Source organism: Porites lutea, chromosome 3 (genome assembly GCF_958299795.1).
Source record: "Porites lutea chromosome 3, jaPorLute2.1, whole genome shotgun sequence".
NCBI lineage: Eukaryota > Metazoa > Cnidaria > Anthozoa > Scleractinia > Poritidae > Porites > Porites lutea.
In genome coordinates this window covers 7,781,134-7,852,951 of record NC_133203.1, presented here as the reverse complement: position 1 = coordinate 7,852,951, position 71,818 = coordinate 7,781,134, and the positions used below count along the sequence as shown (strand labels likewise).

General features: G+C 38.3%; 5 protein-coding genes, 1 long non-coding RNA gene and 2 other non-coding genes across 9 annotated transcripts in view; 4 read left to right on the top strand and 4 right to left on the bottom strand.

The window, feature by feature from the left end:
- Positions 1-4,525, top strand: part of LOC140929328 (uncharacterized) — a 14,130-nt gene extending 9,605 nt beyond the window's left edge. The window contains exons 2-3 of the mRNA XM_073379129.1: positions 344-658; positions 3,601-4,525. Of these exons, the coding sequence (XP_073235230.1) occupies positions 370-658; positions 3,601-4,094 (783 nt within the window). The 5' untranslated portion in view covers positions 344-369 and the 3' untranslated portion in view covers positions 4,095-4,525. The remainder of the gene's footprint in view (positions 1-343; positions 659-3,600) is intronic.
- Positions 4,526-15,591: 11,066 nt separating this feature from the next.
- LOC140929327 (uncharacterized) lies at positions 15,592-21,322 on the top strand. The gene is made up of 3 exons (XR_012164714.1): positions 15,592-15,696; positions 18,042-18,193; positions 20,988-21,322. It is a non-coding gene; the product is annotated as an uncharacterized lncRNA (long non-coding RNA).
- Positions 21,323-26,428: 5,106 nt separating this feature from the next.
- On the bottom strand, positions 26,429-28,770 carry LOC140931517 (homeobox protein Hox-A5a-like; the record flags this gene model as incomplete). Its single annotated transcript, XM_073381326.1, has 2 exons — positions 26,429-27,609; positions 28,410-28,770. Coding segments are annotated over 2 exons (702 nt in total), but the record flags the coding sequence as incomplete, so codon positions are not given.
- A 6,393-nt stretch (positions 28,771-35,163) lies between these two features.
- Trnae-uuc (transfer RNA glutamic acid (anticodon UUC)) lies at positions 35,164-35,235 on the bottom strand. Its single transcript has one exon. It is a non-coding gene; the product is annotated as a tRNA-Glu (tRNA).
- Positions 35,236-35,786: 551 nt separating this feature from the next.
- Positions 35,787-35,858, bottom strand: Trnae-uuc (transfer RNA glutamic acid (anticodon UUC)). The gene has a single exon. It is a non-coding gene; the product is annotated as a tRNA-Glu (tRNA).
- A 9,437-nt stretch (positions 35,859-45,295) lies between these two features.
- Positions 45,296-46,941, bottom strand: LOC140929326 (uncharacterized). The gene is made up of 2 exons (XM_073379128.1): positions 46,533-46,941; positions 45,296-46,181 (listed from the first exon to the last, which is right to left on the bottom strand). Exons 1-2 carry the CDS (start codon positions 46,891-46,893, stop codon positions 45,904-45,906), a joined length of 639 nt encoding a protein of 212 aa, XP_073235229.1. The 5' UTR covers positions 46,894-46,941; the 3' UTR covers positions 45,296-45,903.
- Positions 46,942-54,381: 7,440 nt separating this feature from the next.
- On the top strand, positions 54,382-55,654 carry LOC140929325 (uncharacterized). The gene has a single exon (XM_073379127.1). The coding sequence runs from the start codon at positions 54,675-54,677 to the stop codon at positions 55,368-55,370; it is 696 nt and encodes a 231-aa protein (XP_073235228.1). The 5' UTR covers positions 54,382-54,674; the 3' UTR covers positions 55,371-55,654.
- A 771-nt stretch (positions 55,655-56,425) lies between these two features.
- LOC140930360 (uncharacterized) lies at positions 56,426-71,349 on the top strand. Of its 2 annotated transcripts, none has more exons than XM_073380042.1 (2): positions 56,426-56,790; positions 69,619-71,349. In XM_073380042.1, the coding sequence occupies exons 1-2, from the start codon at positions 56,496-56,498 to the stop codon at positions 70,071-70,073; spliced, it is 750 nt and encodes a 249-aa protein (XP_073236143.1). In that variant the 5' UTR covers positions 56,426-56,495; the 3' UTR covers positions 70,074-71,349. The 2 variants fall into 2 exon arrangements, with proteins under 2 accessions (XP_073236143.1, XP_073236144.1); XM_073380043.1 differs by lacking the exon at positions 56,426-56,790 and adding an exon at positions 67,306-67,657.
- Positions 71,350-71,818: the final 469 nt, after the last annotated feature.

The following is a 71,818-nucleotide window of genomic DNA, read 5'->3' as shown; positions in this document are numbered from 1 at the left end:
TCCCTTCAGTGCCACATTAACATGCTAATTTTCCATCGCTGAGAAAACTGTTTGTAAAATGACTTCCGAGCAGTTTAAGGGGGCCGCGTGTTAGAGATTGGCTAGTGAAGGGCATTAGGGCTTTGTTTATTCTTAAACTCCTTCAGGATTGCGCGCAGAAACGAGAGGCGTAGAAATCTAATATAAAGAAAGACTCATTTCCTTTCCATAGGGGTTATTCAGTCGGTCAATTAATTATTTTAATCCGGTCATTGATAATCTCCATTAAAACAATTTAAGGCAAAATCACGTGATCAGATGTGGGCACTTCTTAAGTAGCACCACCTTCTGATTTGCTTTTCAGTTAGTTGAGCCACACACGGAGTCGACATGCAGACGACCAAGTCTTCAACCTTCTCAGTAGAATCGCTTATATCCAAGGAGAGCTTCGAGCAAAGAGTGGACGCTCACAGCTGCATAGCGCTGCCGAGATGCTCGCTAGGACCCGAAAGGACACGAACCTCGCCCAGTTTTACAAACTCCATAACCATTCCTCGGCCTCTGGCGCTGGAAGGCGTTTCTGCGGGCCACACGAGCGCATTTTCACAAACTTCTCAATCTCCTCTTTCCAGTGGAAGAACATTTGCAATCTCGTCGCGTGCTTCAGAGCATCATCAAGGTATTTTACTAATTTTCAATGTCAAGCCATATGTAAATTCGTATTGATTCCTAGTCTTTTACAGATTGAGCGAAAAAATAAGCCTAAAAAAACTAACTTTTCTAAATATTCAATCACAGCCCTTAACATTTTGAACCTTGCTGTTGTCTTCCTCTCAGAATTTTGAACAACTTTTTAATTTTTTCCACGGAAAATTAGTTGTTAACTGGATTACACTACGTAATTTTCTTGTTTGCTTGCGCAACCTCCCAAACTAACTTAAGACAACTTCGATTCCGAAACAATTTAAATGTGGCGGGCCTCTAAATATTCTTCTAGAAAAATAAAGACATCTTTGTCTACAGATGTGGGAAGCCGCATGTTTTTAAACACAGGTCATACAGGAACTCGTAAAAGAGCCTTCCTGCCGTAACCCACCGCTTTCTGAATTGAAAGAAAAATATATCAGAGGAAAGGAAGTGTTTAGGAAATATTGTACAAATATTTCGTCTTGAAAAATCGTGATTCTTTCAAAGGGAACTAAATAAGACAGCATTAGATAAGGAATCTGCATCCAACGTAACAACTTTTTTATGCTATTTTCTTGCTCGCATTAAATGACTTCGCCCTGAGTGATTAAAAAGAATACCAAGGCCATCTATGTAAAATCTTGTCGGTATTTCAGTAAGTTTCTGATAAAGCGCGGGAAGCAAAATTCATGCATGAGAACTACAGCTATATCGAGTAGTTCCACTTTTGCGGTTGTCAATTATTTTTGATTTTGGTTTAAGAGTCTACAGTTACGCAGAATCAATAGTGAGATCTACGTTCTTCTTTGATAATAAATTATCATTAATACTTCAGGGTTTTATAGACGAAACACTAAATTACATCTTGTCCCTCCTTAAGTAACAACTTTTTAAAATTTAGAATAGAAATTTCTAATTTTGGAAAAGAAACAGTAAAACAAAAAGGAGAAGCATTTAGAAACTCCCCCAGTTAGAACTTTCCTTTAGTAAGAGTAAAGCGATATTTTCATATGTAAGATAGTGAATAGGAAAAGCGTTAAATTTCCTATTTTTCTCGGCAATGAAAGAGTACTGAATTTTAGATATTAGTATTAACTGAGAGGAAATTATTTGCAGCTTGATGAAAGGCGGTCAAACCGGGAGTCGAGAGCTTTTACTACACTCTTTTCTTTTTATAAGAATGTTGTTTTTTCCGGCCCAGGTTGAATATTCTTATTTTTCTGCCGATTTTAAGGTTGAAAATATTCTTGTATTATTCTTAAATTGTAGCCTCTTAACTGACTCTTCCGTTTTAGAACGAACGAAGTTTAATAATAAATTATAGTAAATTTATAATTTATAACAAATTGCAGTTAATGGCAATCTGACACGTTGTTTTTCTTTTTGGTGGCTAGTTCTGCCGTCAAGAGAAAGGAATAATTTCTCGGTTAAGTTACAAACATATAACTGTATTGTATTAACAGATTTTCAAAACACAAAATTATATCCTTTTCAGCCTTGGGTTTATTCTTATCATATTCTTACGATTTTGCAAATTTCAGCCACGATATTCTTCTAAAATATATTCTTATAGGAAAAAAAAAGAGTGTATGCACCTACCAAACTGCCTTTGAACCAAATCACCGAATAACCAACCGAGGTCTTGCTCACTAATTTCACAGTAGAGCTCCTAATACGGGAAGTAAGCTCAACTTATTGCATTAGAGTTTATAGACTATGGTTCGAAAAGCGGAAGTTAATTGTAAGTGTAAATCTATTAACAAGGAACTTGACAGTGTAAATCAGCTATGGGTGCGGTTCGGTTTACCCTAAATCAATCAACCTACATTTTGACTTTAAGTCTACTCTAGGTTAGACTTGAGCCTTTTTTCCTATGATACACATGTATCGAGGTAACTTTTTTGGTAATGTTTCGAATCTTTTCTGAAGACACGGTTTAGATTGTGCTTCAGTAGAATACAAATTCACATGAATATAAATTTACAATAAAAATGTCTCGTATTAAATAATAACTAACTTCAAAGTCAAAAAAGCTTTGCTGACGTTTGCAGTCTGTACACTTTTGCGCTCCTTGAATGCAAAACTTAGCATCAAGTCACAATGATCTCATTTTGTACTTTATCTTAACTGTACACTGCACAAATTTGTTCTGATTTTACAAAGTAAACTTTAGGTATAAAGCTAACCAATCAGTGTTTTCCCACTGAGGCATTTTCCTTATTTTCTTTCATTCTAGTTTTTTCAACTGTTGGGTTGAAAGTAATCGTTTGAGAGATCAAATTTCTTAATAAACATTGGTATAAATGTCAGGTTAACATAGTTGAAGGATGAAATTAACAATTTGAACAGGCTTCAGTATCCTTTTGAGTTATAGAGTTAGGAGCGTATGACATATAGAGTCCATTAAACTTCATTCACAGTAGTTTGTCAAAAGTTTTAGCACCGAAATTCTTAAGAGAGGCTTTCTAAAACATTTGTAGAGTGGACTTCTCTATCTGATGATATACTACAAAAGAGAAGACAAGTGATGACGTCACAAAAACTAAATTTGTGAAATTATGGGATAGGTTGGCATATCCAGAAGGAGAGCAAAAGGCCTCTGCTAACAGGGAACCAAAAATCAGCCTGTTGGTGCATATTGGATATAAGCATAAGTAAAGTTATGCTCTGATGACTCCATATAAATCCTTCAAAATAGGCCGGCTGGATCGATCGTAAACGTTTCGATCCAAGCCAATTTCAGAATTAGGATTTGCATGGAGTCCTCAGAAAATAAAGGTACTTACATCTCCCAATTTGCACATAAGGCTGATTTATGGCAAAAGGACGTTTTTCATCTTGTTTTCTGAATATGCCATCCAATCCCATAATTGTCACATTTCTCTTCTTTATTGTAATCGATTTAACCTTTACTTTTTCTCCCTATCTCTTAAGATTCTCACCGCAATGATGACTCAACAAGAACTCGCCGATACAGAACAGCATTCACAAGAGAGCAATTGAGCAGACTAGAGAAAGAATTTCTCAGAGAAAACTATGTCTCACGTACGCGCAGAAGTGAGCTGGCGTCAACCCTGAACTTGTCAGAAACAACCATCAAAATATGGTTCCAAAACAGACGTATGAAGTCAAAGAGACGGCGTATGGCCCTAGGGCTGAAGCCTGTTCAAGCTTTTTGCCCCACTAGGCATTTGCCTTCTGAAGGGCACCTCAATTCGGGCCATCTTTATAATGGCCTTCATTATGTACCCTGGTCGCCATATTCACCTGTCAGTGGTCCTTTGTGGTCTCATGGAGTTCACTTTGTGCACTGTGATCCGCATTATCACCCCTTTTCTGTGCCACCATCTGGGAATAATGTGACGTCCAGCTACAGAACGCCAAGCACACAGGGAAACTGCTCTCATAGCTGGAAAGGCAGTGATTAGGCTGCCCTTAATACTTTTTCAGAACGATAATAAGACCCTTTTCCGTTTTCTTTTTTGACTTTTGATAAAGAGCCGTAAGCCATTATCCATCGACACTCCTGGAAAGAGGGCCTTAACATAGGGAAACTTACCAAGTTTAACCCTTTAAGCCCTAAGAGTGCTCAGCATCAAATTTCTCCTTGTAATATCAATGCTTTGTAAAACAGAGTGGTCATGAGAATTATGGACATGATCACACAAGATGTATTTCCTTATATTTTATCAACTTCTCCCTACTACTTCTATAGGAAATGAATGGGGGCAACAAATGAGAATTCAAATTTTGATCTTAGGGTTTAAAGGGTTAAAGGTGATACGTCCAAAGAGAGCGAAGATATTGCTCCACTCAAAGTCGAGAAATTTTACAGGTGTTTGTATGGTGGGAGGCACGAACTTGCCCCCCCCCCCCCACCCCTCTTTACAACTGTAAAATACCACGACCTTGCGGAGCTACAACAGAGCACTTTCCTAATTGGCAACTTTACTGATTATAACGCCTTCTTTCCAGTGGTGTTGACTGATTTTTCGCTAACTGGTCGCAGGCAAAAGTCGAAATAAACTGTGAAAGGATCTACCAATGTTGAAACAAGAGCATTCTTTACAATCTTTGTTTGCAAAGAGACGCACAAAGATCCCATTTCAAAGAAAATACTACAGGATAATATTATTTACCCAAATATACTTTTTGAGTTACCAAGGTCTATGCCTATTTTCTCTTTTTCTGAACTGTAAGTAAAGAAAAAATTAATACACACATTACTTTTACTTAGAGGCAACATTGTTTTTACACTTCAGATGTGAGAAAACAAATGCGTTAATGAACTTCATATAACCATGACAATTACTGATCATTATCAATATTACATTAATCTTACTAATAAATAACAATTATTCATCGAAGTGGAGAAGGCTAGTGGTGGTTATTTACTGAGGCTCGGAGGAACTGCAGGAGAATCAGTGAATAGTGCAGGATATTCGCTGATTGAGTAGCCAATCAGAGCGCGCGAAAAACACTATCCACTGTTTTAGTATATACTAAATGTAAAAAACAATCTACTGTGTATAGCTTGTTATCTAATTGAAAACATAACGTTGCATTATTTTCCTGATGCATGTTACTGTATCATATTGAAATGAATTAACTTAAAGTAAAAGTTATTCTTTCTTTGATAGAAATCAAGCAAACGAGTTTTCGTTATTCGTAACTCTTCCGTTAGGCGACAGGTGGCCTCTCAGTAAGGGAAATTTACTCTAATACAGCATTTTAAGAAACGAAACAAGTTATTGTTGCAGTTATATACCTGTTGTGTGTCTTATAGTATTGAACCTTATATAAATCGTTTTCTACTTTTCGTCTGAAGCTTCGATGACTGAACACAGCTGTATAGGTCTATCTTTTGGTAGGTACTTCATACATGATTCGTATAGTGTACCGAGATATAGATTCTTATGGTCTACAGCGTCTTATAATGTATCGTTTCCTACGCGCTCATTTTTAATTTCTTGATGATGCTAACAAAAGGTAGCCTCTTTCTTCTTTCCATCATTCGGCGCGCGCATTCTTTCTCCTCTTCCCAGGCTACGCCAATTGCAGCCAAAGAAATGGTCTCGTCAGCCGTCAAATGATCTAAAATTTGACAGTCAACCGTCAAAAAAGGTTATTTTTACCGTCAACCGTCAAAAAGTTTCAAGGCATTTCAATCTTGCTTGTTTTAGTATTTCAGCTGATCGTGCGCCACCTAAAAAATGGCGTATGATATTATCTTATCGTCATGGACTTATCGTCAAGCTCCAAACTGCAAAACCAGTTCCCATGTTCTCAAAAACACTCCTTCTAGACATTACAAGACCTTAGAACTTGCTTATATCTGAAATTATTTTGAAATTTTATGAGTGAAAGGCTAAGACAACCTCCAAAACACAACAGTTGAAATAAATTTATACAGAAGTTAATATCTGTAAAACTCTTGGACTAAATTTCCACTTAATAACCGTCAACCGTCAAAAGCTCTAAAATTTAACCATCACTGACCGTCAAAATCGGAGAAAATTATCCGTCAACCGTCGAAGCTACCACCCCATTGAGACCCTCCTAAGAGACCTCTACTAAGGAAAGGGTTTCGTATTCTTCTAAAAACTTCTAAAATGGAATATTCTTACAAGGATTAAAATAAAAGACATATGAACAGTTTTTATCATTTTTCTACAATGACTGTATCATATCGCGTTCAAAGCTGCATGTTCTCTTTGTTTGAAACAAAACTGAATTTATTTAAACCCGAACAGGACCGAAAATCACACGCATCAAGACCTGATAGATTTAGTGCAGAAAACAGGATAGGTGACTTATATCAATCGAGAAAACAAAAAAAAAAAATCTGACACACATGGGAAAATTAGATAAATGTGATGCTCTCATTGATCCAGTAAGTGAGTGATAGACTGTTTTTAAGTTGAAAAACTGAAAAACTAGGAAAACACATTCAGTTCGTTACAGTGTTAGCTGCAAATTAAATTTGCCACTGGCAAGACACCTTATTAATACCGGTTAAATTGAGAGAAAAGATTCAGAGTGTAAATAAATATCTTTCTGGGATCATGGCACAATTAAGGTTCTTGTAGCTATACACCGTCTGAAAGCATCTAAGCGATGCATATTATCTGTATAAGAACAGCTATAAAAAATCGCAAATGATGGACCTATATAATATACTGAGCCTGATAAGTAGCTGGTTTTAAATTCTTTTGTCCATGCCAGTTTTCTTTGAAGCTTACATTGAGAAAACGTTAGATTTGCGACAGTTGCCACGATGGTAATTCTTGATATCTATTTTAGTCTTAGACAAGGTATGTGGCACGAAAGATGTTCAAACACAGGAGCAGAGCACACCCCATTCGAGCCCTCCTCATTAGAGCCAGATACAGAGCAATTCTACAACATTCGAATACTTAATAGCTGTCACAAAAAAGTATCATCGACTGAGTTTACAAAGTACATTGGCCACTATAGAGAATAAGCTACCATTTACCCTTGACAAAAAGCTGGCGCTGACCTATGTCACTTTATTTGAGCACTTTTATTTTTACTGCATCATTGATAAAACCAATTTTCTCACTGTGTTTCATTTCGCCGCCAACGCACAGGCACAGCTTCTTTAGAAATTAACCCCCTTAATTAATAAGTATACCAGATAACCAACGTTCTACAAAAGCAATTCACCATTGTATCTAGAATATTAACTTTGAGTCTTGTGATAAGAATACTGGATTTAAGAACAAACATAAGAATATATTAATGTAGACTACTGATAATACGTTCTGTGGCATGCGGTTATGTTGTGCAAGGTGGTTTTTACTTTTGAGTCTGTGGATGAAATTGTAAAGTATTACAATTCAAATGAAAGCTACTGAGCAGTACTTTCATGCGGTGCTGTTTATTACGCTGTACAAGGTGGTTCTAACTTTTGATTCTGTGAATAAAGTTCTTTAAGGGGTGTGACCATTCAAATGACAAAGCTGCTGAGCAGTATTTTCCTGTGGTTCTGTTTATTATGTTCTACAAGGTTGTCCTAGCTTTTGAGTCTGTGGATGAAATCCTAAACTATGACCATTCAAATGAAAGATACTGGGCCTTTCCTGTGGTACTGTTTATGACACTCTTCAAGGTTGTTCTAGCTTTTGAGTCTGTGAACGAAATCCTTACGTGTGACCATTCAAATGAAAGCTACTGAGCAGTACTTTCCTGTGGTACTGTTTATTATGCTCCAAAAGCCGAGGTGGTTTTAACATTTGAGTGTAAGGATACAAAAACTCAAATGTTAGTTTTTAACAAGAAGGGTTATTGAATCTCGATTCCCTTCAGTACTGTATTGTATCCTAGTGTTTCATATATTATTCCCTCACAACGTGGCCAGTAGTTTTGGTGTTTGCATCCTGGATGATTTTTCAACCATCGCATATACATTTTTCCCTTAATGTCATGTAAGGGAATTATAGTTCCACCTTTTAGAAAGCCTGCACGAATTATGAGGTAATTTGAAATAGCAGAAAGTTCCCTCAAAAGACTTCAACTGAAATAACCTAAGATACAACGAACTGCTGAAAAAGTTCAAGGTAATAATGAATGATGTGACCAAACCTTTTGTAGCGCAAAATTTATAAAACTAACACTCGAACCAGGAAGAATTAAACCTTACATCTCCTAATTAAATGCATCAAAGAAACCGAAGCAATTTTTTAGAAAATGAAAAATAAATAAGTGCTTTAAATAAATAACTCAAAAACGCCCGGAAGAATTAGGCGGGTCAAGGTGTTCATATTAATCTGACTTCATTTTTTCCACTTTAAGTTTTAACTTCAGAAAAAAATTATACGTATTTCACCGAAGACAAGAATTGATACGACAAACTTAGTGGTGAGTTGGGAAATAGACAGATATTTCCTCATATTTTTACACCTATGTATGGCCGGATACGGGCTTTGATTCACAAAAAAAAACAAAGGACGGCACCATCGAGAATGGGCAGACCAGTTTTAAAGGAAGTAAAAATTAAATAACCGAGATGATCACATTCATTTCAAGAACTGACAGGTAGGACAAATTAAACCTACTAAGAATCAAAGTTTTCGTGTCTCCTGACGCGATAATTTATTGTTATTATCTTCTTTATAATTTTTATTTAGCCGAAATAACTAATACAGTCAACTGTAGCCATAGTCTCTGCATGCCTTGTGGGCGGTTTGGGGTTTAAAAAACTTTACGCGACGTTGGGCTCGCCAGAGCGGCTCTTCCTGGAGTTTATTCTCGAAACAGTCGCTTCTTTATTCACAAGTTGTAGAATCCTGCATTTACAGAATTTTTTGATTAACGAGAGAAGAGCTCATAAGTTTCAGAAAAATCCCTATGCCAAAATAAAAATTAATATTTTCATTAAATCAAAGAGAGGCATCTTTGGAACATCGTTTTATCATCCATTAGGAAGATCACCCTTCTAGTACTACGGCTTAAAGACAATTAAACGAAATAAATTTTTATAATTAACCTTAAATCACTTACCTTTAAAGGTGTTTTTTTTCCATTTCAACGCATTACACATGCGCAATAAAGGTAAAAATGGATAATGATGTCCAAAGAGCGACTTAAAGTCGTTAACTAAAAGAAAAACGCCTCTGCAATATCTCATTACCGGGTATATATGATCGTTAAAGGATCTTTAAAAACAACAATTACACGCCTGCTTCATCCGGAAACTTAGGGGGTAAATTGTCTTAGTTTTACCACCCTTTTTCTTTAGAATCGCCCGATATAAATGTTGGATTTTTGCTTTTTCTGTTGACCAAATAGAGTATGCTCGTTGCCTTTTTAATTTTGTTAAGGTTTAGTACTAAAGAAAAGTGGAAATTTAATGAAAAAAATCAAGTTTCAATTGTAATAAAGAAAAAAGAAATAAATTACTTTAAAAGCAGGCAAATGGTTATAATTGCAAGAAATGCGAATAATATATTAACAAATAATCTATGATTGATTTGACCGAAAATAAACGTCTGGTCTCTCATGCTCCAACGGCTATGTTGTAATTACAGCTCTACAAATTTTCCTTATTTGCGATGATATAACTTAAATGTTAGTGAAATGAAACTATAAAATTTTGGAGACAATTGACTGACTTAGTATTTTCTTATTCTTATTCAGTTTTCCGTATTCCCGTGGCTCTATTTCTGTTTCTTTTTCTTTTATTTTACATTTCATTCTCGTTTCCACAGAAGCTGCCAAAGGAAACAATCTATAAAGGACACAATTTACTGTTTTTTAATTTATACGGCACAAGTAAAGCTTAGGCATATAGTTTGTAAATAAAGCGTTTTTACTAACGTAACCAGCATCTCTGCAAATTTATTGGAACAAAAGAAAACGTTGACATAGGAAGAGAATTCAACTCCCACGGGACTGGTTTAAGAACGACACCAATATGGCCGCCGTGACGTCAAATAAAAACACTCTATGGAGACAAAACATATAAAGCGGGTCTTTTTTTACGACCTTTTTTGGATCCTACCTGCTATTTGAAATTATTTCTTAGATTGTCTCGGAAGCCAACTTTAAGTCAGGTCTACTGATTGTAACGATTCAACACTTATGAAAGCGCGAGATCAGGACTTGCTTCTAGAACTATGTACTGCGGTATAGCAGCCGTGCGGTATAGATATTAGCTTTGTTTTCATTTTGCCAACGAAATGAGCTGCAGCCGAGAGACATTCACCAACATCATTGAGCTATTATAAGCAAAACAAGACAATTTATAAGCACTGCAGTTAATATCTACAACCTCGGAAAAAATTCTTGAGACAGTTCCGATTTCGTCGTGCGATATAGTACAATGTGATCAAACTAGAACAAAGTCGGCCCCTCCCCACCCCCCCCCCCCCCCCCGCCCATTTAATGTCGTTGGAAGAGGGGAGATGTCGGTGGAGGACGGCATTTATTTAGTGATAGTTTTATTTCGTAAGGGTGAAAGGAAAAAAGAATTTTTTTGACCGAATTTTTAGTTAGAAATATTATAATTGCATTTAAAAAGGTTCTCCCCAATCAAAAGTGTGGCATGATACGTGGGACGTACGTCACAAATAGTTAAATAGCCATGGCCCCTCACGGTTCAAACCTCAAACTCCCGGCTTTCTTTCGGGGAAATTCAGTACTTAAAACAAAGCAGAAAAACCTGATCTTTATAGCATAGCTAGGGACCAGGCACCTAACCGCTTAACGCTCGTGTTACGTTTTGAAAAGGGGTTGGAAAGGATTAGCCCAGGGGTCTAGGCCCGGGGGGGAACTTAACAAACGCTTATACGGGGAAGCTCCGCCCCAAGGTCCAACACCTTACTCTTTAGTATGACATTTTTCACTAAAAAGGTACCCCTTTCGTATACCTTCTGTTGAAAAATGGCACCCCTTTCACATACCTTGTTTAGAACTTTGCATCCCTTTTAACTGCGCGCTGTAAATGCACTGTTTTTTAAATAGGAATCAATCACAAAAATAGAACGTTTTCTCGACTTTAAAAAGCCATAAAATTTATTTGTTAGTCCTGTGGGCCTATTTAAAGACCCAAATGACCGATTTCCCAACCCTTTTATATACTTCAACTAGTGAAACCCCTACTCTTTCATATACCTGAAGCCTGAAAAAGATACCCCTTTCGGGTGGAGCCTCCCTGTATAGGCCATCATAGGGAGTATCCCCCGGGGTCTAGGTTGCCGTTAAGGTTGGCTTTTCGAGGAAGGGGGAGGTGGGGACGGAGGGGTGGAGATGAAGCGAATCCTGTGTTCTGATTGGCTACCCGTGCGCGGGTGAACAAGCTTGTTCGGTCAAGATAACTTCGGGGTAATTGGCAGTCTTGACACGCATATCTTTTGCCTTTTCTGTGTAAATTTTGTTTCAGCCAGGTGAGCGAGATTTTTCCGAAGTAAGAAGTTTCAACTGGCCTGACTCTTATGCTAATTGTGTACTAAAAACCCAAGAACTATCCAAGTGGCACAACACACATCTGACTTTCCTGTTTTTCCAAATTTACCCAAACATTGTTTTTCCTGATTTCCTGATCACATTTTTTTGCGTGTAAATTATCCTGAGGAACGCCTCTTTGACAGCTTGTTTTCACCCCATAACAGACCTCACCCTGGTGCCCATCTCTGTTGACAGTTCACAGGTTTTTAACAGTTATTCAAAACAAGCCCGGCAGTTCATCCGTTTTACTTATTTATTTAATTAGTATCATCGACTCTCTGTGTGGGTCCAATCGAGTATGAGGAGCTGCAATTGTCATCGGTAAACAGGACATGCAAGCCTTTATTGCTACCATGCAATAACCAAATGTGTACTGGTGTCAATTATAAAAAAATATACATATATTTTAGAAGATCGCCAATGTTTTTAGTACCATTTATCGCTTGCGCTACAAATGAACGTCAACCAAAATTCGTGAAAAAGGAATTTCTACGTTTTATCACCTATCTGCCGACTGTTAGCGGATAATCCGATTACTTAAACGAAACAAAAAGGATTGACTTGATGGCTTTGGACAATTGTACTTTTACTTCGGAAAAAGATAGCTCTTTTTTAAAAATCTTTTTAAATAGACAATGATACTAAAATTTCAAGCATAAAATGTGAGAGGGCGCAAGATGAAATTTTAGGTTTTAGTGCTAATTTTTGATACATCTTTACCTATAACCTTCGAATCAGTAAAAACATGTGTAAACTGGGATGCCAGATCGAGAGAAATGAAACGATCGAATTTCCTCATTTTGAATTACCTAATTACCTTGTGCTGCATTTCCGTTCCCTTTCAAAAGTTAAGTAGCTTTGTCCTCGTGATTTTTTCCATTTTTATCGTTAACAATTACTGATATAAACACCCCTTGAGCGGGTTTGTCAACGGCCTATGAAAAAATCTAATACTGAGCGCCGAGTGTACCTATAATTCAGTTGGTAACAATATTTGGAAGAAAATGACAAATATCTTTCTGGAAAAGATGTTAAACAATGTAAGAAATAGCTTAGTAGCAGCTGTCGTTGGCTTGGCCTTCAGGCGTTCAGATTGGCGGAAGTAAGCGAAATTTGCCCTATTCATGCGTCATTTGGCAACAGCCACGCTTAGTTGACACTTGAATTGTCGAACTTATTTTAGCAAAATAAAAATAGTCTGCTCATTAACTTCAATTTGAATGGATGACTTTGAAAGTGGGCTCTTTGGCACCATATCCGGACAATGTTCTTCATCTCTGCGGCAGGGCTCGTGTCGATAAAGCCCCAAGCATTGTTTGTTACCTAATATTCAATAGCTTGTGGTACAGGGCGGGGGATCAAACAACTGTCCTCATCACGCCAGTGGTCGGATCTCTTTAATCCTTTAATAAAATAAAGAAAATACCTCTTGGGAAGTACAAGAAAGCAAAGAGGATGAAACTGTACAGAGATAATCCAGTTAAACACTACCTTTGTTACAACAGTTGTACAGTCGCAAGATATGACGAAATGTACCATCCAACTTACATCGACGCTGATACGACAAAAATGCTGAAGAATCGCCCTTGATCAAGGAGCATCATATTTTTAAAATGGCAAAGTACAGTACACACAGTTTCAATTAGAGTTTAATTAAATTACCGTCATCACGAAATAAGCCTTGGCTTTTTGCAAGTTTTAAAAGCGCTTTCTTTAATCCTTCAAAGATGTTATGCGAAAAAAAGTTAATCGATTGTACAACGGCAACTTGTGTCTTCATAAGGGTACAACTTTTAACTTTTAATTATTCTAAGCTTACTAAACAATACAAAAACCATTGTCTGTTAAATCCAGTACATTGATCATTGGTTTCATCAAAATTTTATTAAATATCCCTTTCCACATACAAATCCATATACAAATTTTCCAGATTGACCTTCACACTTTTCCTAGTATTAGTATGATAATTTCATAGCCGGGCAAAGCATTTTCTCTTTTTTGATCATCAGTTTATTTCGGTATTCTCATAACTTTTTCTGTGGGCTAGGTATGGATATTATTAGGAGAAAATTGATGCTGGTCACCATTAGCACCTAACGGGTCAAACCGTGATGTAGTAAGTAGGACACACTTAGTGGAAATGACTGAACACGTCTAAGCACAGCAATGCTTACTGAAAGGAATTTTTAGAAAATTTAATGGGATGAAAACGGAAAGGTTTCCACATGTGTTTCTAATTGAGGTCAAGATATCCCTCATTAAATTGATCAGCAAATCTCTTTATGCCCAATAAGAAATGTCTTATCAGGGCTCTCTAACTCTCATAACAGAGAGGAACAATTCGTGATCTTTTAAACAACTAATTTGATTTCCGAAATCGCTTCATTTTATTTAAAAAAGCATGAAGGCACGCATAAAAATGCGTGGCAAAAATTAGCTATTCTCGCCGGCGAAATTTCGTTTCTTCAATTGAAAGTGCTTCTTAGCGTCGAGATCAACATGGATTATTCTCAGAACCTTAGAGAACGAACCAATTTCTCGTCGGCAGAACTCAAAGTTGGAAATCAGTCAGTTAAATTTCACCAAATTCTTAGTTCTAGACAACGCGTTTTTTCTTGCAAGATATTTTTAAAAAGGTAGTACCACGTAAAAGAGGTACTGTATTAATTTGAATTGGGACACCGCATTGATAATTCATTGATAAGTCACTTAGCCTATCTCCATGAGAGTAAGCCTATTTCTCTCCAGGGAAATCTGAAGCTTTTTTTAAAAGATCGGCAATGTTCAAGTAACATTTTTCCGCTAATGAACATACCTTCGCCATTTACAGTGTTGTTAGATATAGCTGACATTGCCATTTTAAAGTTTCCAAACAATGACAGGAAATAGAATATAATCGCAGACCATCTTTATAAAGATGTCATCAAGCATCATTGTTGTGTTACATTCCTTAGTTCTAATCTTCTTTTGCGGTTTTCAATTAGCGTCGTCACTTAAGAGATTGTTGCACTCCAAAGGGCGAATTAAGACCTGTTAATTCAGTCTTTTTCTCCGTCCATTTTCTCTCAAAGACGGCCAAAATCAAAATTAAAGGAAAATGTCAGATAATAAAAAGTACCGTGTGAAAGAAGCTGCCAATGAAGTTTCATTTAAAAAAGGCTAGTAGTCACATTATGGCTTTACCTTAGGGCTAAAAAAATACATGTGTCCTTGATTGATCCAGCGGTACAAGCCGGGGGTACAAGATGATTTTACAACTTTGTACCGCCACAATGTTGATATTACAAATGAGAATTCCAGACGAACGCGATTCAAATTTCATCAGTACTGTAGGTCAAATATATTAGAAAATAGCCAGGGTTAATTTATAAATCCAGTTTGCAATGAATTCCTCTCATGCTCAGCTCATTGATCGTATCCAGTTGCGCGATATCTATACTGATAATCTTGAATGCTTCAATTTGAAGATGGCTTCGATTTGAATGCAATATGTTTGTTTACCAAAGAATGATGTTTCGTGTAACACGTTGTTCCTTAGAAGGACGACTGTCCTTTGTCCAACTCTGTCCTAGTTAGTCATATCAGAAAGAAATCTTCGATGTTTATTTTAGCTACATATGCGATAACGTCCTTGACACATAGTTAACGCTAACTAATATAGAACCATTTCGGTTACGTGGAAATACTTCAACTCTTTATACTTTATTCCTTGAGAGACAGTACAAATGTTGAAGCAAGTGCTCAATTTTTCATTCCGTGTCTTTGATTGGAAATTAAATTAGTCAGTGAGCAGTCAATATCTGACCCCTTTTTACCCTTGAGTGCAAGGTTTCAGACACTTCTCGGAACCCCTTGTTAAGTGATACTGTCTCGGAATTTAATTAGTGTCAGAGGAAGGACTTTATCGCATGAATACGTCTTTCTCGCATTATAAGCATTTCACGGCAGGCCGACACCGTCGATTTCTCTCTCTTGGTTTTCGGCTTTTAGAGGGGATATAGACAGTTTAAAGGTGCAAAACTCATTTGTTCGACACACCATTGCCAAGAAGTACTCAAGAAGGTAAGCAAAGTTGACGTTATGACGTTGAATGGCGGATGTTCAATTAGGCATTAGAGAAAGAAGTAGTAGCACTGTTCGTGATCTCGCTAGCTGAAAACTTAAGTTCATAAAGGCGAACCATATATCAACACTTTTCGCTGTTTTTTGAATAGTTTAAGTACAGTAATGAGTAACTGTAATCCTTTGTCAGTTGTAGTTCTCATAATGGCTGGTATTAGCAGTCTTCAAGAGATTTATACTGAAGAACAGAATAAGAGGAATCGCTAGGGACTCTTTGGAGTCACCGTTTACGTCTCAAAATTGGAGCATTTCATATCAAAAGTGTTGCTGTTAGTGTTAGTGTGCTGTTGTTTAAGGTTTTAAATCAAGTAGCCTACTTTGACAGTTATTCCTGTGCAAAAAATCAGTTCAATAAATATGCAACCATGATCTTTGTCGCCGCGATCACACCCTAGAACGGCCTCGAAAAATTCCAAGCAAAATCATATCTTAAATTACATTTTTATTTAACCGCAAAAACCGCTCAGTAGCTCGTTGATTAAAATGAGATTTCATCCGCAAGGTCATAAGTTAGAGAAATCTTGTACGGAACATTGAACGACACGACTGAGATGTAGCACTAGGAATCCTCTAGTTGAAATGCCCCACTTAAAGACTGCACTTTCAAATCCCTTAGTAAAACAATGATGTTCAGAATAATGATTGCTCATATTCGAAACAACAGATGCTGTTGCTGCTACTTCTTACACATTGAATATATCTAGCTATTACTGCTTTGAGGTTTTCGCTTCATCAACTGTCATAATATTTCACGGACAGACTCTAAAGCTAGAAATATATAAACTTGAACTACCTTGTACAGCATAATAAACAGTACCACAGGAAAGTGCTGCTCAGTAGCTTTCATTTGAATGGTCACACTTTACGATTTCACCCACAGACTCAAAAGTTAGAACCACCTTGTGCAGCTTAATAAACAGTACCACAGGAAAGTGCTGCTCAGAAGCTTTCATTTGAATGGTCACACTTTACGATTTCACCCACAGACTCAAAAGTTAGAACCACCTTGTGCAGCTTAATAAACAGTACCACAGGAAAGTACTCTTCAGTAGCTTTCATTTGAATGGTCACACTTTAGGATTTCATCCACAGGCACAAAAGTTAGAACTACCTTGTACAGCATAATAAACAGTACCACAGGAAAGTACTGTTCAGTAGCTTTCATTTGAATGGTCACACTTTAGGATTTCATCCACAGGCACAAAAGTTAGAACCACCTTGTGCAGCTTAATAAACAGTACCACAGGAAAGTACTCTTCAGTAGCTTTCATTTGAATGGTCACACTTTAGGATTTCATCCACAGGCACAAAAGTTAGAACTACCTTGTACAGTATAATAAACAGTACCACAGGAAAGTACTGTTCAGTAGCTTTCATTTGAATGGTCACACTTTACGATTTCACCCACAGACTCAAAAGTTAGAACTACCTTGTACAGTATAATAGACAGGTACCATAGGAAAGTATTGCTCGATCAGTAGCTTTATTTCAATGGTCACACCGAGTATTTCATCCAAAAACTCAAAGTTTAGGACCAAATTACCAAGCCTTACAGGAACGTACTGCTCGGAGTAGTTTGAGCGGTAACTCACGTGTAACTCTAAAGGATTTCATCCACAGACTCAAAGTGATTCCTTAGCTGTACAACATCTTTCTCCTCCGCAGAGGCCTCTTTGTATTGTGGCGAGGCTGGGGAGAAAAAAAAAGAGAGCGCGCGGGAATGCGCGCTTTCTATTTTTTCGATTATTATATTTTGATGGGGATACCCAGCGGGAGCCTCTGCGGAGGAGAGAGGTACAATATAAAAAAGAATCACAGTGAAGTCCCAATCAGTTGCTTTTGTATCACAATGGTCAGAGATTTTTCTAAAAAATCTCTGGTCCTTAGTTCTTATGTTGTTTGTTAAAAAAAGTAAGTCAAAAACAGAAAAAAATAGAAAAATCAAATGAAGTCTAGCAGAGCTAGTGAACTCGTACTTGACTGGCGTATTGCTGTGCTTGCGTACTCAAGATAGGAAGGCGGTTAATGAGATAGTCTGCGCCAGACTTTTCAAGACATGATGATTATTTGATCAAGTACAGTCATATTTAGTAGATTTTGCAGGCGCAAATCATGCAAGCACAAGTGTCCAATAGGGAAGCAGTATTCCACGCATGTCAAGTTAAAAAAAACAGTATTGCTAGAACAAGCTCGATAGCGCAAACATATTTCAATAGTGCACATTTTTAAATGAAGGTAAATGTTCATTTAGATAAATTACTCAGCTTTAAACATTATTCTTGCAGGCGGAAGCGTTTAACCCTGCTGAGGAGGAATTTAAGACAAAAAAAGGTGTCACGTGCATTATAATGGGCCCTATTTGTTTGCGAAGATCTCGATGGAACTATCTTGACTATCTTATGGTGTGAAACTGAGAATGATGATGTCCGTAACTGAGGTAGGCAAATATTTCATTTAAGATCACCTTTCGCAAGTGCTCTACGCAATCTGTAATTTCTGTAATTTTTACAACTGACAATACTGATGAAGTCGGACAGTCTCACGTCCTACTGTCTTCTCTTTTTAAAAAGGACTTGATCTCACCAAGTATTGTGTAACTAAAACGTTTTATATGCTTCGTATAAGTTGTCGATTTTTCTGATTTAGCGGAGTGATGTCTTATATTCTAATCACACTGAAACGATTATAAAATATTTTGTAAGTAATCTGAATAATCACAAAACACAGAATAGGAGCGGGCATCTCCTTTATTGATGAAGCCAGCGTAGAGCGTTACAAAAAACCATAGTTAACTGAGTGGAATGGTTATGAAACCCGTCAGACTCCTTTGTTATATGTTTTTGTGTACCTGAAAGTGCACAACGTTCAAAAGAATTCCTATCATTTTGATTGTATTGACCAATAAAAACGTTGCATTAATTTATTCCGTAACAATTTGCCAACAGAAAACAAAGGATTGTGCACTTTCAGGGTGCTTCCAACCTAAACTGCAGCACTGTTGTTTTTATCATTGATGTTTGCCGCTTTTCATAACCAGTCTCCTCTAATAACTATGAAAAAACAGAGTTACAGTTTTACAAACTCAACAAAATTAGGGTTGAAAGAGTTGCCTCGAATGGCTCTTGCATAGCTTAACAAACCTTAAATAGTGTCCTAGCCCCTCGAGACACCTTACAAGCACGCCTTAAATACTTCTGCAGTATTATGCAACCTAATATACTTACTCTTGTGAAACTAACAAAACGTTACAAAATATATGTTTTCGCACCCCTTTCGAATAATCAATATGGATGTATGGGGATTTTTGGAGTGAGTTACCAACTGATACAAGCAAGAATAACATAAAATTAGTTAAATTATCACTGCCAAAGGTTATTAACGGTTGCAAAGAAACTTTTCAATTTATTCAAGACCGACATTGGTTACTACGAAAGATTCTTCCGACCGCCGGCGTAACAACGTAATTATTCTGGTTAAGTTAATCAGCGAATAAGGCATATCGAAGTTCACTTAATTTCGTTTCCAAAACCAGATAAAAAATAATTCAGCGGCTAGGCAGAAAGGGGAAAACGACTTTCAAAAGGAGTGTTAAAACATACCCAGTATCCGCCACTGTTTGTCATCCAAAGAGTCCAATTTTATAGGCACTCCGTTGCAGGTCATCTAGAAAGCAAATGTTAATGCTGGGTTAATTCCTCTTTATAAGACGAGTCAAGATGTAGCAAGAAGAAAAATACCAAATTCATTTCTGTTCATAAAATTACTATACCAAGAGATAAACAGCATGCACCACCTTGAAGTAAAGCTCAAAAACCTTCATTAATGCGCACACTTTCGAGTTTAATCCAGGGCCCCGAAAGTGACCACTTTGTAAAGCGTATACAGTACAAAAACAGTATAATGCTGGTTTGCACGTGACATCACGGCGGCCATGTTAGTGATCAAGAACAAAAGCATCTCTCTCTGGGAACTAAACGCTATTTTCATGTAAATTCCTCGAGAAAAAATTCTATTGTTTTGACCCGAAAATAGGCATGGCCGCCTAGTCACGTGGTTGCAAACTAAGAGTTACTAAATAACGTCATTTGAAGGGGTTCTAAACACAAAAAAAACCCTTGGAGCCATCTTGTACAGCATTACTTATCAACAGCTCGTTAGCGTTTATTTGAATTCGAAGGTAGCACTTTAGAATTTCACCCAGAACAACATAATAAACAGTACCTTGAACAGATAATAAACAGTACCACAGGAAATAAGTACTGCTCGAGTACTGCTCAGTAACTTCTACTCAGTAAAAGAGTAACTCAATTAAATGGTCCTATTTTAGATTTTCATTCAGATGGAAAAGTTAGAATCACTGCTCAGTAGCTTTCATTTGAATTATCATTAGAGATTTCATTCGCAGATTCAATATTTTGAACCACGTTGAATGGCCAGCGTCGTCGACAAAACCTGGATCGGATAAACCCATGTATAGCGCGTTTTCAAATGACGTAACTGCGGCCATTTTGGTGTTCCAAAGCAATGAAACGTCGGCCTGCTGGTGTTTCAATTCAATCCTGTGGTAGTTGAATTCTTTTCTCGCTTTCTCTTGTTTCAGTAAATTTGCTTAGATGCTACCCACGTGAGTGAAAACGCTCTCTACACTATCCCTTACCTTTTGCTATTAATTGACTTAAAGGGGTTAAACACAGCCTGGGTTTAATCCCTTCAAGTCACATAATACCAAAAGGTTAGGAATGGTGTATAGAGCGTTTGTCCCCCAACATTGAGTGCCAAAGGAAAGTACTGCTAGGCAGCAGCGTAATTTTTAGGGCGGTACTCATTGATTCGCCACAACACAGGGTATAACACACATGAGCCAGCTAGGATGACTGGAAGGCGCACAAAAAACACTACTTCATCAGGCCTTCTTACACGTTAGAAAACTTAACCCTTTAAGCCCCAATATCCACATACAAATTCTCCAAACTGATCTCTATACATTTCCTTCAAGAATAAGTTGAGAGAATTTGATAAAAGATCAAGGCATTTTCCCTTAGGTGATCATTTTATTAATTCTCATAACGTAATCTCTTAACATTGTATGGATATCGTTAGGAGAAAATTGATGTTGGTCATTATTGGGACTTAAAGGGTTAATACAACAACAGAAAGAGATATCTTGGCATTAACAATAGCGATAATGTTTTGTCAACGAGACTGGTTTAAATTAATGTTTTCGTCTGCAGGTAAACTGTGGATTTCCAAGCTATCCAGTGCGGTCACTTACCTCAATGACTGAGTTGGGTGTAAACCTTCAACACCTGCCTATCAACAGGGCAACGAAGGATGCTGAATGGCTCAATCAATCAGTGCATCCTGGATATTAAACAGTAAGAACAGAGAATATTGAGCTATACACAAAAGACAAGCTAGTTCAGCTAGCATACAGGTGCTTAGTTAGCATGAATGTGGATGATTAATAACTTTCGCAAATCAAATTAGGCCACAGTAGGCATGGTTCTCTATGTTGAGACTCATTTAAAGAATATGTCGCAAAATGGTATTCGCCATTCTCAAAAGATAACTTGTCTAATTATGACTGAGTAGACGTTCGTAGGTATATATGTAGGTAAGAAGAAAACCATAAGTATCTTTTACTAACTGTATATGTGAAAAGCCATTTGCCGTCCTTACGAGTACTAAGCAAGTTTATAAATAGCGGGAAATCGATTGAGAATTTCAAATATATTTCTGCGAGAGGAGAAAATACTTATTCAATATTGCACGTAATGGTTCATAAAGTACATGAATAAGTTGGGGAAAAAGCGTTTTTTAGTAGTTTTCGGCCTTTAAACAAGAATTCTTACAGAAGTCAGAAACACTATGCTTAATTAGCCTTTTATACTCCTGGTTTCAGTTTGTTCAACGCCCAGATTCCTGCCATAGATATCGTGACATCTCCATTAAGGCCATAAGTTTGGTTTTTTTTTCTCCACACTAATTCAATTCTTCAAAAAAAGCGTAAGAATTATTAAGTTTTATAGTGATCGTTCGTTTTCTATCTATTTGTTTTGTACACATATCTCTAAGCTATGAAGTGTTAATAGTGTGCTAAAAAGCCGTTTTGTTTGTCTTTTCTAATCTGGTGACGCGGTTACTAAGCTGTGTTTGTTTAGAGGGGCGGAAACTAAGCCTAAAATACTCTCTCGGGCCAGTTTTCTCGTTTCCTCCGAAAAGCCTGCAACTTCTTTTCGACTGAAAGAAAAACAAGGGGAAAGAAACTAAAGTAGTTAGATTTTGTGCTTCTGATTCTAATTTTCGGACAGAGACAGCAAAAGCCAGAACCAAAGAAAAAAACGCTACTTCACTGTAAGTAAGTTTATTTTTTTATCCAACACACGATCTCAGAAATTTGTACACTAAACACACAACTGACCGAATTTTTCACAGCATACTTTAGCTAGGTCAGCGTAATCATCTTCCCATACTGGTAACGGTTTCGTGTTATCTCCTTATTCGGAACAGGAAGAGTCGGCGTCTTTCTCCACGTGTCATAGTACTTTGACACATCAATTTAGGAGTATAATTAATTATGTATTTATTAGATCAATTTCAAGTTCTCGAGACAACAAGGAGCCAAAATTCTACTCTGGTTTAACGCAGAAGTTCCGGTTCTCTCGTTTTATAATGATCGTAAATTGTTTTCCCTGAGTAAACTGACTTGAAGATATTCGATATTTTTCTAGGAAGGCATGGCAATATTATGATCATTTTTTTGTCAAATTCGATTTTTAGTTTTTAGATTTACTGAAGCATATTGCTTCGCTCACTTTTGCCCACTTGGATAACTAGCAAACAGTCTGCTGAAAAAAACAAACAATCTTTTTCTCTTATCATGGCCATCTGAACCATATGAGACTCAAGTTTGTACTGTTTGTAGAAGAAATGTCTTCAGCTATTCACACACAGGAAATAGAGATAAGCCTGCAAAATCTTCCTTGGTAATTTGTTGATAGATGCATCTCTCGATGACTGCGGTCTGAGAGGAGTGAAGACCTTTACCCCAACAAAATGGACACCACCTTCCAGCAGAAAATAAATAAATAAATAAATAACAAAAAAACCTTCTCTAGGTTTGGTGGCTTAGACGTAAAAAAATGTAAGCAGTAAAAAGATTAATAAAAATTTGATTTTCCTTACAACGACCAAAAATTCGTTACCTTACTTTCATGAGACGCAACGCAAGCAGTCATAATTACTCAGGAATGCAGGCAGTTTTTTTACATGTAATTCAGGGTATTTTATCCAGGCGTCAAACTGAGGGACTTGTGTCTGACATGGGAGATAGGTCAGCGTAACTTCGTTTGTGTAATTCGCCATTCATATTACGTTACAATCCTTTTCCGTCGAAGGCACTATTTGAAAACGTTCTCCCGAGATTTTCCCCCGCATCTCAATTCTTAAAATAACAATTTTTAGTTTGCATTAGGCGGTTCTGATTTTCATGCCTATGGTTAGAATCCTAAGGGTTGTCACTCAAATGAAAGAGACGGAGCAGTACTTTTATGTTGTACTGTTTATAATGCTGTACAAAGTGTTTCTAAATTTTACGTCTGCGGATGAAATCCTAATTGTGACCATTGAAATGAAAGCTAACGAGCAGTACGGTTCAGTCGCTAACTAGATAAATATAGACTATTTCTATTTTTTTTATCTTCCGATGTTCCTAACTACAAGATTTAAACAAAGCTGTTTTGTTGTTGTGTTGTTGTTTTAGGGTCACGTGGCTCCAAGTCCAAAATACGAGCAACGAAAGTTTCAGCTATTGCATACAGAACTATATGTTTTGAGTTTGAGAGATATCTTCCGTTAACAAACACCAATTATTCACTATAATTTGAAAATGAACATATACGATAAACAGGAACCAGTGCCTTTTGAAAGGCTGCTGAATTTTTTTAGCTCAGAATCGATAAAAAATCATGCATTAGTTCCATTAAGCATGACACCAGGGTGATTTATGATTTTTCGGCTTTTTTGGTCCTAAATTGCCCGCTGGCCGGGATAAACGTGAAAAAAGACAGCTGCTTCGCAAAAGAGCAACTGCTCTTGCTCATAGAACTGACAAGCAGGGAAGTTTCCAAGTTTCTCGCCTCGCCAGAAACTTCTGGACTTCTAGCAGACGCAGCTCTTCAAAATGGCGACCATGGTTAGATAAAGTGGTTATTTTTCATGGATTTCTATTAGTTTAACATAGAAACGCCAAGCAGAAAACTCTTACAACTATGCTGTAGCTTGATTCAAAACTGGCCTTTACAAAGTAAGCAAATACTGTGCTTAATGTTACAAACTATCTGTATACATAAACCACCAACAGATCATAATTGCAGTTGTGGTCTTCAGTGTTCCAACTCACGGTATGGCTCTAGCTTCTGACGGTCTCAAAATAAGATCCTCAATAACATGGAAGGGTTTTTTTTTCTAATTAGTGCACAGTAACATTTTTGAGCTTAAGATTGTTTTCAGCAGTATAAATAGTAAGATAGGTCACGTTGATTTTTATTCAATAGAGGAAGGAATAGGACAGCCAATTATGGACGACTATATGTGTACTACAGTCTGTGTCAGGATGTGCCGATTAATAAATTTATGTTAAGGTATTTTAACTCAGTTAAGCAAAATTTGAGACTTTGATGCATTATGGGCGGAAATTTTAGTTCGTTTTTGCGTGGTAATTCGTCTATGTTGCTTTATTAGACTGAGGTGCTCCGGTTGACCACTAAGGGCCACAATTAACCTCCATTCCTACGCTGTAACATTATGTATAGCTATATTCTAACAACAAGAACAAAAAAAAGCAATTAAAAAAGTTACCAGTCGCTTGACTTTATTAAAACGGACTTTTATGTAGGCATTTGGAAAGCGAGTCATTGCGATGAATATGGGTAACTGTAGAAAATAACCCAACGCAAATCAGAGTACTTGGCGACTTGATATTGTCACTGTCGAGCGCTCGAAAGCAAAAGGAGTGAGTTTTACAACAACTGATATCTAATTCTGCAACAGTGTTAGTTATTACAGCAGAACGAAGTTAAAAACGAGTAGATCAGTGTTGCCTTTTATTGATACCCTATTTCAATAACGAGTAGCTAAATAGTCTGTCATAATGCAATGGCGGACGGGGTCGCGTTCCCAGTTTGCTGCAGAGTTTAGCTAGACACAGCCTTTCAATTACTGCTTTCAACTGTAGTTTAAAAATACATGGAAAGGTGTGATTATAGTTAAGTTACAATGCAAGAAATATTTCTTTTGAGTTAATCAAGAGATTCTGTAACGGCTGTTGTAAACTGGTATGCATATAATATAAAACTGTTCACGTAGGAACCCTAAACTTCAACTCAAACCAGTTTCGTGCAGCTTTTAGGATAAATAAATTGAAGTATTGCAAAGAAGAGGTAGTCTATTAGTTTCGTATAGAGCAGCATTTCCTGGTGCAATTAGGAATTTTGAAACTGCAGAATGCAGAGAAACCATAACTTTGGGGTTTCTCTTAAGCATTCGTGTCAGACAACTCTTTGTTATGCATACAGGCACATTTACACACAGCGAAAACCCTCAAACATTTGTGGTCGATCGGGCTACGAACTTTAAAGCAGTAACCTAGGATGCACAAGAATTCGTAATAATTGCTGAAAAATGTTAGTACGTTTACTGTAAATTGGTTTAGACAGGGTAAGTCTCACGGCTTCCCTTTACAAAACAGGCCATGTCAACTTTTGTGATTTATGACTATTTTGACCTGATACAGCTAATCTTTCTAAACATATATACCACCTTTATTTGTACGTTATAGAAACTAGAAAATTGAGCAGTTTAGTTGGGGTAGAACACTTCTTTTTAAATTGTTTCCTTTTAACATCTAAAGTGGACGACTTTGTAAGACAAGAATCAGTGGAATAAACATGGTATGGTTGTAACTATTGTTTGTCTGTGATTGTGTAAGCAACAACACCCAGCATTCCCTAAATTAGCAGGGAGCTTTTTCTTTTTTAGCTTCCCCTTTTAGATTCCCCCTTGCAGTCATTTCAATTTATTTTATGATTTCCCTTGAAATCCAGAGAAACGACTGAGCTCTATTTACGATTTGCGATTTTATATCACTGCGTTCCGAAAAACCCGAATTCTCTCTTAGTAGACAAGACGACGACCTTTCGATTCCAAGTGATTTATTTATTGGGAAGCTCTCAGACGAGCTTACATTAAAAGCATTTAATTTGCAAGTTCATTTTAAAATCTATAAGGAAATTACTGCTCAAGGATAAGCGGAAACAGCCTGCAAACAAAGTGTCAGTGATAAATAAACTGACGAAACCGTGGAACCCACTTTTGGAAATTCAACATGTCGCCTTTTTTTGCACTCCGCGCGTTTTGTCTGACCAAGCATGAGGTTATTTTGTCTACAAAATAGTATATTTTTCGGTAAAAATGATTATTTAAGATTATACAAATGAAATAATATTTTATCAGCCAGTGTGCCGTTTTGCGAAATGCTTTGCGAGAAAGGGATACAACTGAACGGGAATTATCTCAGCGTTCTCACAAACAATGCCAGTGTTCCCTCTCGAATCTTCACGCTTAGTAATGCTACTTCAAGTACAGAACTCAAGCCGTGGAGAGGTCTTTTAGCCTCTCTGTCATTTTAGCGGTAATACTAGGTCTGTACAAACGATGGAAATGCCAAAAGGAAGGGCGCCACACAGAGAGATGCCAGAATGCGACAAAAATACCTCGTGCTCTGACATAACATTTTGCATTGAGAACTGAAAACAAATGAAGAAGTCAAAATTTGTCAAAAGTATCGTTTATTTCCAACAGAACATTTATTGTCTTTTGGGGAACAAAGCGAATTTTAATGTACAAAAATGAACAAACTGATTACATTTGAAGACAGGGGGCGGTTTAGCTGGCGATGCGTTGGAATGTGACTAACAAGATAGCGGGAAGCGAAGGTGCAATTTTCTCAGCTTTGACTCTCTTCAGCCACAGAAGGAGTCTCTTTGTCATACTCCGTGAAGAAAAATTATTTCTCAGTTATCTTAACTCATGAAATAGCTAGCTCTTCGATTGCATGAATAACGATTGAATATTTGTACAATTAACGCCACCAGGTTGGCAACGAGCGAAAAGTGTGTTCAATAAATAACGTTTTATGTTTAGGAACTCTGGCGGAGGGGAGAGCATCTCGCTACAAGTTTCACACCTTTCACAAAGAAAAGGAAATTTGGTGTCGATTAGCTTTTTCAGAAGGATTAGTAGCGGATTAGAACTGGTAAAAAGGCGGAAAGGCAGTGATCTGCTCTAACAAGAGTTCCCCCCATTAAATAAACGCACTAATGTACAGGTTTTTGACAATTAACTGGCATACCACAACGTCCGAAGATGATTGACTCAGACTCTTTCATTCAACGTGAGATTCCCTTTTCTTCTTTCAAAAGAGTTTCTTTTCTGAATAAGGTTTCACATCGCACTACAAGTGGACGCTTTTCTTGTGTCCTGTTTGGTGCGATGGTGGAGAATGACAAAGCGGGGAACACGCCATGTGAAGATGACCGCATTCGTGCGTTCCTCGCACATCGTTGAAGTGTTCTTTAATGTTCCCCGAAGAATCGCTCAGTTTCTCATCCTTTTTCCATTTCATCCGGCGGTTTTGGAACCAGATCTTGACTTGCCGTTCAGAAAGACTAAGAGTCTTCGCAATCTCGCTCCTTCGAGAACTGCACAGGTACTTGTTAAAATGGAACTCTTTTTCCAGCTCTAAAAGCTGTTTGTTTGTGTAGCTTGTCCGATGTCGTTTGGCTTGTTTCTGCCCTGTGTATTGTAAAAAAGTTATCATTTCAGATATTAACAGAGAACAAAGGTCCTTTTGACTCATATTTTCCCTTCACTAAAACATGTTCGTGATCATCTGCCGTATTGTTAAAACTGTCTATTCTAGAAGAGGAAAATCTCTGCGAACACCGACAAACGGACCCAGTTCGAGAAGCGGATTTTCATTAAAACTGAAGTCTTACTTTTTTTGAAGTGATCATTTTCCGGCTCGGTTCTTGACAGACTTGGGCAACGGTTCAAGCTTTGGTTTCGTGGTCTGAAGTCTTTTCATTTCGGTCGCTTAAATTCCTATGATGGACTTTGCATAAACAGAACTCGCCTTATTGGCAGGCTTTTTCAAAACCAAACAACCTTTTCGCCAATAGCAGCGTTCCAGCTTCCGCGTACTATCAACAATATGTTTGCAAACTAAAAATATTGCACTTTGCGATTGAATGACAAAACCTGATCTTTTGTTGAACATGCATCTATTCTTACCCGAAGAAATGCAATGCTAAAGAGGGCTGCTCCATTAATCACAGTAGTAGACAAGTCACTCTCCAAACCCCCCGCCCTTTTGACAGAAAAACTTCTCAACGATAACAAATGGTCGAAACAAGGTTAACTAAAATCTCCAAAATGTCACTCAATCGTGCACGGCCGAATTAAAAGGAAGAGGGGGATTAACCTGTTCCGATAGTTTTTAACCAGCAAAACACTTTAAGCTGCCGAGTCGCGCTAAACATTTGCGGACAAATGTTCGCACCAAAAAAAGAAGGTTATCAAAGGGGTTAGCATACCGAATCCAAATGCAGCCTTTCCGCCTTTCTTAGATTTCATCCATGGATAAATTGGCTGGAGAAGATATTCTGGAATCTGTGTTGTCTGATTGGACGCAGAGGGCCTTGTATCTTCGATGCAAGAAGTTTGCCTTGAAGTTTGCGGGGCGCTGAAATTCTGGTGTGCCGATCTCCGGGTAGAAATATCCAAGAAGGGAAAATAGTTCCCCGTGAAGCTCACTTGCCTCTCGAATGACGGGGACAGCTGCGGAAAATATTGCTGCGTGTAACTGTGCGTCTTATTGGGATAAAACGTTGCCTGAGCCATGTTTGTCGAATATGATTTATATGGCCCTGACATCTTAACCCTTAACAACACGAATTATGACAAATCGACTAGCGTAAGAGCTATTTACTACTTCACGTGACCTGTTTCAGCCTATCAGATTCTAGTGCAGCAATGAGTTCATGACCCCAGCGTTTTCTCGAGTACTGTTTTTGTTGGGTTATTTTTCAAGTACAATTCACGATTCAAGAAGGTTTAAAAAGGGATGACCACAACTTAAAACAGTTAAAACATGCATACTGTACCAAGCTTTCCTACACTTAATGCCAGCACTCGCATGCTATGCTGTACAGAAATTTTTCATTCAAGTCTGAAGCCATCTTTTTCTAGAAGTTCTTCAATTACAGTTGTGCCCCATTGCAAATTATTCCCATCCTTGTATGAAACTCAAGAAGCGGCGAACAAGTGTTGTGATAACCTGCAATAAATCTTGTGAGCAATTGAGTCATAAATCTCCGTCAATCTGTTTGAATTAAGTCTCCTCCACAGGGCGCGCCGCACCGGGTCGCTAACGCTGCGTCCATTTCAGCACATCGCACAAACGGGATCACTTATCGCACCAAACAAACGGAGCCTCAATGGCGCAAACTCTTCGTTTATGTGGCATCACCCATTGACCTATGATTAATAACCTGACAAAAGTTTTCCACTTTGCGCGCGGAAGCTAACGTTTTCAGCTTGCGTGTCGCAAGATATAAATATATAATATAAAGGTTGAATTCTGACCAAGCCTTCTTTCGAAAGAAACCAGCAACAGACTGGCGCGTGTGATAGAACGTACAGCACTCATCGTAAGAAGTACGGGATAAAGAAAATATTTTCAATGTTAACCACTTTAGCGCATCACTTGTAAAAAATAGGATCACAAGGGGATTTTCATCAAAACAAAGCGCGCACTTGTGTTTCTTAATAAATAAGGAAATGTTCCTGTCTTCTTAAAGGAAGGTTAAAATCGGACGAAAATCATTATAAACTAGGATCATGGCTCATAAACAACTGAGTCAAATAAGCTACAATAATTCCACTAAACTCAGTATAACTGAAATCTAGCTCAATCGCAATTTCATTTAGTGATAATATCTGGATATATTTTTAATTGCAAATTCAGAGTTTTTGAAGGCTTTTAGTCACCTATTATAAGCTCCTTACCAACGTAATATTTCGCCAGAAATCATTTTTGTGTGACTCGCTAATAAGGGTGCGGACCAATTTTGCCGATTTGGGCTGCAGGTTTGTTTTATTTTAGACACAATCAGAAGCAATTTTCACTTTCCTGTCAGACGATGTGTCTCGACATTGATTAATAGCCCACTAACAAGAAACCGAGAACCACGACTGTTTACTTATTAAATTAACAAATTGTTATAGTACTGGATATGCTGCGCGAGCGATGCGTCAACTTGTAACAAAGCCTCCTCTAAGAATTAACGTGAATTTCAACAAGCCCCAAACGACACGGAATCTCTGGCACTTGTCTTTGGTAATCGCTGGTGCTTTTTACTCGTTTTATTTCAACGCTGATATTTTTACCTCGAAACGTTTTCAAGATACCCTGCTCAACCACCTTGCACAGGAAATCGAATAGAACTCAACTGTAATATTTCGCTAGGAGATAAGAACAAAGCTGAAAGTTCCAATTAACCGGATCGATTCTAAACAAACGAACTCTAGCTTTGGACTGCAAATAGATTCCGATTACTTGCTCTTAATTAGTGTCGGCACTAAAACGGAAACCATGGCATTACCGTCTTTTCAATTAACATGTATTTCATCGTAATCTGCCCCGTGGATCCGAGCGCTTTGCAAATTGTAAGTTTTACGTATCATTTCAACATGGGCACAATGCTGTACCTATTTAGTTACTCCAATTCTTATACTGGGGGGTATTCTCACGGTTCTTACTCATTTAAACGGGGCAAGATGTAACTATTACTTTGACCACGAAAGAAAATACTATGCCGACCACACTGTCCTAGCTGAGTATGACCAAATCAAGGGGATAAATGGACCCTCTTGCTCTTGCTCTATAGATATCACTGATGTTCATCATGCCAAATCGCAATTCGGGAAATGCAGTAAAGAATGCGTGACTGAATAGTTACACCTAACTACCCTAGATTCAAGATGATGTCAAAAGATTTTTTTCCTTCAATGTCGAATAAGTTGGTTTCCTATCGGATCTTGCCCGGGGGGGGGGGGGGGGGTGGTACCCAACAAAGTTTTCTTCGGGGATGCTCCGCCCAAAGGTCCGACCCCTTACCCTTTTATACACCATTTTTGACAGTAAAGATACCCCTTTCGTATACCTTCCACTGACAAATGATACCCCCCCTTTCACATACCTAGTTTAGAACCCTGCACCACTTTAAACTGCTGTAAATGCACTGTCTTAAAAATCTGAATAAGTCACTGAGCCAGGAACTTTTCTTGACTTTTTCACAGCCATAAATTCTTCTATTAGCCCTTTCAGGTGTTTTATAGACGGAAAGACCGATTTCCCTACCCTTTTATATACTTCTATTAGTAAAATCCCTACCCTTTCATATACCTGAGGCCTGAAAAAGATACCCATTTTGGGCGGAGTCTCCCCTTATAGGCCATAATAGGGAGTACCCCCCCCCCCCCCCCACGGGCATGTGTCATACACCCACACTAGCTCTAACAAGGCGTATCTATCATAATAGCTGATGAGATGATATTCGGTAAAGAAATATAAAAAATTGTCGAATGTTTTTTCAAACAATACAAACGTTTCGGGTGTATGACCCTTTTTTAAAACCGTTGTACAGTACTACGCAGTGCCATAGACATAAAAATGACCGAATATTACCTCATAAGCTATAGGATAAACAAGTGTCACGCATCTCAGGAGTTTTCTATTGTAAAACTGCTTGTTTATCAGTAAGCAAATACCTAAGATTATTGAGAACAATTTTAGTCTTTTTTGTGAAGTGCTTTCTGAAATGTTGACGTGTTTAGAAGACCATGTGTTTCCGGCCTCAACATCTTCTTAACTTTGCCGCGTAAATAAACACGGTTTGAGACACGAACTCGTGGTTTTTAAGGGATGAAAGAACATTCAGAACATTCAAATGAAGGAAAAAATAACTGTGTACTGCTTTCCTCTGCGATATAAAACATTTTAAACTACTGAGTAGGAGTACTGAGCTATTACTGAGCTAAGCCATTTGAAGGGATATTCGAGGATTGTCCAAGGTTCACGCGAAGGTTTCCGATAATTATGCAAACATTTCCGATGAATTCCGAAGACGTCATAAGGTAACACGTCATTCGCATTGTCTTTGCCGACATACCTAAGGCTTCCGACGAAATGTTTCGTCAAATGTTCGTACGAGATACCTCTTCGAGGCTCAAGAGCCGGAAATATGAGCTAACGCCTTCGGATCTCAACGAAAATATGCTTGATAAATTCAAGAGGATAAAAATGCTATTTTAAGTTCTCAAAAGGTCAAGCTAAAAATTTCAGAGAGGAAGTACCTTTTTTTAACTTCTCACAAACTATATTTGAGCTTCCTTTTCCAGACAAAAAATGATTTCAGTTGTATCTACTGATACTTTCGGCCTAGTGACTTTTAGCTAAGACATTCAAACAACAATGAAATCTGAAAGTTTATGCATGATTTTTCTTTATAAGAAGAAACATAAATATGATTTCCTACAGCCTTTAGCATACATAACTCGTTGCGTGTCCTTGATACTGAACTAAATTCGTAATAAATATCAGTGACGTTATCAGCGGCCTACAAGAAAATTTTTGGCTTGCCGAGTGGGGGTGGGGATGGGCAACGAAACAGGAAGAGCTTTCGTCCCCCGTCCCACCCCCCGAGAATATGCCTGAAGGTAATCCGACATCAAGACGAACGTATTCTTCAAAATATATTTGACGAGTGTTGTGTTGAAGTACACTATGGGACATTAGGGAGCTTAAGCAACGACGACGGCGACGGCAACGAGAACGGCAAAAAAGCAATAGAATTAGACCGCCAAACAACAACTTTGTACGTACATCATGGTTTTTTGTACATTTCTTAGCCGTCGTTGCACGACTTCAACGTGAAAGTACCGTTGTTCTTGCTTAAGGTGGCTGAACACAGTTTTGGCAGTTTCTGAGTAAAGGTCATTTACCAAATTATGGCAAGAGAAAGGTTGCAGCTCACAAGCTGAAACTTGGCAAGTGAAAAATATACTGATGAAAGATTTTGACTGACAGGTAAAATTTGACGTTTTTGTAGTTTCCATGGCAACATGAACGATTGAATACAACCTTAAAATTTCACTTTTGCTCAGTTTACATAAAATTCGCTCATTAGATTTTCTTATAAACTTGCACACAGCTTACTATAATTAATCATTACCATTTGAAACTTATTTCACCAAATTTTAACAGAGGGGTTTTTAGATAAATAATAATATAATTGTACTGTAATTATTAAATGAGTCACAAAATTCGTCTGTTCAACTTCCATTTTAAAGTTCTCATTATTTAAAATACGATAAAAGTAAAAATTCTGCCAAATATCACAAAATTTTAATGAGTAGATTTTGAGAAATCATCTTCTGTGTACTATTGCTTTTTTCGCCGCCATGTTTGTTGTCTAATTCAAAAGACGCGCTACCGCTGACCGCCCGCAAAACTGTGTTCAGCCACCTTAAGCTCCCTATTACTTGAAAGCACGATAGTCCCTAAAAAGTCCCGAAGTACAATTTGGCAAAACATCGACCCAGTCTCCAGCACAACCTCAAAAATGGTAAAGATATGGCGCGATATTAAAAAGCTTCTTAATGCTCTAATAGATCTCCAAACTAGTCTCTCAACCTGAGGAAGGCAAAAATGCTCAAACGCCTATCAGCGTAGCTAGCGGACAAGAAAACGAAACAACCGAATATCTTTAGTAATTGTGTCAATAATAAAATGTTTGAATCTGATTGGTTCTTCACAGCCCATATTTATATCTTTATTTTGCTATTGTAACTCCAAAACTGTCCGATTCAACCTGTCCGATTATAAGGAGCTTGTAATCGGACAGGTCAAAAGGACAGTTAAATAGCCAATGAAAATCAAGTAGCAAATGCCACAAGCCAATGAAATTTTTATCAAATAGCACATGATAACCAATCAAACTCAATGAAAAAATAATGACTTGGTAAGCTGTCCAGCTTCAACTGCAAAAGTTTTTGCCTTGGAATCTGTAAGCTGACGAGACAAGCTGTAATTTAATTCCATTACTTTTAAAAATTCTCGCATTCTGTTCAAATATTGACGCATTTTGATTAAAAAGATGTATGTTTTTTTTAAAAACAAGTTCACCATGCGTTCGGGCTTCCTCACATTCCGATAGTTTCATCCAAAGTTGTAGCCGATAATGTTTTTGCTTTGGAATCTTTCTCTTACATCATAAATATTCCAAGACTGAGATTCGCCCATTTTGTTATTGACACAATTAATTGGTAATAAGACTTCGTGTCGTACAATTCAGGGGTAATCGAAATTTCAAATCGGCCCGATTTGAGGTTACTCGCCCGATTACTCCATGAATTGTACTCCACTCAGTCCCATTACCAATACAAATCGCTCCATGTAAGGTAATCGAAGACAGTTTTGGATGCTAGATTTCACGCTGTGGATTCCGGATTCGATGTACTGGACAAGTGGAACTTGGATTCCGGATTGCAATCGTTAGCGGAAATCCGGGTTCCTTGATTCGAATTCCTCGAAATTATATTCCTCGATTCCGGTGAATCCTGATTACCTTCCATGAGGAGATTAGAAAGATCAATATCAGCGTCTCTTGAGAAGAGTTATGTGGCTCAACATCAGCGTCAACAGCGAACAATATCCTCACTATAATACTCGATTTAACACAACAATTCTAAAAGTTGCTAAGATGCGCACAGTTTTGCTTCAATGTCATTTTTTCTCTTACAGACCAAAGAAATGACGTCAAAATGTTCGGAACTCAGGTGGAAACACGAGCCGCAAGCGAGTGCATCGGTTTTATTGCAACTGTAAGGAACATCTTAAGATTGATGACAGGCAAGACGCTTTGGAAGCGTTTTTTCGGGCGCAGTGCATATAAAAAAACTTAGAAGTAAACAAAAGAGAATGGCACGGTAAACACGAGATTAAGGCTAAGATATGCTATGCAAGTCACATAATATGATTTTTACTACAAGGTTTATAGGAAGATCGAGTAAAATCACCTGTTTTTACCGTTGTCAGACAACATGCATGATCAACAGAATTTCAGCCGCAGGCTTGGCCTGGCTTTGCATGCAAAAATCTTGTCAGCAGGCCTATTGCAACTTTAAAACCAATCTGGCGATCCCGAAAACTTCATTTCGCCCTCCGCCCAAATAAATAATATTTCTCAACTGAAATTTTATTAGGTGAAGAAAAAAAAAAGGCGCTTCCCATACCGGGAGTCGAACCCGGGCCGCCTGGGTGAAAACCAGGAATCCTAACCGCTAGACCATATGGGAATAACTACGTGGCAACGCAACAAAATTAAGCTACAACAAAAGTGTACCTGGCTCTCATTAATTCACAGCGAGTATCTGCAGAATTGGCTGATATTTCTTAACATGATTTTCCCGCCACAAAAATGTCAAAATATCAACACACAAAATTTTTTTAGCGAATGGCCGAACTTTAGTGAGACTACCTATGGCAGGGAACCTATAAGAGGAATTAGTCAGTTTTCTTTCCAGTTTATCGTCTCCTAATTTCAGCCTATCTTTGCATCAATATCACAGCAATAACAGTTGATAAAAGATGTCGATTCACAGCAACCATGTCTTCAAAATTAAGAAGCAATTTTAAAAAAGCTGTTACATTCCTTTCTTGACATTCGCTTCGGTTTATCAAAGTGTCTGTTGTTGGTGTGAAATAAGAAGAAACAAACAACAACAAAAGAGAAAGAGTTTTTCTAAAGATTGGACAACCGGTTTTCGCTCAGAATCTCACATTAAAGCAAATTACTGAAATTCTTGGGCAATGTAACCAGATAGTTAAAAAAAAAGAAGACATTTTTTTCCCACACCGGGAGTCGAACCCGGGCCGCCTGGGTGAAAACCAGGAATCCTAACCGCTAGACCATATGGGAATGTGCTTACCATAACGCATCGAAAGTAAAACACAACTGTAACTGGATCTTAGTTATTACAATGAAAATCTGTGAGGTTCATAGAGCTAATCACCAATAAGCCATTGGCATGATGACGTCATTTTACTACTGCTGCCAGAATCCTTCAGGGTTTTGCTTTCTTGCGCAAATTAGGACTTTTGTCATTTAGACCTCACTGGGATTACCAAATTTGAATAAGAAAGAAAAACGAAATGAATTATGGTCTTAGTGGTAAAATGACGTCATCGTGCAAATGGCTACTAGCTGGTGATCAGTAATAGTAGCCAATAAGTGAAATTGTTAAACAAAACTCGACTTTTTTCCGGTTAAATCCTAAGATTTAATGGAACTACTTCAAAGTTCTGTTAAGGAGGTTTCATTTGAATGTTAACAGGATTTAGGACTTCGTCCAAAGGATCAAAGGTTAAAGTGACAATCGATTTCACCATAACTTCAATCAGGCTAACTAAGAGCTTCACTTACCATAGTAAAATCAAAGGTGAAGTAAAATTTGTTACGTCACTTTCTCGGCGGAAAAAACACCAAAATATCAAAAATGAACATACAAACGACTCAGTGCCACGCCGACCGCCCGGGAGAAGTAGAAATTTTTGTGTTCGGCGTTGTCTTATTCTTTTGCCGCAGTTGTTATGCAAACTCATATAATTCAACTTCTTGCAAGTCTCACGGAAAGTTTTGTTTTAATACATCTTAAGTAAAGTTGTTCATGTCTCAGCTCCTTTTATTACATTTCCCTCGAAACAAATTGACCACGTGACGAGAGTAGCTTGGTCCCAAGCTCCCTCCAACATTAGTTAAGTATGGGTCACTGGAAAGGAGATTTTGGAGGACAAAAAAAGAGAGCTCACAGCTAACCTAACCTTTGTAATATAAAAACCATAATAATCGCCTATTTGTTTAATACAATTATTGTGGCAAACAAACTCCTACCTCGTGATGCTAACTAATAATCAAGAAGTCATGTAACAGGAAATTTTCTTTGAAGGGAAGTAAGGGAACGTTCCACTTGATGGTAAAAAAAGAGGTGCCCCGTAACTAATCAAGATCTTTATAGCTATTTATCTCCTACACAAGCCCTTCGTCAGGTAACACATCGTTTATTTGCTGGCCTCGACTCGTCCGATTTGAGGCAGAACTCAAAATTCTTATTGAAAGTCACCTCGATTTCCCTGAACAAAGATTACCAGAGAGAGGAAATGCTAAAACCGATGTAAAAATGTACATTTAAAAACTAAAGCTGAGTAAATTTTCTGAATGCTTTTTTCTTTCAGCAGGTTGAACAGCTATACCTATTGTTTGAGACCACAACTTCAGCGACATTTAAAATATGAAATTCTGCTTTTAACCCGAAAAATCTCTCAAACCACCTGTTGTTTCTGTACATGATCTTTGCACTTTGTGTCTATGCTTACGACGTTCTTTAACCCAGCCGGCCAAAACCATCCCCGTTCGTTGAAAGGCTAGGAAAAGTTACACTGCAAGCCTCGTAAAATGTGCGCGCGAATTAATTGTAAAATAGTACTTCAATGAACCTGACATGTTAATAAAAAAGTCAGATGAATTTATTTGATAAGCAAAACGGTGCCGTACGTCAAGAGGTGGTCACGTGATCGAAATGGCTAATGCATCAGGGTCACTCTTGTGAGAATTACAAAACACCTATCGAGCGAATGGTGACAAGGCCACGCAGGATTTACACGGGTTAACTGATTTAAACGGGCATTTAATACGAATATTTGTCATCGTTGGATAAAAAGGTGTTACAAGTTGGATAATGCCCTCAAATTTCTGTCAACACAAATCCAACTCAGCAGTGCGCGCAGCAGGCGTAGGGTCAACATTTCTGATATCTGACAGTGACGGGGCAATAAAGTGCTGTGTTTCATGGGAAGTCCTTTACGCGGACAAATTGACAAGCTATCATTTCGACGCCTTATTTGCGGCGACTGGCGGACGCCAGCAAAGAATTACAACCCTTTCATTGTATTTTTGGCCCCATGATTTTGGCTCGGCGCACCCTAACACCGAATTGTGCCAAAAAGTACGGACTGAAGTTTAATTCGTCAAAACTACGAGAGACGGCACACGTAAAGGAAGTTAAGAAAACGGTTTGCACGAGCTGTCAACGGTTTGCAGAAACTTTTGACGCATTTTAGAACGTATAGCTAGTACAAATTCCGTCTGGCCGAAACATTTAGGACTGTTCGTGAACGGAATCTTGAGCATCTCTCTCCCCCGGATTTGATGGCCACAAACTGTTTTCTGAAAAGTCTAGTCTTTTTCGTGCAAAATCGACATTTCTCTGTCCGTGTTGAAAATGAAAGAAGTACGAATTTGCCTGTGTTACGAATGTCATACATGCTTTCCCGAACGCTTGCGGACCGCGATTATCATCCCAAAAAGATTCGCCGAACATGACAGTGGAGAAAAGAAAAACTGAGAAGAGAATGAAGAGGCAAGAAAGTCATGTTTTCATTTATGCGTATCCCTTCTGTCCACACACAAAAACAGGAACGTATGCACTTCCTGAAACTAGTTTGGCCAATATAAAATTGACTTAGAGCGAGCGCGATTTCGTTAATCAGTTACGGACGGTTATATAAACGGACTTTATAGACAGTGTTTACAAGATACCGCATTCTAAGACATTTTCAGTTTGCCCAACAGTTTTATCTAAACACCGGTTATCGTCAAAAGTTTTATGGAGGCATTAAGAGAAGACTAGGGAAACATTGATCCCACTTGGATAGAGATCTGGAAGACCAAAGATCTCTTTGACCATTCACTAAGTTAAACTTCGTTTAAATAACCAACTCTTACTGAACTGTGTTCAATTTTCTCTTGCTGCGTTTATTCGAGCCAAATGTCTTCTTGAATGACTCCCACGTTTTGTGATGTTTCTGACATAATTATGCACAAAAAGAAAAAAGGTTTACCTGTAATCATAGCAATAGTCATTGAATTGCTTTGACATCCATTGCACAATCCCTTGCTCAAGTAGCGTTTTTAGTCCATACAGCAACAGTGACAGAAAGGCCAAGTCCGTTACACACACCTTAGTTTATACCTGAAAAGAAAAGGATCGGTTGTAAGTGACAAAAAGAAATTTTCAACGGCTAAGAAAAGAACAGTCATCGTTGTTTTTTTTTTTAACAGCAGAATAGGGGGAAGAACAAAAGTTAGTTAATCAAAAGAACGTACTTACCAGAACTGAGTCAGCAAGCATTAAAATACTTAATCTAATGACTACTTTTTTCTGTCTTCTGTCGTTCTGCTCCGCCTTTTCATACAAACTTGTTACTTGAGGTTACCCTTAACGTCTGCCTCTCCGGCTTTCCTTCGCAAGTTACAAAAACGTAAAAACACCTTTGTAGCTTCTTGTAGAAGAAGCTATACACCGGTCAGATACGACTGAAAAGATCAACTAGGAATACCTCATTTTAAGCCGAAGGCGGCAGATTTGGCGTTTCACCTTTCCTAAGTATTTAGTTTCATAGTTGTAAGTTTGTTAAAATCACGGGACGCAGTGCTATTTCCCTCTGGGGGTGAAATACTTAATCTGGTCACACCCAGGTCAAACAATACTCCAAAGCCGAGAAGAAGTAACACCAAATTTCTTTTTGTCAGATTAGCAACATTAATCGGGCCGATTACTTAGCGGGGTTTTCTTTTGTACGGTCACATTTCGGGTTTGCGTTTACTCACTCAAGAGAGAGAACCACATTTTACAGTTTTCATATACTGCATGTACCACAGGAAAGTACTTCTCAGAAGCTTTCTTTGCAATGGTCGCACTTTAGGATTTCTTTTATAGCAAAGTAAACAGTTTAACAGGAAGGAACTACTCTAGAGCTATGATTTAATCAGGAATACTTTAGGATTTCATCCACAGACTCAAAAGTTAGAGCCACCTTGTACAACCTGATAAACAGTACCACAGGAAAGCTCTGCTCAGAAGCTTTCACTTTAGTATTTCATCCACAGACTTAAAAGTTTGAACCACCTTGTACAGCATAATAAATGGTACTGCAGGAAAGCATTGCTCACTAGCTTTCATTTGAACAGTCACGCTTTAGGATTTCATCCACAGACTCAAATGTTAGAACCACCTTGTACAACATTGCATGGTAAACCGGCCGTACGACTGGAAAGTTCTGCTCAAGAACTCTTTAGTAGCTTTCACTTAAACACCCACACATAAGGATTCGCGGAATTGCAAATAGTATCTACCAGTCGAATTGGAAAATTCACTAATTAGGACAAAAACCATTATAAAAACAATTCACCACACTTGTCAGATGGCTGCCTTTTCTTTGTTTTATGTCTCTTTTGTGCTTTCGGAATTAGAACCTTATACACAATACAGTTTGTCCATACCGAAAAATGTATTGTGAAAACTTCATCCGGACTAACTAAAACAACTGTATGAACGCTAAAAAAGAGAAAGCTTAGTAATAGAGCTGAAATTACTGAAGAACTATAAGCATAAAGATTCACTGATTCTAACAGTGCCGTACTACAATAGCTCCTTAGTGGGCTATAGAAATAACGCAGTCTCGGAGAGGGAGGATTCAAAGAATCGCAAATGTATTATCTACCAGTCGAAAATTTACTCATAATAAACACAATAAACTACAGTTTCAAGTTTTTAGTCACAGATGGCTGCCATTTTACCGATAGTTATGACAAGGTTATGACAAGGTCTTTTTTAAAGTCTCCGCAGCTTTTGTACTTTCGGTATGAACATTATACACATCACAATTGGTCCATACCGAAAAATGTGTTGTGACAACTTGTACGAACGTTAGAAAGAATAGATAGTGTAGTGATTGAGCTGAAATTATTGAAGCGCTATGAGCGTAAAGATTCTAGGCCGTACTAGCTCCTTTCTGAGCTACAGAACCATGCAACTCTGAATCGAAAAATCATGAAACGATTATTCGATTAGTTCAATACGCTTCGCTGAAATTAAGCTTCATTCTCTGAAGGCGTACGATTGAAAACAAAATAAACAAAATGTATTATTCATTTACGTTTTTAAGTTGATTTTACTTGAAAATAAGTAGCAATTCCCCCGTAATTTAAGTGGCTAAACAGTCGACATGGTCATTCATACCAGATGATCACAAAAATCTCCATGAAAGATAATTAATTCGGCACAAATTGGAACAGAAATCTCTTAGCACATGAAACAACAAAGAAAATGCTTAACTTCTAAATTACTGGAAATGAAAAAAAGTAATTAAAAGTCTAATCAAATTAAAGGGTTTTGCCGAAAGGCTAGTGTAGAAGAGGAGAAAAGCTAACCACATGTATAAATAGAGATAATTACTAAGACAACTGTGTAACTAAACCAAAGATAACGTGTGAAATAAGAACAAAACACTTGCCTGTTTAGCAAAAACTCACTTGTTCTCACGTCATTTCAAGTACCATTAAAAAGAGTTTAATTTTCATGGAGATCAGTCCACGAGATGCCACAAGTTATAAGGCGTTGGAAAGTTTAGATGGAACGTCTTTTTTCAAACTATTGGGCTTGTGCGTTTGCCTCGCAGTTTCTCGTACGAGGAAAAAGAGAGTAATGTGAAATGCAAAAGCTCAAAGCAGACTTTAAGTCTTAACCCAGCTGTAGATCGGCTACTTTCCAAGTTAAATCATAAATCAATCTTGTCGGCTTTGGATAGCGTGCCTAACTGACACACGTAACTCTTTACGGCAGGAAAATAAATATATCAACTTTCCCAAAAGCCCTTGGAAACATTAAGTTCCTAGTCACCCAAAATGGTCCAAAAAGCCTATGCTTCTTAAATTCTTGGACATATACAAAGAAAAGGAGAATCGGATTTTCACCTTTTAAAAGCACCTTAGACGTATTTTATTTTAAAAAAATATTAAAAAAAAAACAAGCTATAAAAGTAAACACGAAAAAATACTACTATAGGTGCTATAGAATTACGGTATTAGCTAGCTGTCCACCACAATGATTTATCATTTAAATGCTATCTTTAAAGTTTGTCCGCCGGTTTTGCGGGGGATTTCTTTGTTTTATCGAGTTTTAGATTTTTCAACAAGTTCGAAGCATTTATCAGGTTAGTCCATATTGACAGAATAAACGGTTCTCTAAGGGCGTTATTTCAACTTAGAGCTTAACATTTAAAGAAAAAAAATGTAAAAAAAAGGAGGGAAAAAAACAATTTCAAAGCAAGACAAAATGACTGATTCAAACCTTAAGGTGGTCAAAGCTACAAACAAGGACGCGTATTCAGAATGAATACATGGATGCAAGAATTTACGTATATTTGAAGCATAACCTTCTATGAAACAAAATTGACTTATGTAAGAATCAGGCGAGCGAAATGGCCGTATGCTGGTAGACATGTCCATTTTTGCCACAGAAAATCCCCCCCAAATCTTTCCGTTCTTTAGTTATAAATCCGTTATAAGCGAACGTACTAGAGAGTTTATTTGTGAAATTCAATAAGATTTTCACAGCTTGCCCTTTTAGCTTTTCCTCTTGCATAGAATTGTCTTTGGGTGCAAGAATGTGACGTGCGATCGACGTAGGTAATATATGGTTTTGACTCCAAAGTACTTCAGCTCGCCCTTTTAAGGTTAAACCTTTGAAAATAAAATACATGATTAGACGTGTCAATAACACGGGTTGTTCTTTTGCCTCTGGGTAAGCGGTGAAACAACATGATTTTATTTCTCTCCGGCGATGTAAGACCAAAACGCTCTGCTCACGAAGAGAAGGCTAAAATTCCCAACGGAGGGGGTTATTGTTCGATCAATGAAACGAAGAACGACTTAAAGAGGTAATTTTTTTTTAAAACAAAAAAAAGTAGTTATAAGCGTTATACCTAATTCCACCATACAGAGTATTCTGTGCACTACAGTACGTTTGTTGTGGGTTGGTTTTGCCCTATGTCGAACACGTTTTGGGCGTGACTCTTCCCTTGCTTTCTTACGTTTTCCATCAAATATACATTCTTCTTTCGGACAGCGTAGTTTATCATTTCCACTCAGAGCTAACTTGGTGTCAATTAAATTAACTCGCTTTCGATTGAAAGGGAATTGTTTTAGCAGAGATAACAATGTGCGACATGATTGTGGTTTAAAGAAAATGTCGCTAGCAATTTTCGTAAAGTAACAAGAACCAGCTCGGTGTAATTGTGCGCCATCTTGTCTACGAAGGGAGTGACTAAAGCTCACGTAATAGCAGTAAAAAATACTAGGTTTTCAAAACTGTGCAGTCTCTTAAGAAAGATATTGGTACCCATAAAGTGAGCAATTTTGAATTAGTAATTCCAGTATAAACTTAACACAATAATTCCAAACTCGGTAGTTCGATCGCTGCGTAGTCAAGTTTGAAATTTTGGAACAATTTGTCGATGCTTACCTTGAAATACTTAAGTTCGTTGCTTTTCAAAATCCCTGATAGATTCTTCCGCTTTCACTTTAAATTATTACAGAGTCAAATTTATTGAAGTGTGGTTTGTCGAAGGAAATCGAGAACAGTAAATATACAGATATCCTGGGGGTTGTTTCCATTGAGCAAACTATACGATCCCGTTAAACGTTCTCGTTTTAATTCACGATCTTTTCCTCGTAAGACTTCATTGGAATCTTGCCCACAATTGTTAACTTCTTACTTTACTGTTCTCTTAAAGATAAAAGCGTTTTGTGTACAAGTTTAGTAGTAGGTTGAACACGACTTTCTGTGTTCCTGTTGGGGGCAAAGCTCTTTAGCAAATTTGACATTTTTCACACCTAAGAAGTGAGGCTGTTTGTTCGGTGAAAAAGCTGTTAATCGCTTTCTAACAAGTCCTCGTGTTGCTCACTTCGTCTGTTTGGTGTTATTATTATGTACTGTTATTTCAACAATTTTACATTCAGTTCAGTAAAGAGCCACAGTGACAAGCTACGAGCCTCAACAAATTTATATCTTTTTTTGCATTCGCTTAACTAATTTCAGCCGCTTTGTTGGGGTGACATTGACAAGTCGCATTTTCTTTGTTTTATGCTTCTTTTAACAACAGAATGCTAAAATAACCTCTATATAGTTGTTTTAAGAGAAAAAACAAAGCAGGCTTAAATGCGAATCTCTCGCAACAAAACACAACTCAACGGCAAAACCAATTCACAGTACATTTTATGAACGAAAGATCTTGAACAATACCAAAACGGCAGTTTAGGAAAAAGTCGAACAGCACCCGCAACAAAGAAAATCCACGAACATGAATCTATCTAACTTTTGATCATAAGTTACGAACAGCGTGAAGAGAATAGCTAGACAATGATTACAGTCTTTCCCCAAGTTCAGGCATGATCGTAGAAATGTTACAGATTCAAAGATCTGTAACAGCTTGCAAATTAAGTGTATGGCCCGTTCGAAGACAGAAACTCTAATTTTTGTATGAGAGGAGATGTTTTTGTAGAAACATTTTTTAAGTTACAGGCTTCACTTTGGACAAGAAAATTTCGCTATGTATTAAAACGGCAGCCATTGTTTTCAAGACGATATTGGTCAGTCAAACAAAGAGTAAAATCGCTGTTATTGATGTCCGTTAAATTACCGTATGCTCATAAATCATTAAATAAAGAATTGTTTCTGTAAAAATTGACTGCGCACAAAGCCAGCTGAAGTCTCAACCATTTAACAGAGGCAAGTGCAGAGAAGAGTGAAAACGGAGCTCTGTGAGACTTTTGATTACGAGCACAGCTTTTAAGATCTTAATCTGTGCAACTGATGTAAATTCGTAGTTTAGCCTTCGAGGCATAAATATCACTGTTGTTTTATAAATTTGTCCCAATGAATAATTTTCTTATTCAAACAGATGACCTCATATCATCTTTGCTTCTCACTGAACCATGAACAATGCATCTAGCCGGCTACATCATGATTGCAGAACATACATCTTCATGCAACCTGCAGCAAAGAACGTTTCGCAATATAATGCTTACAGTTTGTTTGTTTATAAACAAAGGTTTTAATGTACTTTTATCGGTTTTCAGGTAACGTAAAAGTTAGTTGTATTCTGGTTTTTTATTTGAGAAACATTGCAACTGCGACAAGTTTTCCGACGCCATATTGGTTCGATAATCGCCCCAAATCAGGAAACACAAGTTCTGTTGTTTTCTTCAATAAATATCTGGCATTTTCAATGTGAAGTTGAAATACAAAGAATAAGGAGTTCTAGAAGGAACAGAAAATATTCATGAACTACATAAACAACCGATTTAAAGAAGAACGGGTTTAGTAAACAGAAATCTGACGATAACACAGCTTTTGTAAAATGGATATATTTGCGGAAGTTTTAGAGAAACCTTTTCTATAAAGCACTTGAAATTATGAGGGTTTAGATAAAGAGTGTTTTCTAGTGCTATTACAGAAATCGTTTTAAAACTGCATTGAATACATTATATTTCGTCTACATAACTTTTCTCGAGGAAACAATACAGAACGTTTACATGATCAGATAGACTAACAGTGCGGAACTTTTTGTGGTGATGTTGAATGTGTGTACCCTGAGAAAAATAAATATTTTGTACTAAGAGCTCTGGCACAGGAACAGGATAGAAAGCACGGTGAAAAACAAAGCAAAGTAACCGTGGCTTAGAAGAGTCTATATGTCTCTGTTTGAACGGATCGGTTTAACACCTCATTCGTAACCCGCAGACATCTCATCGAGTAGAAAAAACTCGTCCTGTTTTATTTACAATGTAAGAAATGTATTTCATTCCACTTTCACTATTCCTGGGAACTTTGAAACAGTAATTACAGTTTTAAAATCCTGCCTCAGTAAGTGTAGCGGAGTAAATGAAATACAAACGCGTTCTGTTACAATATGGATATCATCCATGCATGGCGGGCTTGCCAGCTAACACTCACTACGCCTGACAAGTGCCAATAGTCAGTTTTTATACACCTTCAAGTCTGTCATAAAAGGATTTACGGGCAATTTGTAATTAGTAATCTCGCGAAAATTTAAATGTTTGTTTCCTATCTCGTACAACCTCGGCGCATTCCTCTGCTTGTAGGTATGACTGGCTTGTTGTCTTTTTTCCACTTCATGCGTCGGTTCTGAAACCAAATTTTAATTTGTCGCTCGGAGAGTTGGAGCAAAGCGGACAGCTCCGAGCGTCTTTCCTTAGTTAAATATCTGGTGAAGTGAAACTCTTTCTCTAGTTCCAGAATTTGATTGCGAGAGTATGCAACACGCCTCCGATGCTTGAATGGTTGTTTGTAATGCCACGGGACATCTTTGTCTTCTTCGCCATCTAAATATTTAAACAAGTTGAATTCCATTAGTTAAAGTTCCCGCAAAAGTATTAGGGTAGACCAAAGTACACTTCAACACAAGTCTGAGAGCTTTTCAAGGGTTTACCAAATTACTAATATAAATAATCGATACACAATATAAGGAAAGACGTTTTTTTTAAGTAACTCAAATGGATTAATTATTCTCTTTATCCTAACTGACCCGTAAGTAATTGGATTGATTGCACCTCAAACATAGTTTTAAATTTGTTCAAATAGTAACTGGAATCATTTTTTTAAGTTGTTCAACGCACACGTGTTTGAAAGCCTAAAGAACTGCATTTTAGCCAAATTTATCTCACTATTCGTACCTGTTTTTTCTTCTGACTCACTGGCATCTTTCCCAGATCGGCTGAGCTCCTCGGTCGGGTCACTGCAGCTAGTTCCGTGCCTTTCAGTACTGCATTCGCTCGGAGGCGACCGTGGTGGAGTTTGTGAACTTGTTGATGAAGGACTTGCGTTGTTTTCAGAAATTGTCGCTGGGTGAGGAAGGATCTCCTCCAAAAAAGACTGACTTCTGGAAATTACTGGTGGCCTAGAGATTTCAGAGTTGCAGCTCACAGGGAAGAACTGTGGAGAATAGTATGTCGGGACGCCGTACCCGTACATAAGAGTCTGGGGATTGAAGAAAGCCGGCTGACGCATTCTACTAGCTTGATAAAAGCAGTCCATACTGCAGAGAGAGCTAATGCAAACTGCTGAAGATACCTCAAGCTATTAATGACTAACTCTGAATGACTGAGGCACCACTTTGACGAGGGCAGTACTCTCTAACATTGGTCATAACTCAGAGCTATAATTAGACAGGCAGGCTCGGGTCGTGATTGGCTAGTTAACAAACAGGCTACGTCATCGCATGCATCCTTGGTAAACTGCTGGCGCCTAAAAAACGGCGCGTGCGAGAGAGCGCAGTGAGCAGAGACACGCGGGTGATAAATTTAATTAAAAATTTTCTTTCATCTCTTTTCAGGTATATTATTAAGGCGTGGAAACAAAAACAGAATCTTAGGGGTTTAATAAAATGTATCATAAAACACTGGCTTATCTTTTGATATCAAGATATTTTTCTTTGGTTCACGATGTTGTACTAGGATTAGCCTGGAGGTGTTTGCATTAGAGACGCTGGTTACACAAAAACCTGGTGATGATTTTAACACATCATAATTTAAACTACGGATCGAAATATTCATATCAAAAACATCTAGGCTTTTAGTGATGGCTTATTTCTCGTGTTATCGTACTTCAGCAGTTGCCGAGGAAAAATTTTGTCGTGGCATACCCGTATACCGGCTTAGTTGGCTTGGTACTATGAGAAATAACTTGTGACCAAGGGAGTAGACAAGCCCTAAGTAGCAACGAAAGGAAGCGCAGAAACCTCAGAACGGAAACCAGAAAAGCGCCAGAAGTATAAACGCGTGTGAAACTATAAAAAGCAACAGCGATTGTTTTCCAGGTGCTGAGATTAGAAATAACTGAATGCAGGTATAAATCAGGAAGTTATACAAGAAAGCCGCGTTAAGGGTTGAGCGCCTGATTCATAAATCTGTATTTTTCGGTTCGCCGACCGTCAATACAACAGCTCAGCGAGCCCAATGTGGAACAGTTTATAATACGAGTTAACAGAAACTCATCGACACTTTTTTCGTAATTTATACAAGTGACGCCCTGTTTTAGACCTTAAGAGGTCTATTGATAAAATTAAACTGACCGCTATTGGTTTAATTCACAACCGAACGAATCTCTAAGGGCACCAGTCATGTTATATTGCATTCATGATCCGCGTAAGGCACGTGCCGTTCGAGACAAGACGGTGCTTCCTATCTGACTCCAAAAAAGTGTGGCGGTATTTTGCCAGTCCGACCCGGTATGTTTCACTTGTATGGAAATGCTATGAATACTCGCTAATAACGTGCGAAAAGTTATGAGATTGCAACGCACGTAATTCTTTTCTTTTTTACCGCAATCAGCTCTACGGTTTATGGTGCAAAAAAAAAAAAATGCTGGGCAAAGGAGTGGAAATCGATTTTGGGTTAATATGTAATCTGACTGTTAAAATCAATCGCACTACTTTAAATAGACCTTTAAAACTTCAGTGCTTTAATTAAGCTAACGAATCACAATTAGTAAGAAGGCAATATACAGGAAATAGCTGTTCAAAGGATTAAGTATTGAGGCAAGATTTTAAATTCCGCCTCAGGATAGTCAAGTTCTGGAGTGGAAAAGCTGTGCTGCGAAGAGCTAGAGAAGACATTGTAGCCCTTCGGTTCAGCATAAAAATAAAGGTAGGAAAATAACTCAGTTTCTTCGAACAAAAATCAGCGCTATGCTGAACTTGTAGCTTATAGTTAGTCTTTGTAGCTTGTTTTCTCTAAAGTGTGTATTGAGCAAATTTCGAAACCCGTCATATAAAATGAGCCACGCGTTCGATGAGTGTCAAACAAAAGCCACTTGATCGTTTTGTTCTGGTATGCTGTTTTTTTCAAACAATGATTGATATCCTCGAACGCATTCAACCAAAAGACTACTCGGCGCCGATGAAGGGAAAACATCATACAAGCCGCGCAAGAACAAACCCAGCCGGCCTTTTGTGATTCCAGTCAGCCGTCCATCAAATGTGCCCAGAATATGGGTCCAGTTTAAAACAAACAAATTTACTTAGATCATAACAATAAGCGTGGATGTGTCCCCTTGCGAGCCTCGCTGCATAACAGTTTGGGCTATTTAAAATGTCTGTGCAGAATCAACGGAGCTTGAACTGAAGCCGGAAATGTGCTAAACGGACTCATCGCCCTTAATCGTCCCGTGAATTTGTCTCATTAGAGCTTAATGAATTACCTAGTGCTCAATCAAAAAGACATCTTGCAAATTGTCCCATGGCGCGCTCAGCATGAGTTCGCCGTTATCCAGTCAAGTCTGTAACTATAACAGCTATAACCTATAGCTCAGTCAGAATAATTTACACAGAGTTGATTCCAGTAACCGTGTCCTCACTTGACCTTTAATGTTTGCTAATATATCATTCATTTCAACGCAATGTATCTTAACCTGTTGTTCTATGACGTTTCTAATAATGAAGGCCTCGCGGCATTTTAGACCTCGGAACATTAAAAACGTGATATTACAAATCAACCAACTTCACTTGACCTTTAATGTCTGCTCATACATCATTTATTTAAACGCAATGTATCTTAACCTGTTGTTCTATGACGTTTCTAATAACGAAGGCCTCGCGGCATTTTAGACCTCGGAACATTAAAACGTGATATTAAAAATCAACCAACTTTCGGTTAAGTAACGTTATTAACTAAGTGAAACTTTATACTTCAAACTTATCTCAAGATTCAATTTGATATAAATAACTACGCAGGTAAGCGGGGATAGCTAAAAAACCCCTTTTTTCTACTTATCCTATTCCCTCCCCCCCCCCCCCCGCCCATCCCCCAAAGTTTGTTCGCACGCGAAAAGTGCTATATGCATCTTACGACTAAGTCACTGGTATTTCCTCACCTCTGGGTGATTTCTTTCTGGCAAAGTTTCCACAAGGTTTCCCGAAATATTGAGGACAGCTAAATACCCAACAAGACTTGAATCTGACAGTTCTGGAAAAAAATTTCAATTTCAATTTTGCGCAAGTTTCGTCGGCAAACGGTAACCAAAGAAAATTTCAGTGTTGCTTGCAGACAGAACGTGTTTCATCGCAAACCGGACCAACACTTGGAGAGTTACACTATTACTTGAAAAACCAGAAACAATTCCCTGCAGTCGCGTCTAAATCTGTTCCAATGAAATAAGTACATCTGATTATCAGCGAATTAAGCCCGGCTCTTCAATTTGCTATATTTAATGTTCCGCTGATGACTCTACACATTCGACACAAAAGAGAACTCGACTATCTCTTTAATTACTTGAATAAATCTACCCTTTAACCTTCTAAGCGTCTACAAATGCAATACACATTCTCTCCTCGCTTTAGCAGGAACGGCCATGAACTAAAACTCCACTTTTTCCCCACGTGTTGGGCCGTGGTAAATATAATCCCCTATACCTCCCCATCCTAAGGGTTGCATTCTTTTAAGAGCAAGTTCCCATAATAAAGTCTCCAATTTCCCGCCCAGGGAAGGCAAATGACAAGTGCATAACTTTCCACTGTTGGTTGACCTTCTAACTTACTGTAAGTTATTTGTTAGAAACGGGTTTTACTTTATACCCAATTAAAACCATTAGGAAAAATGCATTGGACGAACAATTTACAGAAAAAGAGGTAAATGTTTGTAAACTTTTGACGATCGACGCGGAAAAAGCACGCGGGGATCAACTTGAAAGCTATTGACAAAATTACCATAAAAAAGTTAATAAGTCCCCCCCGTCTCTTTTAAGCCCCCCTCCCCTCCCCCTTATTATTCTTCACTAATAAATACTGGACTGTATTAATCAATCTCGACTGTAAAACTTCGTGTGGACCGATCCAGGATGGTTTCTTGAACAACTGGATTTGTTTTTGATCCTGGCTGCATGACCCTCAACGTCTTGTACTTAAGCTTTCCCACTTTGTATTCTAGTTCTATATGGAGAACTAATACCATCATCGTTTCTAAATGAAATAAGCTCCCCCCGCCCCCCCTTCTCAAATAATGATTATTTACTACATGACTGACCAAAGCCACGCCACAATAAAGAATATATTCAAGAATCTAACATATCCTAATCTTAATTCCGCACCAATCTATCTCGGGCTTCTTTGTATTAACAACAAAAACGCGGATACCCTGTTGTTGTAACTTTTTGATGCATTTTGTCGGTTGGTACGCCACTAACCGTGAAGCCGGCTTCCTTTGCAGCAACGGTATTTCCGCGCGTGGTGAACGAATGGCGTTCCAAAAAATCCCGGAAAAACAAGACAAAAACAATGTGGAGCATGCGCTTTGTACTCTACGTCTTTTTAACAAACTTAACAGGTGCATTTCCGGTCACAGTTCGGTTTCCTATCAGCGGAAATACTCACAAGCGTAAATTTATATTATGAAGGAAAGAAGTAAACAAAAGTATTTGTGTGCATTGTGTCTTCGCGTATAGCTCGAATAGTATACATGTTTTTAACTCAACCGAAGATCCTACACTGCAATTCATTTTCTAATTAAAAAGAGAAAGCGATATCCAAAGATGATGCTGTTTATTATTTCAATTGAAAGCAAAAAGCTTTGCAGTAAAATACTCAATAAATGAAAGTAAATGTTGAGAACATTTCCAAGCGAAAGCAAAAGAGTCGGCCGAGGCAGAAGTCTCCCTCGTTTTTGTTTGCTGTACAAGGTGGCTCTAACTTTTGAATCCGTGGATAAAATCCTGAAGTGTGACTATTCAAATGAAAGCTGGGCAGCAGTTTGTTTCTGTGGTTTTTGTTTTTGTTTAAGTTTGTTTTCTTCGTTTATTATGATGTACAAGGTGGTCCTAACCATTGAGTGGCTGTGGATGGAATTCTAAGGTGTAACCACTTAAATGAAGGCTGCCAAGCAGTACTTTCCAATGGTACTGTTTATTATGCTGTACAAGGTGGTTCTAACTTTTGAGTCTGTGGATGAAATCCTTAAGTGTGACCATTCAAATGAAAGCTACTGAGCAGTACTTTCCTGTGGTACTGTTTATAATGCTTTACAAGGTGGTTCTAACTTTTGAGTCTGTGGATGAAATCCTATAGTGTGACCATTCAAATGAAAGCTACTGAGCAGTACTTTCCTGTGGTACTGTTTATTATGCTGTACAAGGTGGTTCTAACTTTTGAGTCTGTGGATGAAATCCTTAAGTGAGACCATTCAAATGAAAGCTACCTCGAGCAGTACTTTCCTGTGGTACTGTTTATAATGCTTTACAAGGTGGTTCTAACTTTTGAGTCTGTGGATGAAATCCTAAAGTGAGACCACTCAAATGAAAGCTACTGAGCAGTACTTTCCTGTGGTACTGTTTATTATGCTTGACAAGGTGGTTCTAACTTTTGAGTCTGTGGATGAAATCCTAAAGTGAGACCATTCAAATGAAAGCTACTGAGCAGTACTTTCCTGTGGTACTGTTTATTATGCTGTACAAGGTGGTTCTAACTTTTGAGTCTGTGGATGAAATCCTAAAGTGAGACCACTCAAATGAAAGCTACTGAGCAGTACTTTCCTGTGGTACTGTTTATTATGCTTGACAAGGTGGTTCTAACTTTTGAGTCTGTGGATGAAATCCTAAAGTGAGACCATTCAAATGAAAGCTACTAAGCAGTACTTTCCTGTGGTACTGTTTATTATGCTGTACAAGGTGGTTCTAACTTTTGAGTCTGTGGATGAAATCCTAAAGTGTGACCATTCAAATGAAAGCTACTGAGCAGTACTTTCCTGTGGTACTGTTTGTTATGCTGTACAAGCTAGTTCTAACTTTTGAGTCTGTGGATGAAATCCTAAAGTGTGACCATTCAAATGAAAGCTACTGAGCAGTACTTTCCTGTGGTACTGTTTATTATGCTGTGCAAGGTGGGTCTAACTTTTGAGTCTGTGGATGAAATCCTATAGTGTGATCATTCAAACGAAAGCTACTGAGCAGTACCTTCCTGTGGTGCTGCTTATTATGCTGCACACTGACATGATTCCTACTTTTGAGTTTGGTGACTGAAATTAAAAAATCTAAAGTGTGATCACTGAAATTAAAGCTTCTTATTAGCAGCACTTTTCTGAGGTAATGCTTGCTAGGCTGTGGTCATCTTACAATGTACTGGCTATAAAAATGACAGCTACCTAGTAGTACCTTAATTCCTTTATCACTCATTAATGTTTAATTTTCTATTTTGAAAAAAGCCCCTCGATTCACATGCCATTTGAATTTTTCAAAATATAATACAAAGCAAATTATGTGCTTGTTTTACAAACAAATAAAACATACTAGAAATAGAACTCACTCAGTAACTATTCTTGTGATATCTAGGATTCATCTAGGATTCACCGCTACAAAAGAAATTTTCAGTTTTTAGTTGTACTCTTTATTGAGTGAGAAAACGTTCAGACAACTCAGCAACAGAACAAGGATTGTTGTTATATCCCTCAAAGGACCAACATCAGAACCATACATGTCGATCTTCTATTTTATGCAGACATTCTTATAAGGGGCTCGACGTTGCTAAGATAGAGGTCACGAGTTCGTCTAGTACACCCAAGACTGAAAAAATGATTATCATAACAAAAAATAATTTAGCAGGTAAATTGATATTATAACATTGTAATAATGCCGTTCTGATTTTTAGCAGGTTAATGGATATTATAAAATTTTAAAAATGCCGTCCTGATTTTTAGAAATAGCCTAAAACTGAGCGAGTTCCTATTTTAAAAATTAATTTTTAATATAATTTAAAAGTCTTATACAAAACCGCTGTAGCGAGAACCATCTTGAACAATAAAAACACTACAAATGCTAAGTCCTAATAATTGTTTAAGCTATATACCGATTAGTTTTTTGGTTTAACTAAATAAATCAACGCAAGATTTTAAGCGAGCACGCAATGAAAACTAACGAGCCTAAGGTGTCGACGAAACCAAAAAAAGGTCGGTTTATTATTTTAACAACTGAAATAACTTGACGTGAAAACCAGCTAGCTCATCAGTGTTTTTTTTAGAGCTAAACGGTGTACTAAACAATAATTAGAACGCATCGTTAGTATCTTAGTCCTTTCGGACCTAAATGGGTGGCACATAAAATACATCTTTAAAAATGCTAGTGACAAGCAATCAAAGCTTGAAATAAATCAGAACACGTGACAGGTGTAAAAGCGCGGGATCGCGCCTTGATTTACAGGGTCTGAATAGTCGAAAAGAATAGTTGTTGAATTGGTTCTAACCGACTCGTGAGTTTAAAAATGCCTTCAGCTCAAAACAAAACTAAAATGATCAGAACATGAGGCAGGTTTAGCATAATTAAGGAGTACAATATTTGAACAACTGTTTTCACTACAATACAAGAAGAAAAGTCTTTTCACTGAATGTACTACTTCGACTCCGCCATACACTTTATTGAGCTCTTCTGTTCGAAAGCATACTGTAACTTGCGCATTTTGAATGCCTTAAAAGCCTCCCTTGACGTTTTGAGGATCGCATCCTCGAACATTCTGGCGGGAATGCTGCCGGTTGCCAAGGAGTTGGTCACAAGACATCTATAGCTTACAAGGTTCAGCAAAGAAGCTCGTGATCTTACACCCAAATATGGAATACACCGAGAACATGACCAATGAGCAATTCACGGATGCACGTGCGTCGTGCCTCATGTCAAACTTTGGCAGGAATGTTCACAGTTCGCGGTACTTAAGCAAACTGGAATCCGGTTAAACCGGTATTGTCTTGGCTTTCTGATATATATTAAGAACCAAAACATAGTATAACTGATATCTCGACTGTGATTTAAATACTAGAAGTAATACAACTTGTTCAGAGTCAAAGATGGATTTTCGCGTCAAGATTTTGAACGACTATGAAGCTGTGAATTCAGCGAAACGCCTTTTATACGATGTCTACATTCACGAGATGGGCTGGGTCTTTCGTGACGATAGCCCGACTGGTTTTCACATCGACAAAGACAAACGAAGCCAACCGATTCTCTGTGACGCGTTCGATAAGACGTCTATTTGGTTCGGTGCTTACAAAGAAGACAAACTAATTGGGGTAGCACGAGCCGTTCAACGAAACAACACCCTTGGAAAGCTCGATCTTGAATTGTACCCCTCGAGCAGTTTACCTTCCATGAAGAGGCTTTTCCAAGGAAAAGAAGGGTGTCAAATGATAGAAGTCCAGCGTGGGGCAGTAGCCAAGGATTACAGAAACACAGAACCTAGCGTCATCCAACTTCTCCTCTTATTTGCGTTCAGCTTCGCGCAAGAGAAACAATTCAGCATTGTTTGTCCTACGGTTTTTCCTGCTCTAGAGACTTTATTTAGCCAGGCAGGAATGCACTTGGTAGAGAAAAATTTCACGTACGGTGAAGGCGAAGAGGAGTGGCCAACCTTCATCTTTTTTTGTTCTTCAGATGAGCTGATGCAAGTTTTGAAGAGACTAAAAAGGGTAACAAGCAAGAGAAATGCAAGCTTCCTTCAAGAGAGAGGTCACCAAGCCAAGCGAAGCAAATTTAGTGTTGTGTAAATGTAGCCGGTATTCAGGGTTTAAAGCGTTTCTAGGATTATAATCATGACTAATTCTAGGCCCCCTTTTGACTGAGGGGATTTGAGATGGATTCAGTTGAATTATATTTTGTAAAGGGAATTCAATAACTTTGTAGTTGTGAAGAAGCCTTACGAGTTAAAAAGAGCTTAAGAAAGTAGGTGCGACAAATTTAAGAGAACATTTTCGGTTAATTGACTCCAAGAGAGAATGAGCTCATTATCTCTTTATGATTTTCAATTTAGGCAATAACTTTTTACTATTCAACTTAGAAAAAGGACATGAATAAATATATTGTATGTTAAAAAATCAAGGAATAAAATGTGATATTGTTTGTCATGATGTCAAATTGGTAAAGATGTTGTTTCTGCAAATGTTTTTAACACCTTTTACAAACTAGTAGGGAAAACTTACGTCCCTTGCAAGTGAAAAGAGATCGTGCTGAAAGTTCCCGCAACTGGAGAGACGTTCAGAATTTCTCCCTCACGTTTTAGAAGGCCGGAAAAACAAGGACTGAAAAGTCCATTTTTATCTTTGATCTTCCCAAAAGGCATAAAACGCCTCGCGCGCGATTAATATTCACCAAGAGCCTGTATTCACAAAGAAACATTTTAGATAGTAGGTAAAATTAGGGAAACTTTTTCTGACCTCTCTTACTTTACTTGTGTGCGTGTACAAGAGGTTCTAATTCACGTTGAACCAGAAATGAAAATATCTTAAGTGTCAACAGGGTGATAGACTACGAGTAGTCCCCATTTTTCCTCAGGGATATGTAGAGCGAGCGAAACGCGAGCGCGCGTGAAAATCACCCCACGCGTGGAAAGGCGACACGCTAAAAGGGTGAAGAAGAACTCGAGGCGCGCGCGTGAAAGCTTACCTCGCTCGCGCGCAACTGATTAACGCATTAAACAGATTAGGTTCTTAATGGTTACGCAGTAGTTACAATGTCAATCATTTTCTTTATCATCTTAAACACCCATCTTGACTCTGTCGCTTTTCGACGGTTTGGACAATAAAAGTTTGACCCCGAATTAAATTCGTCACTTGAGCCCCACACGATCACAGCTTTTAAAATTCCTTGCCTTTCAATCTGCGCACGATTAAAACATGGAAGGCCATCCTGGGACGCTCTCACACTCAATTTGTCGTATTCTTGGAACTGCAGGCCTCGGCGATGCAGGACGCAAGACAATGAAAGTTTCTAGCCAGTCTAGCAAGAGCATCGCATCAGGAAAGCTCTTGTGTGGCCGAAACGGATGTCCACAGACGTTCAATTATGGAGAAAACGAACAAGCGGCTTTAAAAGGGAAGCAAAACGAAGAACCACGCACAGTGTTCCCGTGGATGACGTTTAAGAGAAAGAAGAGAGTAAAGAAAAAGCCACAGCGTATGCAAAAGAGAGGTAAAGAAGTTCTAACTGTTTATCGCAAAATGTCATCAAGTCAGAGCCTTGTTAGCAGTGCTAACGAGACAGTCATTTGAAATGTCTTGTGCTAACGAGATGCTTTTCGTAATAACAAACCTAAATGGCGATAACTCAGTATTCAAAGCGAACTTTGCGGCTTTGCCAAAGAGCTGCATTGTGACGAAAACACCGACTGTTTCTGCTGCTAAAAAAGCTTTATCACTTTTCAAAAGCTATTGACAGAGTGCAAGTTTTTTCGTCGCGATTCGCGGCAGATCATGTCAGAAATGATTTTTAGCCTCAGTGCATGTCAGTGGGTCTGGTTGTTTCATTTTAAATGATTGAAATTTCACTAGTATATCTAAGGAAGCATCGATACCTGGTAACTTTCCTAAATTCGCACGTGTTTTGATTTTGATAGATAAGATATGCTTTTCTTGTTTCTGTTCTAAATTATTTCGTTTCTAAATGGTCTCTATTTAAAGATCTTGAAAGCCTATCCCTTCTAAGTTAGTGGAAAAGTACTTACTAATCCTAGGCTCTTCACTGGCGTCGGACACAATCGTCCCTGTGAAACCCACTTTCACGGTGTAATACTTCACGGAGACCTTTTAAAAGAAAAAATACGATAAAAATAATCGAAAATTTGAAATTTTCACCCATAGCTTTGTGGTTTGTTGTGAAAGAAAACGACTTGACACGTCTATGCAAACAGTCACACATTAACCAAATTTCCTGTTTATAAATGAAGCCGTCATGTTGTTTTTTGTCACTTAAGCAATCCGCTAAACAAACCTCTATGAATAAAGTTTTTGTTATTACGGAGCCCGGGGGGGTGGAGATGCTCGTCGTCTCGCTTTGGGGGTGTAAATTTGGGATTTTGGTCTCACTTAGGGTGTTCTGGGCAAAACGCCATCATATTTAGCCGTGACAGGAGCCCATGGCCGTGAAGGTCTCCTTTAGGGTTGCATGCGAAAAAAATATGAAAATACGTATATTGTCTGTGTTTTAAAATGGTCTCTTTTAGGGGTAAAAAAAAAGCTTGAGCCACGCCCTGATCGGTCGCCTTTAGGGGTTTAATTCAAAATTTCCGACGAGCATCCCCACCCCTTTTACCAATTTTTTTTTGTTCACTTCTTCATCGCTTTGCCGACAAGATCACTTTGCCGTTTATATATCTTGCAGACATATTAAATTCTGCAAGTGGAATATTGCAATGCTGATCGTGCTACGTGAAAATTAACTTTGCAAGACATTAGCAAGACACCGAAAACCCAAAACGGAGCGAGATTGTAGCCATAAAAAGCTGTTTCGCTATTATTGTAGCTCACCAGTATGGCGTAACAAACAGAGAACCTTTACTGAAAAATAACCTCCGCACTCTGATTTAAGCTCTGACCTAGTCAAACTCCGTTAATACGGGGGTGTCCGTATTTTAACGCGGGTTAAATTTAGAGAAAATGTAAAGGCTTTCTTTCCCCAGGGACAAAGGAAGGTGTAGGTACTGTAAGGAGGTCTCCGTAAAGCCGCGTTTGACTGTACAAACTATTTGTACTGATCCAGGTCTACAACTAAGAGATCCGGTTTCACTCATTGGTTTGTTGCTGTGGTCTTACTGCTGTTTTTAAGTGGTTGTTGCACACATACAGAGCACAATGTAGTAAGATCGAAAGAGTTTTTGTAAGGCAAGAACGCATGTTTGTTGAGCAGGGTTCAAGAAATTAGCCATGGGGATGGCGTTTTAGTAGCGGACGAAAATTAACGGTTTTTGGGCGTAAAAAAATATCCCTTTCCTTAACCGTACAAAGCTATAATTTGCACACTCTGTACTTTAAGTACTTAACTACCAATCTGGCGAAAAAAAGGGCATTTAAGGATTTGATCATAGTAGCACTTTAAAAAATATGGAGACCAATTTTGGCGTGTTTTAGGCTCTATTTGTTGCACACATACAGAGCACAATGTAGTAAGATCGAAAGAGTTTTCCAAGACAAGAACGCATCTAAGTGGGACAAACCGAACATTATTTGTTGAAAAATATGAAACGGCAAACTGATCCTTACGGCAAGCGATGAAGAAGTAAACAAAAGAAAAATACAAACCATATATATTTAATTAAACAAATATTATTTGTTGAGCGGGGTTCAAGAAATTAGCCATGCAGCATGTGCTGAGTAAAGAAAATGACGTCACAAAGTCATTGTCTTGTATTCTTGGTAAACACTAATAGTCAGGTCTCTTAAAGTCAAGATCGTTACAGAGTTGACAAAAGCACCAAACTTTGCACAGCGGTAGCTTATTGCAGTACCATGAATATTAGAGGGGGTGCCCGATGCAAATATGTCGCTGAAGCCTACTAAACAGGATTTAATTATTGTAAATTTCACCTCCTGGGGTCCCTGTGGTGTTTTGATTGAAAATTGTTATGTAATACCTTAAATCGCTCAGAATGCTCTTCTCATGTTGTAAACAACAATTTCACTCGAACATCTGGCATTTCCATCCATTATTAGCTTATTGATTGTATAATTAAGTTGATTATTACTGTGCCCTTAAAGCAAGTCCACAGTCCGCCCACATTTTCATAAGTCATTTCTAAGATGGCCTCGTCTTTGCTTCATAACTTGCAAGTACTCAGCTTCTGGGGTTCTCTTCTCCTTTTCTAATGTATTTCAATTAGAGGAGGCCTTATTGTGTGGCTTAAGCCTTATTTATCAAGTATTACTTGTAATTACATGTCACTTTAAGCTAAAGAAAGCGTATGGTATAGCGATTCACACACAAAATTTCAGAAAAAAAAGAAATTGTGAAACAGTCTGTTGTATCACATATTATCAGGGATTAATGACAGCTATTCATGAAGAGCAAATAACGAAATGACAGAACCCAAAATAGTTCTTTCGTAAGGAGGTTATTAATTTTTCAGCTTAACATAGGCCTGGATGCCTTTCAGTCTCTCTTTATCTGCTGGACCCACGTGCATGTTTTGACAGAGAAGCAAACACCGTGGCACGAGTCATATCATTTACAATTCCCACAGTTTGTCTAAGCTTTACAAAGGAAAAACAAACAAAAAAGAATCTGGTCTCTTAAATGAAAAAAAGAAACAAGTTAGCCCAAGCTTCAAAAAAACAGCACAGTTTATCATAAAGCCTCTAAATTTGGCACTGAACCACTCATGTCCAAAAATAATAACAGCTTATCAAGTCTTAAAAGTGAGACTCAAGTGGCACAAGATTGACTCAAATGATAAATGGTGAATGGTTTAACTGCTGAAACTATAGAAAGGGCGCCGAGCTAACTTTTAGGGCCTCTTTACAAGGAGGAGGCGGACCCCAGGTAGGCATGGTAACCAACTTAGGTGGGGTAACCCGCCTGTCCATATAATCTCTAATTTTAATTTGATCACGTTTACATGATAGGTTGGGTGACCCTTCAAGGTGGGTAGCCCGGTCTGCCACACCAGGTAACCCTCTTAGCTGAGGTCAAATTTTGCCATGTCAACGTTTCAAGGTGAGTTAACTCAGGCTAGTCGGGGTCGGATTCGTGATACATCAAATTCGCACAAAATTCACTTTGGCGCTGGGTGGCTTCACATAATTATTAAAGGTAACAATAGAAAGCCACAACACTGAAGGTTGCAGCAAGAGCAGCAAGTGAGCGTAGACGTGGTTTGCCAGCATTTTTCCTGTTTACGTGTTTAGCTAGGATGGCGGGGTTGTAAGATTGCATGTAAAGGAGGGTTACGTATTTTTTACCCCACCTAAGCAGGTTACCTCACCTACCTGGGGTCCCCCACCTTTATGTTAACAGGCCCTAAGTCTCAGGAACCGTGAAACTGGTAATAAACGGTATACCTAACCCGGGACTAGCTGTGATACTACTTCCATCTTCAAAAACGTCAGCATAGCAGCCAAAGGAGCCATTATATCGGTGTAACACGAATATTAGATTGCGGTTGTTTCATGCGTCTCGTTTTTTGACTTTGTGTTCGTTTTTGTCACCATCTCTAAATTTCAATCATGTTCAAAACACCCCTACTAACAAAATATTTCGTAAAGCTATTTAGATTGATATTCAGCAATAAAAACAAGGTGTTACCAGGAGCCCATTTCTAGGCTCCTGGTGTGGCAACATAGGCATAAGTGAATGCAAAGTTTTGCGGTATACAATCTGTCAGAAATTTGTTTGAGTGGTCAAAGTTGGGGCTGATGGGCTTCTTTATCATGACCACTCCATTATTACAAGGGGACAGGCCATAATTATTGTTGACCCTCGCTGTTTTTGGTATTTTCTCTAATTTTCCACAGCATTATTAAGTGAAACGTTGGTAACTGAATTGCTCTTGAGGAATTCATGATTGTAAGATTTCGTAACCACGGCCTTCGCCTAATTGCATCAAACAAATTACATTCATTTTTATAAATGATGCATCATTGGTTGGCAAAAAGAGGCTTCGTTCCTGTAACTTTCAGCTCTTCTGAAGTTAGTTTGTTTGTAAATTGTAACGCACGCGACAACCATCCTTTTTTTTTGAAAGATCCTATAGACCTACCATTAACACTCTGGTGCAAGGGCTCTGAAGTGAATGAGCTCCTTACAGGTGTCTAGGCATGCAGGGACCTCATACACTTCTTTTTAAATGCAATGTGTAAAAATAAAGAGTGTTAAAAATTCCTGGAGAGGCATGTTTTACAACCTCATCCCCAGGACTTACTAAAAAGGCAGAAAAAGGTAAAGTGACCACATTTTACGGCAATAACTCGTGAAAGTAATAATAACTGATAAACTTGAGGTCGACGGCGCGCTCCTTTTACCCCCTCTCTCCATTAATGCTCTGTTTTAATGGTATTTAAAGCTAGTCAAAGCTACACAGAAAGGAGAGAAGTTAAAATAAGGATGTGTTGACACAGGGGATCGAACTCGGGACCTCGCGCACCGAAGGTTGCGCACTAACCAACTGTACCACCCTTGCTCCTCCTTTTCCCCCTGAGGACGAGGTTGACATGTTTTAATCATTATCTCGATCTCAAGGACAAGGTTACCAATGAAGCAAGTTGTAATCTGATCTTAGCTGCACAATTACAAAGTGGGCGGGTTGTCAGTTACGGTTCATGAAGTTGTTCATGTGGCATGTCAAAATTTAACGATTCTGTCGTTTAGGATGTGATGCATTTGGGTTTATGTTAATGACATCTTTGAAAGCTGGCTTTGTGATCTGTTTAAATTGATATGTAATGATATTATCAGTGGCAAGTCTTAGCAGTGACACTGACCTGAGCAGCAGAGTGAACATGGCCGCACTTACCGTGTGGAGACTGGGCACTAGTCAATATTATATACATGTAAAACTATTTTGAATAGTGTAACAACAACTAAACATTACCAAATTATAAACTTAAAAATTTGAAACAAATGTTTTTTAGCCAAATCAAACAAGAAGAGTACTCACCACAGGGAACCCAATCTGCTATTATAGGTGAAAGTTAACCCCCCTTTTATCTGTAATTAGGACCATTTGTAACGGGCACCCCCTCCAGTATTAATCGGCAGGTGCTAAGGAAGCTCTGTGCCAAATTTGACACTTTTGTCACGTCTGTAACGATCCGGCCTATATTTTGCACCAAGAGACCTGACTATAACCCCGGACACTGACCAGGCCGCAGAAACATGGCGTTTTAATGGCGGACGAAAATTAGTGATTTTTGAACGCAAAAAAAAAAAAACACTTTCCTTGACCGTATTCGTACTTTTTTCATAGAAGTAGTGGGAAGCAGGTTGGAATATCAATTAGACTTATCTTCCCTGATCATGTGCTCAATTCTCATGACCACTCTGTTTTCTAAGCATTGATATTATAAGGAGAAATTTCAAGCTGATCACTCTTAGGGCTTTAAAAAGGGTTAATAAGCAAAACAAACCCTCTGAACCTGAGCACACTTTTTGGCACATTTCTTTGCAGTCATCGCAAAAATAACGTTGTCAAATTTGATCGGAATGGCATTGCGATCGTCGCTTTCATCTCCGTAAGATCGTCTCTTCATCAATAGCGATCGTCGCTACTCGATTTGTCAAAAATATCCATACAGCACTTGCTCTAGTGTTTTGTATGGATATTTTTTTACGCACAGACCTAACCGATACCTTTTCGGGCAAAAATATCGGTTTTCCGTCCTGAATACCCTAAATGAGACCAAAAGAGGCATCTTCTACCCCTAATCGAGCATCAAGGCCACTTTTGTATGGGATTCCCACCCCCCCCCCCCCTCCCCCCGATACACCTGCAAACCTCCTTAGTGTCCTTAACTAACAGAGGACACTTTTCAGATAGAAACGGAATCTGGACATGTTAGCTTTAGAGTACACTGCATAACACGAGACAGTTTTTTTTTTTCAAAATCGGTTTTTCTAGGCGCGAAGCGTCAGGAGTTATGGGCTGTTTTGCAGTCTAGCATGCATGCCATTGATTACTTTGCGTCTTTAACAATTTTTAAACTTCGGGGACATGAGACGCTGGGGTAACAAAATCACTGAATACCGCCGTCTAACCTCGCTCCTGTACATTAGGGAAGATTCGCGGGAGGGAAATAGTGGCGGATCCAGGTGAGGGGCCCGGGGGGCGCCTCCCCCTTAATTTTAGACCAAACTGAGTCCCGAAGGGCCGAAAAAATTTTTTTTGAGACGGCCCCTCCCCCGCCCCTTCTCCCTTATCTTAGTGTCTGGGCGAAGCCAGGAGAAATTTCGTTTTGGCACGACTACGACGTGAAAATGCCTTATTTCGCGTTTTATGGAGGACGTAAACAAGCAGCGACGAAATTTTTTCTCTCTTTCTGAGCTTGGATATGGTCCCTTGAAATTCAGCTTCAGGAGGGTTCGCCTACATTTGACAAAGTAAGAGGGTAGGAATAATCGCTATAAAGACTGAAAAAAAAAACGCAAATTCACTTTTAAAGCGACGTTCTCGTTGCCATCGCGTCGTTGGATCTTAAAGTCCCTATTATCCACACTGTTGTACGCGCCTTTAAGTATGAGTTATTTTACATCAGTTGAATTTTTTCTTTTTCAGGGATGGGGTAAAACACACACACATTTTAATACCGAAAATGTTCGAAATCGTACTTATGGTAAAGTTAACGTAAATCCCCTTTCCTTACTTTTAAATAAACACTCCACGGTTTTGTTTTAGGTGCAAACATAGCGGGAGAGCAATAAGAATCAGACGAATTATGAACGATAGGAACTAGATAGATGATTGGAACAAGAACTTTTTGGAGGCTTCTTGCCACTCTAGCCGGGCTTAAAGGGGTTATCATTAGATCCCATCCACCGTAGCCCCTTCGGACACCTCATAAAATTTACACAACGTAGTTTTCCCTTTACTAATTAGGTTTAAGCACTGCCTTTACTGATTAGGGCTAAGTACTGCCTGATTAGACTTAAAGCACTGTTTCGAAACTGGTTAGGTTCTTTTTTGGGGGTTGGGGTTGATGCTGTATGTTTTTAAAATTATTTCACCTCCATCCAGCAAATCCTCAATGGTCGAGTGGTTAGCGTAGTATACTGGACCACCTGGGTCGTGGCCGGGTTCGAATTCTACTGTCTTTTGTATCAATTTTTTTTTCCCTTCAAATTAAAGAGACTTGCCCTTTCATGAACATTTGATTTCCAGCTTGAATCGAAACATCATCTAAGTGTGATATAAAAGCAGAAAACAGTTCTACCTTGTGTAAATTTCATGAGGGGAGAAAGGGGCTACGGCCGATGGGATCTAATGCTGACCGCCTAAAGGCGGGAGGTTTTTCATCGAAACACAATTTCTCGCCTCAATCAGAAAAGATGGAAGAGTACACTCTTTATTGTACAAGAATGTTTTTCCGGCCCAGGCTGAATATTCTTATTTTTCTGTCGATTTTGGGCTGAAAATATTCTTAAATTATTCTTAATTAAATATTATAGCTCAGGGCATTTCTGCTTTAGAATGTATTGGGGCAGGAGCTGATTGGGGTTTTAATGACCAGTTGTCTTAGTCCTTTCCAAACTCTCAGCCTCTCATTAAAATATTCTTAAAATTTCGCATATTTCAGCCTCGACAGTCTTATTAAATATCTTCAAATTTAAAAAAAAGAGTGTAGAAAGAAAAACGAAACAAGGCTACGTGATACTATCACCATTCGATACCATTCCGCTTTCTTGTTTACTCCCTTAGTTTCATCAAAAAAGGAGCCAAAATTCACAAGGAGCCGACGATATTCAGTTAGTCAACCGCCATGTTACATGTAAAACAACTGAGATGGCTGCATTTTCCAGTTTACTGATACAAACAACATCGAAGTATGAAAGACGACTTTCTCTCTCCACCCCCCCCCCTCCCCACTTCCACTCATCCTGTTGGTCCCCTCCCCTAAGGAAGAACTAATATGGTACTTAGGCCTCCCCTGATAGTTAAGGCTGGTGGGGGACTGGCGAGGGACTGAAACCACATCATTGCATGTGACTGAAAATTCCGATCACCGAGAGGGAAAAGGTTGTCAATGCGTAACTCATTGAATAAGCCGTGAAATTTTACGGGATTAATCAGATTTCTGGTGGGACGTAAATAGAAACTATCAAGAGGAACGCGTGACGAACCCCTAAGAACGTCTGCGTGGGAGGCTACAAGCGCAAGAAGCTGGCCTTAAACACTAACTTTAGCGTTGGAATTTCTATCGCGCAAAACAGCGAGCAAACGCTTTGGTCTTATCAACTCAAAATAGACTGACTGTAAAGTTTAAAACGCAAGCTTTCGACTTCGAACAGTACTTTCCCTGCTAGCAGAAGCTTCTTTTCCTGCTAGCAGGAAAAACAGTACCTTTCCGCGGTCCCGACCTTTGTATTCTTCAAGATTTCGATGAGATATATTCTATGCGTGTTACATATCAGTAAAATATTATTTCGAGCATTACAGTGAAGTTCTCAGAATTGAAGGTCTTTTGTTTTTTCACAACTCTTTTCAAAGGCGAGAAAATTACTACTTTTAATTGAATATTGTTTCTCACTATTCCCTTAAACCAATTAACAACAGACGCAACTACGCCATCTTGTTAACCTCTTTGTTCAAGGATAAGTTTTCGCTTTTGTGGACTGCATGCAAAGGAACTCATGTGAGTTTTTTACCCGAAATTAAATTGTGAACATTCTCGCGAAGACATCAAAATGAAGAAAATCATCGCGCCAGTGGAATATCAGTTTTTGATGACTATTCACTTCCGCAGTGTTACGCGTTATGTTATTGTGATTAAAGGCGGCTATAGTCAAGTGGAGTCAAAATGTCTAGTCCCTATTCTTCCTGGCAAATTTAAATCTCAAAGGCAAAGTTCAAGTTTGAACAAATCGAGGACCAAGTAATCGGATGTATTGTTTAATTAAATCTTGTTTTTAAAAAGATTTTGGGTTTAAAAATATAACTGTAAAGCCAGTGAAAATCCGGGTTAAATACCGATAACATATCTTACCAGCGGGAAATAAGTGACAGGTCGAGGATGTCATAGATGTCCTCGAGGATTAAGAAAATTAATACAATTTCAAGCCCCGAAGCTTGATCGTCCGCTGTTGTGGTAATTTTAGATTGAAAGTTCAAGAAAGTTTGGTTTTTGCAGACAAAAATTAAAGAAAGTTTCAAGACCAAATAAAGAAGGTTGCGAGACGACTTAATACTTTAGGGCATTATGCCGAAGAAAAAGGTTGACTTGATACAGAAAAAAATGAAGAGGTTTTGATTTAGGATTAAGTGGTTTTTTTTCTTCTAAATCTTGGTACATGGAACGAAACAAATTCCTGCTTACAATATCGACTGAGTTTACTTCACAGGAAGAGCATATAATGAAATTAGCAGAGCTAGCGGCAAGAAGGGCACAGGCTTGACACAACACCCATTTTTGATGGATGAAGTATCAAACCAAACTATGCAAAAATAAAGAACAAACAAGTAGCTGGAAAATAACACTCCTCAAATCTATCTTGCCGTTGCCTTACACCGCGCTGGATGTTTACTACTGACAAGCAATAAAACCTCTTGTGCTTAAAAGCAGAGCCTTAGAAAGATTAAGAGCTGTTGACTAGCATTTCGTAATCGCAAAAGGGGTCAATATTGTCGGTGTTATTGTAAAACAATATTCGTACACGTTCTGTGCATTATGGTAGTTGTTTTAAAAAGGGAGAGGGACTTATTTGGATGAAAATGGTGAAAGTCACTTGGTTAACGCAAAACGAAGGATTCCGTAGTTCACGCCGACGGGTTAAATGTTTCGACATCTTAAAAGATTTATGTTTCCGTTCTAGGTATCTGCAAATTCCTCTAGCGACTTGTCGTCTTGTCGTAGAATGATGAATTACTCGGGAAAGCAGTGCTTCACTTTGTAGATCCCATTACATACCAAAACAGAAATCTTGAAGCTCTCCTGAGCTACTTGATTGGTTCGCAAGCAATCACGTGTTCTAAAATCATACATCATTCTTTCTTTACTTGGTCGAGAGTGGCAGATCAATACGGCATTACCTTTCGGCTCTTGTCAAGCCAGAGTGCTTCAGGGCCATTCAAGAGGTCAAAAAATTGTCATTCTCGTATTGTTTCATCAAAAACATATCCATTCATTTATTTAAACGACACACAGTGTGTGTGGACAAATGGATTTAAACAAAGACGACCCTACCCTGCGTTGCCAGGCAAAAACGAAAAGTCCTCAAAAAAACACGAGAGATTCAGACGTTCACGCGGACGACTCAACCAAGCGAGGTCAGAGAGAGGCGCCTTCTTCGCCAGAATCTGCTATTTCGGAGAAAAATGTTCAAGAAATTTATCCCTGGATGAAGGAATTTCGTTCTAAAGGTACGAAGCAGTTTTCAAAGTTTTTATTCTTTGCACTTTTGTCCGGAAAACGCATCTTGGAGAGTCAGAAGTGGGTGTGGGGCAAATGAAACCCCTTTCGCTTGTTGAACATATTCGTCTTCCGATATTTCTTATAATCTACTGCCAATAGTTCTCGAATATTGACCGATGCCCTAGGCTGGATTTAGTTGCGGATGTTTTGTCACTTCAAAGTTCGTTTATTGTGGATTAACGGAGAAGAATGGTTCGTATAAAGCAACCGCCAACATGGCGCTACTTTCTTTGTTAGGTCGTTTGACTCTGCTTTAGAAGGTGCCAAGCGCACTATTTTTTAATCATACTGCAAACAATTCACTTATTTCTACTGAAAAAAGCTCGCAGAAAAGAATTGTAAAATAAGATTGTATTGTTATGCTAACATTTAAAACCGATTTTTCGTTCTTTCAAGGCGAGGCGTTCACACTTCGTTGGCGCCGGTGAGAAAAAGGTACATCGAGTCGCCATGTTAAAAAAGTGTTGTTAATCCCTCGGTTCTTGCTGTGAAGCTTCCTAAATCTCCCTCAAATGTCGTAATTAACCACAAAATACTCTCTTCTCAGCCTTTCCAAAGATGTTGTGTGAATGTTGCAAGATCCGCTAATGCGACAGTATATTTCGTTTAGCTGCTGTTCTTGTTTGTACATATCTCTAATCCGCAAGTATTTCAGTGTTCTATCTAACTTGAACAAGACCTCTATTCTTTTCTCTAGAACCGTTGAAAACAGAATAAATCTTGAGATTCTGATACCACCCGGCATCTAGTTTTTTCTTGTTTTCAAACGAATTTATTCGCAGCCTATTCAGAGACGAATTCATGATGCACGGTCGAAATGGAGCGTGCGTGGCTTTCTTCTAGTACGAGTGGACGATAACCGCGAATTTCAGTGATCGAAATTACAATGATGGGACAATTTTAAGTTCAAGAATTTTTCACTTTTATGTGTATTAGAATACGTAATAGTTTTTGTTTTTCATAGCTGGTAAAATCGGTGATACCTTGGAGAAAAAACATCTACAACAATTTGCCTGAGTTAATCAGTCTATGTTATTAAAATTATCCAAAGAGCAAGATCTTAGAACGGGATACTTGTAAATATAAGAACCTCTTTACTATTTTTAAGAATCTTGTAAATTGTAAGCATCACTCGGCAATTCAAAGGTAAAGAGAACACCTTCTGATCCTTGCTTGCTATTTCAGTCCAACGAAAAGCAAACGCTGCTCTTTTTCTTGCGGAGCGCTTTTTCTCGTAACACTATCCTACATAAATTTCAATCTCTACCTCTTATTTGTAATACTCAGCTCTAGAAAGTTGTTGCATCTATCAAAAGATTTGATACATTTTTCTTTGTTGGAGAGTGCTGACGATCCACTTGTATCAAATCGGGCCACGCACACGTAAACTACCCGCTATTTTTCCACGTTTGGAATGTTTAAATTGGGTTGTTTAAACTGAAATTAAACTAGTGGCTTTTTTCTAAAGATACAAGTATCGGAGCGGGGAAGTTAACCGCAATAATTTCTATTTTGTAGCAGTATACATGCGTTGTGTTCAGTTTTGGCGAATTCCTCCCTTTCGCTCCATAGGCATCTTCCAGTCGGCAGCCATCAATGAATGCCATCGAAGCTTTTCAGATTCCCACGGCTGAAATGATTAAATATGAGCTTGTAAATGAAAGTTTAGCAGTACTTATCTAATGCACCTATGGTCATGCTGGAGACGTTTGGTTTTTATAGTGACCTTGAGTCTTACGGGTGTAAATGATTTTAAAAAACTTGAAAGGCTAAAGATAATAACCATGTCGAGGATCATTTCCTGTGTGAGTGCTGTGTTTATTGTACAGTTCGCAGAGGCTCTTCCTGATTGAATCACATTTTACGCTTACGTAGGATTAAACAATGAGTTTTTCTTTCTATCCCAAAGGAGCACCACAGGAAAAAGACGACAAGAACAGGACAATCTACTCCACAAGGCAGCTAGTCGAGCTGGAGAAGGAATTCCACTACAATAGGTATCTATGCAGGCCGCGGAGAATTGAAATCGCACAATCTCTTGGACTTACAGAAAAACAAGTGAAAATATGGTTCCAGAACCGGCGAATGAAATGGAAAAAGGAAAACAAAGTCGTCGAGAAAGCATTGGAGAATGAAATTCAAGAGAGAGTGAGACAGTTGAGCGCTCAAAATCCAAACGGCTATGGAAGTTTAACAATGATGAACAATGTGAACACTCAGTACGCGAATTCCCTCAGTGAAGTGAACTCTTTCCAGCAAACGAGGGGGGGCTACGGGTTTCCATCCCCCATGCATACCTACAATGGCGGATTTATGGACTTACAAAGGCCGCTGTGGAGTCAGGGTCCACTACAACATTACTAAACTTGAAAAAGATTTACATTTTATGATTCCGCAACGCCGGTGAATGCAAAGAATTTTCAGTTCGCCGGAGACATACAGTAGGCTAGCATACAAACCGTTTCATGTTAATACCTTGAAGTACATTTAGTTTGGTTATTGTTCAAAGGACTCGTATTTACGTTTTGCCCCGAGAAATATTTATTGCCCTCAAGAAGATGGCTGTTTTTTCAATATACCAAATTGTTACAATTTGAGGAAAAAAATTATTGCTTTACTGAACACTCCCGTTTTGCATACATGTTAATGTTTATTTATACTTTCAAGCAATTCTCAATGATTTCTCTAATGTAAAGGAAAACATCTTTCACGTTCGTTTATTTCCAGCCGGCTGCGTTTCTTAAATTTAAGTGATACTAGGGAAAAGGTGTTTTATTAAGCCACGCCGTACGAGAGCGCAGTTGAATTACAAGTTAACTTGCGGTCTGACTAAACGGGCATTTTCTCCTTTAAAGTCAAATTCCAGCGCGTTCCTCAAGCAATTTTCTCCGAACACAATATATCATCAATCATTAATTTTTATATGACAAATCTTAACCGAGAAGAGAAGAAGTTTGTTGAAAAAACCGTCCGTACACGAAGCCGATCTACTCGGAAGGAATATTTTGCAGAACGCCGATACAATTACTCTGAAGTTTCATGATTAGCCAGGGTTACTAGGGAACTAAGTGAATCAAGTCCAAGTTAGGGACAATTATATGGGGCGACATGAACTAGAACTTGATTTATTCAAAATACCCCTGCCGCAGTTTGCAACCGAGCTTTTCGTTTTGCAAGGAGAAAACTGAAATTGATACGACTGCCACATTTGGGTCGATGTCTACTGACAAGAATCTGCATCGCGTTCAAGGTAGATTTGTATAATTAAAAGCTTCCGCAAACTTCACAGTATATGAAATAATCCCATTAAAACTTTCTACAGATGTAGAGTGTTGTTCGCGTTAATTTTAACACTTGTGGAACGAGATTAGAAAGGCATTTTGTTCCAATAATAGCTGTAAATTCTGACCCCTATGTTGGGTAAAAACGACCGAGATGCAAAGACAAAGCAAAATATCTTCTCTTACCCAAGAAAGCAAATAATTTTTTAGCAACTTATTCAATATTGTATGATACGTTTTCGTTATTTAAAACAGACAAGAATATTCTGGATTATATTTTTTATACTGTATTCAAATATAATAATATATTTTGACACCAGGAAGTTATTTGTTACTAAATTGATGGAGAGCAAATAAAAGAAGTTGTGTTCAGAGGCCATGATTTTGGTTTTTCCCGAATACTCATGTTTTCTGCTCATGACAGGTTGTACTGTTAACAAGTCAATGGCATCTACATGGGAAAACCGGAAATTTCGGTTGGAAAATCAAATGGTTCGCACCATCACATTTGGAAAGCTTCAGAAAATATGGGCTGTGTGTTGATGCGAAGGAAATTTTCAACTCTTTTTAGTCTGTTCAGCTGATCTCGATATACTTTGTAGCAAGTTGTTCTCCCTCCACGTCAAATTTTATAGTTTTTATGTTCAAGCACAAAATTTCCACCCAGGTGGTTTGTACAAATGGTAAGCAGCCTATGTAAAGACACCGTAAATCCTCTGTTATGCCCCCCTCTCTAATAACCCCCCCCCCCCCCACTCCCCTACCCCTTCATTCTTTAAAAATTAGACTATATGAACCCTTTTGTATTACTACATGATGAAATTTCTG

What these genes read in the sequence shown, in the direction of transcription:
- LOC140929326 (XM_073379128.1), bottom strand. Translation starts at nt 46,893, where the DNA reads ATGGACTGCTTTTATCAAGCTAGTAGAATGCGTCAGCCGGCTTTCTTC. An exon ending in TGAGTCAGAAGAAAAAACAG is followed by an intron (nt 46,182 to 46,532) that starts GTACGAATAGTG and finishes TTAAATATTTAG; the next exon opens with ATGGCGAAGAAGACAAAGAT.
- LOC140929325 (XM_073379127.1), top strand. Translation starts at nt 54,675, where the DNA reads ATGGATTTTCGCGTCAAGATTTTGAACGACTATGAAGCTGTGAATTCA.
- LOC140930360 (XM_073380042.1), top strand. Translation starts at nt 56,496, where the DNA reads ATGGAAGGCCATCCTGGGACGCTCTCACACTCAATTTGTCGTATTCTT. An exon ending in ACAGCGTATGCAAAAGAGAG is followed by an intron (nt 56,791 to 69,618) that starts GTAAAGAAGTTC and finishes TCTATCCCAAAG; the next exon opens with GAGCACCACAGGAAAAAGAC.